Raw genomic sequence first — 72,089 nt, forward strand, 5'->3', positions numbered from 1 at the left:
CTAAACATGGAAAGGAACAACCGGTACCAGCCCCTGCAAAAACATGCCAAATTGTAAAGACCATCGAGGCTAGGAAGAAACTATAGCAACTAACGAGCAAAATAACCAACTAACATCATAATGACAGGATCAGATTCACACATAACAATATTCACATTAAATGTAAATGGGCTAAATGCTCCAATCAAAAGACACAGACTGGCAAACTGGATAAGGAGTCAGGACCCATCAGTGTGCTGTATTCAGGAAACCCATCTCACGTGCAGAGACACACATAGACTCAAAATAAAGGGATGGAGGAAGATCTATCAAGCAACTGGAAAACAAAAAAAGGCAGGGGTTGCAATCCTAGTCTCTGATAAAATAGACTTTAAACCAACAAAGATCAAAAGAGACAAAGAAGGCCATTACATAATGGTAAAGGGATCAATTCAACAAGAAGAGCTAACTATCTTAAATATATATGCACCCAACACAGGAGCACCCAGATTCATAAAGCAAGTCCTGAGTGACCTACAAAGGGATTTAAACTCCCACACAATAATAATGGGAGATTTTAACACCCCACTGTCAACATTAGACAGATCAACGAGACAGAAAGTTAAAAAGGATATCCAGGAATTGAACTCAGCTCTACATAAAGTGGACCTAATAGACATCTACAGAACTCTCCACCCCAAATCAACAGAATATACATTCTTTTCAGCACCACACCACACCTATTCCAAAATTGACCACATAGTTGGAAGTAAAGCTCTTCTCAGCAAATGTAAAAGAACAGAGATTATAACAAACTGTCTCTCAGACCACAGTGCAATCAAACTAGAACTCAGGATTAACAAACTCAGTCAAAACCGCTCAACTACATGGAAACTGAACAACCTGCTCCTGAATGACTATTGGGTACATAATGAAATGAAGGCAGAAATAAAGATGTTCTTTGAAACCAACGAGAACAAAGACACAACATACCAGAATCTCTGGGACACGTTCAAAGCAGTGTGTAGAGGGAAATTTATAGCACTAAATGCCCACAAGAGAAAGCAGGAAAGATCCAAAATTGACACCCTAACATCACAATTAAAAGAACTAGAAAAGCAAGAGCAAACACATTCAAAAGCTAGCAGAAGGCTAGAAATAACTAAAATCAGAGCAGAACTGAAGGAAATAGAGACACAAAAAACCCTTCAAAAAATTAATGAATCCAGGAGCTGGTTTTTTGAAAAGATCAACAAAATTGATGGACCGCTAGCAAGACTAATAAAGAAGAAAAGAGAGAAGAATCAAATAGATGCAATAAAAAACGAAAAAGGGGATATCACCACCGATCGCACAGAAATACAATCTACCATCAGAGAATACTACAAACACCTCTATGCAAATAAACTAGAAAATCTAGAAGAAATGGATAAATTCCTCGACAAATACACCCTCCCAAGACTAAACCAGGAAGAAGTTGAATCTCTGAATAGACCAATAACAGGTTCTGAAATTGTGGCAATAATCAATAGCTTACCAACCAAAAAGAGTCCAGGACCTGATGGATTCACAGCTGAATTCTACCAGAGGTACAAGGAGGAACTGGTACCATTCCTTCTGAAAATATTCCAATCGATAGAAAAAGAGGGAATCCTCCCTAACACATTTTACGAAGCCAGCATCGTCCTGATACCAAAACCTGGCAGAGACATAACCAAAAAAGAGAATTTCAGACCAATATCCTTGATGAACATTGATGCAAAAATCCTCAATAAAATACTGGCAAACCGAATCCAGCAGCACATCAAAAAGCTTATCCACCATGATCAAGTGGGCTTCATCCCTGGGATGCAAGGCTGGTTCAACATACGCAAATCAATAAATGTAATCCAGCATATAAACAGAATCAAAGACAAAAACCATATGATTATCTCAATAGATGCAGAAAAGGCCTTTGACAAAATTCAACAACCCTTCATGCTAAAAACTCTCAATAAATTAGGTATTGATGGGACATATCTCAAAATAATAACAGCTATCTGTGACAAACCCACAGCCAATATCATACTGAATGGGCAAAAACTGGAAGCATTCCCTCTGAAAACTGGCACAAGACAGGGATGCCCTCTCTCACCGCTCCTATTCAACATAGTGCTGGAAGTTCTGGCCAGAGCAATCAGGCAGGAGAAGGAAATAAAGGGTATTCAATTAGGAAAAGAGGAAGTCAAATTGTCCCTGTTTGCAGACGACATGATTGTATATCTAGAAAACCCCATTGTCTCAGCCCAAAATCTCCTTAAGCTGATTAGCAACTTCAGCAAAGTCTCAGGATACAAAATTAATGTACAAAAATCACAAGCATTCTTGTACACCAATCACAGACAAACAGAGAGCCAAATCATGAGTGAACTCCCATTCACAATTGCTTCAAAGAGAATAAAATACCTAGGAATCCAACTTACAAGGGATGTGAAGGACCTCTTCAAGGAGAACTACAAACCACTGCTCAATGAAATAAAAGAGGATACAAACAAATGGAAGAACATTCCATTCTCATGGGTTGGAAGAATCAATATCGTGAAAATGGCCATACTGCCCAAGGTAATTTATAGATTCAATGCCATCCCCATCAAGCTACCAATGACTTTCTTCACAGAATTGGAAAAAACTACTTTAAAGTTCATATGGAACCAAAAAAGAGCCCGCATCGCCAAGTCAATCCTAAGCCAAAAGAACAAAGCTGGAGGCATCACGCTACCTGACTTTAAACTATACTACAAGGCTACAGTAACCAAAACAGCATGGTACTGGTACCACAACAGAGACATAGATCAATGGAACAGAACAGAGCCCTCAGAAATGATGCCGCATAGCTACAACTATCTGATCTTTGACAAGCCTGACAAAAACAAGCAATGGGGAAAGGATTCCCTATTTAATAAATGGTGCTGGGAAAACTGGCTAGCCATATGTAGAAAGCTGAAACTGGATCCCTTCCTTACACCTTATACAAAAATTAATTCAAGATGGATTAAAGACTTATATGTTAGACCTAAAACCATTAAAATCCTACAAGAAAACCTAGGCAATACCATTCAGGACATAGGCGTGGGCAGGGACTTCATGTCTAAAACACCAAAAGCAATGGCAACAAAAGCCAAAATCGACAAATGGGATCTCATTAAACTAAAGAGCTTCTGCACAGCAAAAGAAACTATCATCAGAGTGAACAGGCAACCTACACAATAGGAGAAAATTTTTGCAACCTACTCATCTGACAAAGGGCTAATATCCAGAATCTACAATGAACTCAAACAAATTTACAAGAAAAAAACAAACAACCCCATCAAAAAGTGGGCAGAGGACATGAACAGACACTTCTCAAAAGAAGACATTTATGCAGCCAAAAAACACATGAAGAAATGCTCATCACTGGTCATCAGAGAAATGCAAATCAAAACCACAGTGAGATACCATCTCACACCAGTTAGAATGGCCATCATTAAAAAATCAGGAAACAACAGGTGCTGGAGAGGATGTGGAGAAATAGGAACACTTTTACACGGTTGGTGGGACTGTAAACTAGTTCAATCGTTGTGGAAGTCAGTGTGGCGATTCCTCAGGGATCTAGAACTAGAAATACCATTTGACCCAGCCATCCCATTACTGGGTATATACCCAAAGGACTATAAATCATGCTGCTATAAAGACACATGCACACGTATGTTTATTGTGGCACTATTCACAATAGCAAAGAGTTGGAACCAACCCAAATGTCCAACAACAATAGACTGGATTAAGAAAATGTGGCACATATACACCATGGAATACTATGCAGCTGTAAAAAATGATGAGTTCGTGTCCTTTGTAGGGACATGGATGAAACTGGAAAACATCATTCTCAGTGAACTATCGCAAGGACAAAAAACCAAACACCGCATGTTCTCACTCATAGGTGGGAATTGAACAATGAGAACTCATGGACACAGGAAGGGGAACATCACGCTCCGGGGACTGTTGTGGGGTGGGGGGAGGGGGGAGGGACAGCATTAGGAGATACACCTAATGCTAAATGACGAGTTAATGGGTGCAGGAAATCAACATGGCACATGGATACATATGTAACAAACCTGCACATTGTGCACATGTACCCTAAAACCCTAAAGTATAATAAAAAAAAAAAAAAATGTTTAAGTTCTGGGATACATGTGCAGAATGTACAGGTTTGTTAAGTAGGTATACATGTGCCATGGTGGTTTGCTGGACCCATCAACCCGTCATCTAGGTTTTAAGCCCCACATGCATTAGGCATTTGTCCTAGTGCTCTTCCTCCCCTTGCCCCCTACCCCCCGCCAACCAACGGGCCCTAGTGTGTGTTGTTCCCTCCCTGTGTCCATGAGTTCCATGTGTTCTCATACAATGGTATCTTATAACATTTGATTTCCATTTTCCTAATGGCTCATGGTGTTGATCATCTTCATGTGTGTATTGGCCATAACTTCTTCAGAGAAATGTCTATTCAGATCCTTTGCCCATTTTAAATTAGATTATTTATCATTTTATTATCCAGGTGTGAGAATTCTTTTATATATTCTGGATATAAGTCCCTTATCAGATCTATGACAAATCAGTATTTCCTCCATTTCTGTGACTTGCCTTTTTATTTTCTTGGTGGTGTCCTTTGAAGCATAAAAGTTTTCCATTTTGATGAAACACAAATTATCTATCTTTTCTTTTGATGCTTGTAATTTTAGTGTCGTATCTAAAAGGCTTTGCCTAATTCAAGGACATAAAGATTTATGCCTGAATGTTGGGCCCTGCTTTTTTTTTTTTTTTTTTTTAAGATGGAGTTTCACTCTTGTTGCCCAGGCTGGAGTGCAATGGCATGATGTCGGCTCACTGCAACCTCCACCTCCCAGTTTCAAGTGATTCTCCTGCCTCAGCTTCCTGAGTAGCTGGGATTACGGGTGCCCGCCACCACGCCCAGCTAATTTTTGTATTTTTAGTAGAGACAGGGTTTCACCATGTTGGCCAGGCTGGTCTTGAATTCCTGACCTCAGGTGATCCACCCGCCTTGGCCTCCCAAAGTGCTGGGATTACAGGAGTGAGCCACCACTCCTGGCCGGGCCCTGCTTTTTTAAACGCTCTTTCAACAGTGTGGTATTGGAAACCGGGAACACTGAGACAACCGACAGTAAGTCTGCATTCAGAGCCTCCCACCTCAAGAGGTCTCATTTGCCGGGACAGTTCTCTCACCACCTCATTTGGTCAACTTTGGGCACTGAATGGCAAGTTTGTGTCAAGCAAGCAACTGAATGTATAGATTTTAGACTAGCCAGTCCAACAATGGCAAGTATTCATTCTAAGGGCTTCCTATGTGCTTAGAGCTGCTCCAGGCTCTCAGGATATAGCACTAAACAAGACAGACAGGTTCATGCTCTTGTGGGGCTTAAAGTTTAATGAGAGAAAAATAAATAGAGCACATAAGACACATATTAGATGAGTGCATATGTCAATAATTCACATAGAATGATTGATGGAACAGCTGAGGAAGGAGCCAGGCAGAGGAAACATAGTGCAAAGGCTCTAACTTGGGGGTAGGTGGCGGGGGAAATACACAGCTTATTCTGGAATCCAGGAAATCAGATGTGGCTAGAGCTTGGTGGGGGCGCCTTTGGCTGAACTCCCCAGCAAGTAGAGCCTGAGCAAAAGGTTAGGCATGAACAGTATGTAAGGAAGTGAAATCACAGGGGAGTAGGACTGAGAGAAAAGGGAAGTGAGTCAGGAGAAGAGGGAGAGCAACTACAAGGAAGTGCATTCCGTGGCTGGGCATTGCCACTCGAGTCTGCAGGAGCACCAAGGGTTGGTCAGGAGGCAGTATGCGGGCATTACTGAGAGTTTAGGAGGGATCCAAGAGAGAGGTACTGATCTATGGTCTTCAGAGAAACAATGTAATGCTTCTGAAGCTCCAAACATCTGTCGGCAGTGGAGGAAGACTACTGGTGTGGTTGGAAGAAAGAAAACTTACTAGCAGGCTCCCTTCTCCCGTTAGTCAATTTAGTCTCCCATTAGTTAACTTAGCCCTCCTAGGTTGCATATGAGTGGCCACAAAGTAGCTGCCTGGACAACATCAGGGAAGTCCCAAGGTGGAAGGCAAGGCATATGACAGGAGGCGAGGCACTGCTGGGCTGGCTGTACCTGAGAGCACCCTGAGGGACTGGGAGCAGCAGCCACAGTGAGCACCTCAATCGGAGTAGTAGCAGGAGTAGCAGCAACCTGGCCCCCTGAACACAGTGACAGTACAGACCACTGCTAGGTTTGCTCTAGCAAATTGGTGCATTATCATCTATCTCAGAGGATGCATAAAATGAGTTTAATACAGTGGACAGAAGGGAGAGTAAAAAACAAGGTCACAGGGTGTCAGGGCCAGACCATGGACTGTTTTGCAACTTGGGATCAAGAACATAAAATTTACTCTCAGTTGGAATTTATTCTAAGAACAATGCAAAGTCATTGAAGGCTCTTTTGAAATTTATTTTTTTAATTGACAAACAATAAAATTCACTTTCTTAATAAACAGTTCTGTGAGTTTTAATAAATGTACGGTTGAGTAGCCACCATTTCAATCAGAATTCAGAGCACTGTCACCCCTCCAAAAATGTTACTGCCCATTGTAGTGAAGCATTTGCGGTAACCCTAGCCCCTGGCAATCACTGATGTGTTCTTTGCCTCTGTGGTTCTTTCTTTTCAAGAACGTCAGATCAATGAATCATATAGTATGCAGCCTTTCAAGTCTGGCTTCACTTAGGATAAAGCATGTGTTATTCATTTGTGCTGTTAAGTACATCAATGATTTATTCCTTTTTATGGTATGAATGTACCATAGGTTGTTATTCGTTCACCAGTTGAAGGAAAGTTAGGTTATTTCCAGTTTGGGGCAATTATTAATAAAGCTACTAAAATAGTTGCCTACAGTTTTTTGTGTGAATACAAGCTGTTATTCCATTTGGTCAAATATATAGGACTGGCATTACTAGATCCCATGGTAAGTGTATAACTATAATATATATATAGCTAAACTATACATATCAAAAAGACAGAAAATAACAGATGCTGGCAAGCATGGGGAGAAAAGGGGAATGCTAATACACTGCTGGTGGAAATATAAATTAGTACAACCACTATGGAAAACTGTATGGAGGTTCCTCAAAAAATGAAAAATAGAACTATCATATGATCCAGCTGCTGGGAATATATCCAAAAAAAAAGGAAACCAGTATATCAAAGAGATACTTACATTCCTATATTTACTGCAACACCATTCACAATAGCCAAGGTATGGAATCGACCCAAGTGTCTGTCAATGGATCAATGAATAAAGAAAATGTGGTATATATACACGATGAAATATTATTCGGCCAAAAAAAAAGAATGAAATATTGTCATTTGTAGCAATGTAGGTGGAATTGGAGAACATTATGCTAAGTGAACTAAGCCAGAGGCAGAAAGACAAATACCACATGTTCTCACTTACATGTGGAATCTAAAGCAATCAAACTCATAGAAGTAGAGAGTAGATGGTGGTTACCAGAGCTGGGAAGGGGAGGAGTATGAAAGGAGGCTGGTTAATAGGTACAAAAACACACTTAGATAGAAGTAATAAGTTCTAGTGTTCGATAGCACAGTAGGGTGACTGTAGTTAACAATAATTTATTATATATTTCAAAATCATTAGAAGAGAAGATTTGAAATGTTCCCAACACAAAGAAATGATAAAAGTTTGAGGTGATGAATATCCTAATTATTCTGGTTTGATCATTGTACATCGTATACCCGTATCAAAATATCACATGTACCCCATAAATATGTAAAATTATTGTGTATCAATAAACAAGAAACTGCCAAACTGTTTTTGAAATTGCATTTCAACAGCAATGTATGAGAGTTATGGTTATTCTTTTTAAAATTTTCTTGTAAATTGATAAATTATAACTGTACATATCTATGGGATACAAAGTGATTTGTGAATTATGATTTATGAATACAATGTAGAATTAAATCAAACTAATTAGCATATCCATTACCTCAAATACTTATTTTTTGTGGTGAGAACATTTGAAATTTACTCTCTTAGCAATTTTGAAATGTATAATACACTATTATTAACTATATTTGCCTCAACATGCAACAATAGATTTCAAAAGAAAAACTTATTCCTCCTAAGACTTCTTATTCTTTGACTGTCGTTTCCCCCTTCCCACCCCCAACCTTGATAACCACCATTCAGTTCTCTGCTTTTAGGAGTTTGATTGTTTTAGGTTCTACGTGTAAGTGAGAACATGCAGATTTTGTCATTCCGTGCTTGGCATATTTCACTTAGCATAATGTTTTCCAAATCCATCCACGTTGTCACAAATGACAGGGTTTCCTTCTTTTTAAAGGCTGTATAGTATCCTATTATGTATATACTTGTATAGCACATTTTCTTTATCCATCTCTGTTGATGGACATTTTGGTTGATTTCATGTTTTGGCTATTATGAATAGCGCTGCAATGAACATGGGGGTACAAATATCTCTTAAACAAATTAATTTCAAATAGTTTGGGTAAATACCCAGAAGTGAGTTTGCTGGGCTATATGGTAATTCTATTTTTAGTTTTTAAAGGAAACTCCATATAGTTTTCCAGGATTGTACTAATTTATATTCCCACCAACAATGTACAAGGGTCCCCTTTTTTTCACTTCTTTGCCAATACTGTTTTGTCTTTTTGATAATAGCCATTCTGATAAGTATAAGGTGATATCTCACTGTGGTTTTAATTTGCATTTCCCTAATGATTAGCAATATTGAACATTTTTTCATATTGCTATTGATGATTTGTATGTCTTCTTTTGAGAAATGTCTATTCAGGCCGCTTGCTCATTTTAAAATCAGATTATTTGTCTTCTTGCTATTGTTTGAGTTCTTTATATATTTTAGATATTAATCTCTAATAGATGTATGGCTCTCAAATATTTTCTCCTAATCCATAGATCGTCTCTTCATACTGTTGTTTCCTGGGCTGTGTAGAAGCTTTATAGTTTGATGCAATCCCATTTGTTTATTTTTGCTTTTGTTGCCTGTACTTTGGGGGTCAAATCCAAAAACTCATTGACCAGACTAATGTCATGTAGTTTTTCTCCTATGTTTTCTTCTAGTAGTTTTATAGTTTCAAGTCTTATGCTTAAGTCTTTAATTCCTTTTGAGTTGATTTTTGTATATAGTATGAGATAAAGTTCCAATTTAATTCTTCTTTATGTGTATATCCATTTTTCCTAACACCATTTATTGAAGGGGCTATCCTTTGCCCATTGTGTATTCTTAGCACCTTTGTCAAAAATCAATTGACGGTACATGTATAGGTTCATTTTTGGCTCCCCATTCTGTTCCACTGATCAGTGTGTCTATTTTTTTTGCCAGTACCTTGCTGTTTGAATTATTACTTTGTGGCATAGATTGAAAGCAGATAGTGTGAGGCCTCTAGCTTTGTTCTTTTGCTCATGATTGCCTTGCCTAGTCAGGGTTTTTTATTTGTGTGTGGTTGGAAATGAATTTTATTTACCTTTGTGTTGCACATTCTTCATTCTGAGACCCAAGTGTCCTTGTGATATGATTAGCCAACATCCAGAAAAACTTAGAACCCTCATACATTGCTAGTGAAATTGAAAAATGGTGTAGCCACTTTGCAGAAGTATTTATTAGTTCCTCAAAATGTTAAACATAGAGTTACAATATGACCCAGTATTCCACTCCTAGGTATATAAAAAGAAATGAAAGTATGTGTATTAATCAGGATCTGCCAGAGGGACAGAACTATCAGCTATATGAAAGGGAGTTTATTAAGAAAAATTGGCTCACATGAGCACAAGAAGTCCTGCAATAGGCCATCTGCAAGCTGGGGAAGAAAGAAGGCAGTAGTGGCTCAGTCTGAGTCCAAAAGCCTCAAAAGCAGGGAAGCTGACAGTGCAGCCTTCAGTCTGTGGCCGAAGGCCTGAGAGCCCCCGGCAAACCATTGGTATCAGTCTAAGAGCCCAAAGGCCAAAGAACCTGGAGTCTGATGTCTAAGGGCAGGAGGAAGGGAAGGAAGCACCCAGCACGGGGAAAAAGATGAAAGCTAGAAGACTCAGCAAGCCAGCTTATCCCACCTTCTTCCGCCTGTTTTGTTTTAGCTGCGCTGGTAGCGGATTGGATGGTGCCCACCCACATTGCGGGTGGGTCTTCCTCTCCCAGTCCACTGACTCAAATGTCAATCTCCTCTGGCAACATCCTCAAAGACACACCCAGAAACAATACTTTATCAGCTATCTAGACATCCTTCAGTCCAATCAAGTTGAAACCTCATATTAACCATCACAGCATATATCCACACAAAAAACTTGAATGTAAGTGTTCACAACATTATTCATAATAGCCAAAAAGTGGAAACAAATTAAATTTTTATCAACTAATGTATGGATAAACAAAATGTGGTATATCCATACAATGGAATATGATCTGGCTATAAAGAAATGAAGTACTGATACATGCTACGATATGGATGAACCTTAAGAACATGCTAAGTGAAAGAAGCCAGTCGCAAAACACCACATATTGTATGATTCCATTTATATGGAATGTCTTGGACGGGCAAATCCATAGAGACAGAAAGTAAATTCGCAGTTTCCTAGGGACGAAGGGGAAATGGAGAATAACAGCTGTGGCTATTGGATTTCTTGCTGGGGAGATGAAAATGTTCTAAAATGGACTGTGGTGATGATTGCACAACTCTGAATATATTAAAAATCACTGAATAACACACTTTAAATGGGTGAATTGTTTGGTATGTGAAATATAGCTCAATAATGCTGTTTTCAAAAAACATGTAAATAACTATAAAAAAGCATTTTCAAACTGTACACTCCTGTTCACTCTAGCTGAAAACAACACTTCTCAGTCCTTAGATCCATAGAATCACCTTGGTGTCTTGTTATACTGCCGGCGGTAATTCATTACCTCTGGATTTGGGCCTGATATTTTGCATTTCTAACAAGTTCCGAGGTGATGCTGGTATTTCTTGTCCAGGAATCACACTTAGAGTAGCAAAGGATGTTTGAGACATTTTCCTTTCAGGATGGCATACCAAAAGCTCTGTAACAGGAGAAAAGGCTTAGGGAGGGGGGCTGATCAGTAGAGAAAGTTCCCAGCTGCTTTTCATATGCTCTCTAAATTGAACATGCCATTTATTAGAGGTTTGAAAACAGCTGGACCAAAATCTCATCAGAATCGCCTGGGAGGATGGAGCTGGGGTGATGGTGAAGCCAGAGAGTTTTCCTGGGCCACAAAATTTCAGGTCTCTATACCAGAGATCTGTCCCTGGATAGACGGGTTAGGAGGGTACTTTAAGTTGCCTCTCTTGAAGAGATTAAGGGGATGTATCTTCTAGGTGTCTTAGAATTAATATTCTTATTAATAAAAGGTACCCTCACCCACCCCATAGACAATTCTGTTCTTCAGATAGATTTGGAGCCCACCAATGTACAACGCTTCTTTGCTCCCTTCTAGATCTTAAGTTCTATGAGACAAGCTCCTTTATTCAGCTCAAACATTTACTCTGTTTTCTGTATGACATGCACAATTTAGGGCCCTCTATCTATAGGAATCAAAGCTTAGTACAAACTTCACCAATCATAAGGTCTACTGAGAGAGACTCACACATAAGCCTATGTTACATTGCAGGGAAAATGCTCTAATATTCGTATGCGCTTGCTTCTACTTATTCTTAATTTCCTAATTCTTGAAGAAGGAGAGGAGATCTGCACCCTGAGCTCTAACTGAATCCATGGTGCCTTAGATCAAAGCTACATCCCTCATAGCCACCTAAAAGCCAACCTTTTCTGAATTTTGCCCACAGAAGAGTCTTCCTCTTATGAAACCTCAGAATTTGTAGACTCCCTTTGAGATAATTTAAGCCTGACATCTTAAGACTTTGGAATTTCCCTTTAGATCTCTTCTTTCCCCTTCAGTTTACAGGCTCTATAAAAGGAACCTATTGCTTTTAAATGTCTCTTCCTTTATCTCCATTCAAGGATGATCATATCTCTACATCCTACATCTAGATTATGTTTTTTTCCTCCTACATGTGTATTTAATAATATCTCTTCATCTGATTATAGCTCATGCTTACTAGCTAAGGATACGCTGACGTACCCCACCAAAGTCACAACTTCAGTGTGTGGAGGGGAGTAGAGAGGTTTTCATTAAAATGGATTGTCCACTGTCATAGCACAGTACTACTTCAGTGCTACTCTTCATCTCCAAAGTATGGATGTGAAGAAGCAGACCAGTAATGTTGGCAGTGACAGTTGATCAGTTATCTTCCAACTTCCAGCGTGTCCATTGATCATTTTACCATCTTTGCAGTTCATCTTACAAGCCTTCAAAACATTCTCTAAGTATCTTGTATGTGGCACTCATAACAAAGTGCAGTTCTCTGCGAAGATCCTTCTGACAGGCAGCTGAAGGTCCTGGGCACCAACCTTGAGGCCATCACAGTGTACTGGAGTCTTGAGAGCTGATTGCTGAGTACTCAGGAATTTTGTGTCCAACTTTAAAAAAATTGAAATCATGCAAAATATGTTCTCTGAGCATAAAACAGAATTAAATGAGAAGTCAATCACAGAAAAATCCCTACATATTTGGATTTTTTTTTTTTTTTTGAGACAGAGTCTTGCTCTGTCGCCCAGGCTGGAGTGCTATGGCATGATCTCAGCTCACTGCAACCTCTGCCCTCCTGGGTTCAAGAGATTCTCCTGTCTCAGCCTCTCCAGTAGCTGGGATTACAGGTGCACGCCAGCACACCTGGCTAATTTTTGTATTTTTTTAGTAGAGACAGGGTGTTGCCATGTTGACCAGGCTGGTCTCGAACTCCTGACCTCAGGTGATCCACCCACCTCGGCCTTCCAAAGTGCTGGGATTACAGGTGTGAGCCACCACGCCTGGCACTATTTGGAATTTAAGTCTCCCAATATTCAGAAATTAAACAACACATTTATAAATTACCTATTGGTTAAAGAAGTTTAAAGGGAAGTTAGAAATGTTTTGCGGGAGGGGTATCGATATCTCTGACTGTAATTGTGAACTTGTCTATTTGTCCTTAAAGTTCTGTCATGTATTTTGCTTCATGCATTTCGAACCTCTGTTATTTGGTGCATAGACATTTAAAATGTTTATGTTCTCTAATTGACCAGTGTGTCATGATGAAATGATCCTCATTACTCCTAGTAATAGTCTTTGCTCTGAATCTACTTTGTCCAATATTAATGTAGTCACTCCAGCTTTGTTTTATTAGTAGTAGCATAATATATTTTTGACCTTTTTACTTTTAGCAGATTTGTATTATTATATTTAAATTTGGTTTATTTTAAGCAGGATACCATTGAGTTTTGCCTTTTTATCCTGTCTGACAATCTCTGCCTTTTAATTAATGCTTAGATCATTTTCATTTAATACGATTACAGATATGTGTGGGTTCAAATCTACCATTTTGTTCCTTGTTTATTATTTGTCACCTCAGTTTTTATTTCATTGTTTTCTGCCTCTTTATTTTTTATTATTCCATTTTATTTTCTTTGTTGACTCATTAGGTACACCTTTTATTTTATATGATTGCTTTTGTGATTTTAGTGATGGCTTTGTTACTGAATGCCTTTTTTCATGATGACTGTATCATAGTAATAATATGTCCTCAATTAATATACACTCAAGTAGTAATATACCACTTCACATATTGCATAACATTACAACAATACAGTTATATTTCCCCTTCTAAGCCTTTGTACTGTTTTTACACATTTTACTTTTATATATGTTATAAACCCCACAACCTAATGGCATTATTTTTGTTTAAAATGGTCACTTATATTTTAAGATATTTAAAAAATAAGAAAAATGTATCTGATATGTACCCATATATTTTCCATTTCTGGTATTCTTCAGTCCTTTAAATAGATCCAGATTTCCTTTTGGTATCATTTGCCTTCACCTGAAGTACTTCCTTTAACACTTTCTGCAGCAAGTTTGCTATTAATACATTCTTTCACAGTTTATATGTCTGAAAAAGTCTTTATTTCGCTTTCATTTTTGACATTAATTTTTGCTATGTATAAAATCCTATTGTCAAAATGATTGACAGTTTTTCTTTCAGTACTTTAAAGATGATCCACTGTCTTCTGCTTGCATTATTTCCAACAGGAAGTCTGCTCTCATACTTGTTCTATCCATTATGTGTCTTTTTTTTTTCTGGCTAATTTTAAGGTATTTCTTTTAATCAGTAGTTTCAAGAAACTTAAGATGTGCCATCATGTAGTTTTCCTCAGGTTTCTTGTATGTGAGGTTTATTTAGTTTTTTCAATCTGTAAGTTTTTCATCAAATTTGAAAAACTTTTAGTCATTAGTTTTTCAATATCGTACTCAACCACACACACACACTCCTACTTTGAGGACTCAAAATACACATGTATTAGGCTACTTAAAGTTGTCCCACAGTTCACTGATGCTCTGTTTATTTATTTATTTTTTGGTCAGTGTTTTTTCTGTGTTTTGCTTTAGATATTTTCTATTGCTATGTCTTCAGATTCAGTAATCTTTTCTTCTACAGTGTCTAATCTGTTTTAATCCTGTCCAATGTATCTCTCATCTCTAAAATTTCACTTTGAGTCTTCATATATTTTCTGTGTCTCTCTTGACATGAATACTTTTTTTCCATATTCTTGAACATACTGGAATATATTTATAATGATTACTTTGATATCCTTGTCTACTAATTCTATTATCTTCATCATTTCTAGGTCTGTTTGTATAGATTAATTTTTATCCTCATTATAAATTATGTTTTCCTTCTCCTTTGCATATGCCTGAAAATTTTTATTGGATGCCAGACATTGTGAATTTTACTATTCTGGGTTGTAGGTATCTTTAAATTTCTTTAAATAGTCTAGAGTTTTAAGTAGCTTGGTAACAGTTTGATCCTCTTAAGCTATGGTTGGCAGGACAAGAGAAGTATTTATTCCAGGCCTAATTTTTTCTCTACTACCAAGGCTAACACTTTTAACTACTCTGCCCAAATCCCTGTGTATTGCAAGGTTTTTCCACCCTGGCTTGGGGCAACATGAATTATTTTCATCTCTGTGTGAACTCTAGGGATTGTTCCACCTGTTTTTCTTCTGGTAGTTCTTTCCCCAGCCTCGTTTTCTTCACATTCATGCTGTAAGCAATACTTAACTGAAGTCTCCAGAACTCTGGGAATCTCTTGAGCTCTCTTTCTGGGAAGCTCTCTTCCCTCAGGTATACTGCCTTAAAAATTCTAGTCGTGTTTTATCCCCTCCTTCCAAATTCTCAACTCTGTCTCCTCAAGTCAGAGAGAACTTTGAGCTCCACTTGGGTTCCTCCTCCTTGAGCTTTGGTCTGGAGACTCTCCAGGCAGTAAGCTGGGGTAGATCATAGGTTCTTTTTGTTTGTTTACCTTCTCTGGGAGATCACTCTCCTGCTTTCTGTTCTATATGTGAAAACTGTCATTTTCATATACTTGTGCTTGTGTTTTAGATGATTGGGGCAAGAGGGTAAATTTAATCTCTGTTACTTGACTATGGCCAGAAGTGAGAGTATTGTTTATTATTTCAAACTGAAAAAAATACTTGCATATGGTTTTAAAAAAATTAGACAATACAAAAGGGAATATGTTAAAAAGTAAGTCTTCCTTATACCTTATGCCACTAATGTTCCCAGTTCCCTAATCCCTTCCTTTTCAGATGCAGTAACACATTTCTTATAAAATGTTTCATAAATATTCTATGCACCTATTAGCATATGTATGAGAGAATACTATACACAACGTTCTGTAGCCCCTACTTTCCTATGCTTAACAATATGTCTGGAGATGGTTCCATATGTGTGCACATGGTTCTCTTTATTTTTTATGGCTGCAGAATCTTTCACTGTATGGCTATAATATGATTTATTTAATCAGTTCCTGATTGATGGATATTTAAATGAGTTTCCAGCCCTCTACTATTATAAGCAATGTTATAATGAATATTTTTATACATAAATCTCGGGCACATATGACAATACTTTCTCTTAGTCCTTTTGGGCTACTACAACAAAATACCATAGACTGAGTAGCTTATAAACAACAGAAATTTATTTCTTACAGATCTGGAGATTGAGAAGTCTAGGACAAAACTGCCATCAAATTCAGTGTCTAGTGAGGGCCCATTTCCTGGTTCATAGATGATACTTTCTTGCTGTGTCTTCACATGGTGCGGCAAGAGTTCTCTTATGAGTTCTTTCCATAAGGACATTAATTCCATTCATGAGGGCTCCATTCTCATTACATAATCACCTCCCAAAGGCCCCACCTGCTACTACCATCACTTTGGGGATTCAGATTTTACCACATGAATTTTGAGGAGACACAAACATTCAGACTATAGCATACCTGTAAGATAAATTCATAGAATGAGAATTGCTGGATCAAAAGGAGTATGCATTTTACAAATAGGATAAGCAGAGTTAAATTGTCCTCAAAAGAGACTGCACCAATTTACATTCCCATCAATAGTGTCGTAAGAGAGAGGCTATTTAACTTGGGTGTTGCATAAAATAGGAAACAAAAATAGTAAAGATCTGAGTAATGACAGGTTGAGCTCAGTGTTTCCACAAACCTTAGAAAGTAGGAAGGGGAAACAGAAAGAAAGGAAACAATGAATTTGAGGTTGTGCAATTTAAATCAGGTTATGTTTATGATAAAAATGTATAATAGATAATTTTCCCCTTGTAAGTTTTTTTTAAATATGCATGACTGTCAAAAGTAGAAACTATAACATTGTCTGGTGGGGTTTTCAATGTGTATAGATTAATACATGTGAAAATTCTAACATAAATGGTGAAGAATAAAGGAAGCTATAAGGTTCAAAAGTCTCTATATTTTACCTGAAGTAATAAAATGTTAATTCTTATTATACCACAAAAGGTTAGAAATGTATATTGTAATTCTTAGAACAGCCAGTTTTCATTTAAATGATACACAGAGATTTAGTCAAAAAGCCAATAGATAAATGGAATACTAAAAAACTTCAAAAACTCCAAAAAAGGAAAGAGGGAAGGAGAAAAAGAAAACAATAAAACAGTAGAACCCAGCCATATCAATAATTACAAAATGCAAATTGTTTAACACACTAATTAAAAAACAGAGATTATCAGATTGTATAAAAAATAAGATCCAAGTAGATGTTCTTTACAAGAAACTCATTTTAATATAGCAATGTGGATACGTTAAAAGAATGGAGCAGTTTTAGCTGTGACATATACAGAAACTAGAAGTCATCACTCCTGTCTTTACAACAAGAAAAAAGTAGAACAAACTGAAAATCAATGACTTTTTTTTTGACCCATGAAAGAACTGAGGTTGCAGGGCAAACCATCACCCCAAAATTGATAGAGGCAAATATAGACAATCACAGCCCAGATCTGCTGACCTAAAGCAGAAGTTGCTGGAGACATACAAACTGAGGGATGAAAACTACGAGAGCCTTATCTGATCGGGAAAAAAAAATTACTAAACAACATCCCCCTTAGCCTTTTCTCCCTGCAGAGGAGTGGGAAAAGCTAAGAATCACTTTTGAGGCCACAGTCCAGGGACACATGCTTACAAAAAAACTGAGACTTATTATAAGGTTATAGAATGCTTCTTATTTCCACACCTTGCCACCTTATCAACAGAGTTCTAGTAGAATAAGAGTAGACTATAGTTGAAAGAGCTGCAAGGTGAGGACACTGTTTAAGGAGTTCTTGGAAAATTCCAAAGACAACAGGAGAGACAAAAACAAGAACACTAGAAGAAATTGAAGTCTCTGGCACTTACAGATTCAGCAAATATTAACATCAAACCTCATATTAAAACTTGTTTGCCCAAGATCTCATTATTCAATGCATCATGTCTGGCTTGCAACAACAACAAAAAAAGTGCAAGCCATGTGAAAATGCAAGAAAAAACACAGTCAACGCAAGCAACAGAACAAAGACTTACATCAAGATACTGGCAGGATTGACTTCTGAGACCTCTCCTTTGAGCTTATAGATGGTCATCTTCCCTTTGTATCTCCACATAGTTTTCCCTCTGTGTGTGTGTCCCAATCTCTTTTTATAAGGATACCAGTCATATTGGAACAGGGCTTATGCTAATGACCTCATTTAACCTTAAGTATCTTTTTATCCGTATTGCCAAATATAGTCACATTCCAAGGTATAAGAGTTAAAACTTCCATGTATGAATTTTGGGGAGACACAATTCAACCCATAACAAGGGACATTCTACCAAATACCTGACCAGTATGTCTCAAAGCTGCCAAAGTTATCAAAAACAAGGAAGTCTGAGAAACTGTCAGAGTTGAGAGGAACCTATGGAAACGTAACAACTACATGTAACAGGGTATCCTAGATGAGATCCCGGAACCAAAAAAAGGACATTAGGTAAAAACTAAGGTTATCTGATTCTCATTAGTAATAATGTGTCAATACTGGCTCATTAATTGTAACAAATGTACCATACTAATGTAAGATATTAATATAGGGGAAACTGGGTGAGGGATATATGGGAAGTATCTGTACTATCTTCTCAATTTTTCTATAAATCTAAAACCATTCTAAAAACTAGAATTTTTTTTTTAAGGATGGAAAAAGATATATTATGCCGGAACTATTTTCAAATATCCGGCAAAGAGTTCTAGATAGAACATAAAAAGAACCATTATACTTCAATAAAAAGAAACTTCAATTTAAAATATAGATAGCTCTTCCTGGAACAGTCATGCTCTGCAGCTTCCCAGGCTGGGCTGCAAACATATTATAAAAAATAAAATAAAATAATAAAAAGTATATGGACAAAAGAGTTGAACTGGCCTTGCACCAAAAGAATATATATATGGTAAATACATATATCATAAGATACTTAATGTCATTAGTTATCACAGAAATGTAAACCAAGATTATATACCATGAGATGCAACTACAAACTCACTAAAATGTTGTAAATTAATAAAACTGAACATATTAAATGTGAAGATGTAGATCAACTGGAACTCTCATTCATTGCTGGCAGGAATATAAAATGATACAACTGCTTTTTGACAGTTTCTTAAAGTGTTAAATACATCCCAATTATATGTCCCAGACTTTCCACTCCAAAATATTTACCCAAGAAAAATAAAAACACGTGTCTACAGAAGGACTTATATGTAAATGTTCATAGCAGTTTGATTTGTAATATCCAAAAACTCAGAACAAACCAAGTGTCCATCAACAGGTGAATAGATAAGTATGATAAAGTATAACTAAGGAATAAAAACAAACTATGGACATATGCAACATGGATGAATCTCAGAATCATTATGCTGAGTGGAAGAAGGCATACCATCTAAAAAAAAAAAAGAGTATATCTACATAAAATACTGGAAAATACAAACAACCTATAATGGCAGAGAGCATATCAGTGCTTGCCTGGAGATGGATAGGAGGAGCAGGAAGGAGGAATGACAAAAAGGCAGAAGAAAATTTTGGAAGATGGTGGTTCATTATTTTGAGACAATAGTTTCACAGGTATATAAATATGTCAAAACTTCTCAAACTGCACACTTTGAATAGATGCAGTTTATTGTATGTCAATTATGTCTCAAAGCTGTTAAAAAGTTTACTAATAAATCATCTTCGAAAAAACAAACTAAATATATAAATAGATTTCCATAGTCGGGCATGCTGGCGGGCACCTGTAGTCCCAGCTACTTGGGAGGGTGAGGCAGGAGAATGGCGTGAACCCAGGAGGTGGAGCTTGCAGTGAGCCGAGATCGCGCCACTGCACTCCAGCCTGGGCGACAGAGCGAGACTCCATCTCAAATAAATAAATAAATAAATAAATAAATAAATAAATAAATAATAATTTTAAAAAAGATTTCCAGTATCTAATTAGCAAGAGCCTTCAAAATATGACTGTTTTCTAGGAAACAAAATCTGCCTTCAAGGCATGGCATTTCTTCCCATAACATGGGTCTCCCCAAACACTCCTGATAGCCCAGCTTCCTTACCCTAACCTTCACTCATCACCTCCTGTTGTCCCTCCACCTAACCAGATCTCTCATCTTTCAATGCCCAACTGCCAATTGAGCTTACTCCCTCCGAACTGCCTATAATTCTCATAGCCAGTCTCTCACATTATCTAATGTAACTGCTTCCTATCTTGCACTAAGCTTTAGACATAGTGAATGCTCAATATTTATTGAATGGAAAAACAAGCTTGAATCATCAGTGACATGATTATTACTCTTATTTTTTTATTAGATCATAAACTAATAGTGACCTAGTGAAAGATAACTATTTTTCTGTATAAGGAGACTTTACACTATAAATGTGTTAAATCCTCCCAGATTCAATGCAATCCCAAGTTTTAAGAGTTCGATTAACTTAAATCTAACCGAAACACTTCAAGGAACAAGGATTTCTCTTTTTAATCCTTGGAACTAGGTTCTTCAAACCAGGATCTTAAAATGGAGAAATCAATGGTATTAAACAATTGAATGGAACTGGGTTCCTGAAACTAGGTTCTTAAAATGGAGAAAAGATTAGCAAGTAGAGTAACTTGGGGCCAAAAGACGTAATAAAATAGCTAAGGAAAAGATGGCACAGAACCAAAATACAGCAGTGGCAGTGGGAATAGAAATAAGTGAATTCAAGAGATAGAAGCTTTGAGACTAAATGGTGGATGGAGGCAAAAGGAGGCATCAAGGAGAGCAGTTTGGGACACAATTGGTTCTCCATGTACATTACTTAATTGTATCCTCACAGCAACCCTGTGAAGTACTATTGTCTCCATTTCATAGATGGAGAAACTGAGGCACAGAAGCATTAAGAAACCTGCTAAGTCATACAACGAGTAAGATAAACAGGGTGCTAGCATGATGAGAAAGCAACATAAGCAATATGGCAGACAACATAGATTGTTTTGGCTGCTCAGCACCTACCTCCCTGCTTCTGATAACAATTCTAAAAGAATTGCTATGGGGATGCTGCACCTTCTCTTTTTCCATCCCATGCACTTCATATGACCCAAAAGCGGACATGCTGGGTATCATCAGCATTTGACTCGCAATCGTTTTTTGGCAAATAACCCAAGAATTGGTATGGATGGGGAAATGACCCAAGTTCTTTGAAATCTAAGGCATCTAGATTCAATTCTAGAATTTTCATTTGAACTATCAGGAAGGCAGGTACTCTTTCTTTGCAAGGAGGTATATTTGAACTGAAAAGCAGTTCTGAGTTCTGTGGTTTCTTGCCCCATAAGAAGAAAGCCTAACAAAGAATGAAACCAACACAGTGGAAGTCAGAACTATGAGATGGAGGGAAACCAGGTTCTAGTGACACTATCCAAGCCACTCTATCCAGCTTTCCTTGGAGCTAGACTAACCCTACACCTTAATATTCGTAAGTTATCTTTTTAGTCAAGTAGTTAGAGTCGAGTTTTCTGTCTCAGCTTCAACTTCAAAAGAGCCCTACCTGATAGATAAGGGTTTCTATCTCTGGATAGAGATGACTTGAACATGCTTTTAGGTTGAGAGGAGGCTAGTTGAGTAGGAAATTATTTAGAAGATAATAACATAAGAAAAGCTTTATTTTACTTGTTTATATATTTATTTAGCTCTGGGTAGTACAGATTGTCTTATATTTTATTCCCACTATGTGTACATCCTATTATCATCCAAGGAAAGTGCCTCTGAGGCAAAATAAAAGCTCAATATCCAACGAATGATTATACACCATGGTCTACTCACTAAAGGCAAAAATCGTTTTAAAACATCTTTTTTAATTTCTAGAACTCCCTCATCTCATGTATTCACATGGCCAGCTCCCATTTAGCTTTCAAGAATTAGCTCAATGGTGTCAAACTCTGGAAAGATGCTCCTTTAATTTTCCTCAACCCTATCTTATGAGCTAAATTAGAGGCCTCCATCTGATGTCCCATGTCTAATACATATGAGGATCAGAGCAATTTTAAGAACCACCATAGAATCACATGATTGCCAAACCTCCAGACTTGATGAGCTCCATCAAACCATGATGGAGACACAGTAAATGCAAGGAAATCAGAGTGGAGAAGAAACTGTGTTACTGCTACCCTCCCAGATAGCCTCTCTCGAACTCTGAGTATGCTAATGAAAGAACCTGTAATTTGCTCCTCCAAAATAATGAAAAGCATTAGAAGTAACTCACTTTCTCTTAATGTTTAGGGTCTGTTTTTATTAATGGCCTTTTTGGTCTGACTATACTTATCAAGCTTTGAGGCTAAAGGGAAAATAAGTTGCGCCTAATTTACATGAAGACAGAGGCTTAGTGGGGAATGCTTTCATGTGACTGCATGCAGTATAGTGGAAAGAAAGGATCAGGCACGTACATGCAACCCTACATTTCTGAGTTTTTACTTCTACGCAATATGCTTTTGAAAATCAGAACTGGTTAGAGAAGGGAGTTAAACCAACTAACACTGGTCTCTGCCTTTCTTTATGAGTTGCCCTTTCAACAAATCTCCTTATATTTTCACGGGCCTGAAGAGCAATGGCAGAAATTGCAAGAAGCCTGGCAGGATGGTGACATGGGATGCAGGCAAAAGCAAAAGTAAAATTCACAATTGAGTTTCACGTGGAAAGTCGGAAAATTGCCCACTTTTAAAAGTATTTTAATTCCTTCTGTCCAGTCATTATGAAATCTAGGAGCCACCTGCAAACTATGTGTTCAATTGTTTCCTTCAAATTGACTGTTTCCTACATCAGTCAGTTTTAACATCCATTGCCATTAGCATAGAGTTTGAGAAACTTAGATGTCTTTGAGAAGACATCCAAAATGTGGCAGAATATGACACACGATAATATGTGACATTGACTATGTGAATTATCAAAGGTGAGTACAGTTCTATTTATTCTGCTAAAGTATACTCTGCAGAAATTGTTTATTGAGATGAACATGGAAAGCAAAGATAAACTATGAGTGCCATCTCTCTAAGCCTAGGTCCTCTGGAAAGATGTAAAGCAAGGCTGGATTACTGTGCTGGCTATTCCTTTACAATGAGTCACAAAGAGATGTAGCAGGTCATTGAGCCGGTTCATTTCCTGGAACTATGGGACTTTTCTGAAAGGGCTTCAAAGAGGAACTGTACCTCAGAGAAATCTATAGAAGGGAGAAAGGAAATAGAATCTATCTGCCCAGTTTCTGCATGGCTCCCATTTCCTATTGGTTAAGGTTTACCCCACAGGCAGCTAACTCCCCTACATTGCCAGGCCATGTCATCCAGCCACCTGGTGGCCACTGGAAAAGCCAGATTCCACATCCTGCAAGACACCATTCCACTCAGGTCTAGAAAGAGAAGGAGTGACTTGTCACACATGAGCTGGTAGAAGGAAGGTACATGAAGCCCTGGGGCTCCAACTTAGAGAGACCTGCAAAGGTTTTCACATACTCCCTTTAAGATGTGTCCCTGACCAAGACTGCATTGGGGCAGTTCAAGTTGGAAAATATGTCAAACACTAAAGGAACACTCATTAGAAATTTACTTAGTATTAACTTAGGTTCTGTGCAGGATATTAAGATGTTTGTAACTCAACCTTTGCCCTTAAAATAACCAGACATGCATAGAGATCAGAGCTCTGGGCTACTAAAGCTATTAAGATTTCCAGGGCAGGATACCTAAGAAGAGGGAGCTGCACATGGGAACGGCCCCAGAAGTATGCATAGGATTCACTGCATCTCCTTAGTTATCTAGTGCTGCTCAACAAATTACCCAAAATGTAGCAGCTTAAAATAACACTCATTTATTATCTCCTGGCTTTTGTGGCTCAGGAATCCATTCATGGCTTACCTGAGTCCTCTTCTTCAGGGACTTCCACAAGGCTGCAATCTGCCAGGGCTAGGGTCTCACCTGAAAGCTCAACTGGGGAGGATTCTCTTCCAAATTCAATTTCCTATTGTTGGAAAGATTCAGTCCCTTGAGGGCTGTTGGACTAAGGGCTTGTTCCTTCTTGGTTGTTGGCTTGAGGCTACCCTCAGTTCCTTGCCATATAGGCCTCTCCAACATGGCAGCTTGCTCATCAAAGCCAACAATTCTGCTAGCAAAACAGAAGTGATGATATGCTATAACCTAATTACAGAAGTAACATGCTACTACCTTTGCTGTATTCTATTGATTAGAAACAAGTCATTAGGTCCAGCCCATACTCAAAGGGAAAGGATTCTTTCTGTAAGGGCATGTAGATCAGGAGGTGGAAGGACCACTGAGAGCCACCTTAGAAGTCAGGCTACCATAGTTGGACTGCAAGACAAGATTACCCAGGGCCCTGCAAAGATCACATGTTATAGGGTTCAGAGCTAGGGAAGCCAGAATGAAAAGATGTCACTAATAGCTAGAAAAGCCCCAAATACTTCAAACTTAAACGATACACTTATAAATAACTCACACATCAAAGAAAAAATTACCAGGAAAATTAGAAAATATTTTGAACAGAATAAAGTATATAAAAGTATAATATATAAAAATCTATGGGTTATAACTAAAGTTATAATAAAGGAAAAGTAATAACCTTAATTGTTTATATGAGAGAAGAAGAAAGGTTTAAAATTAATGAAATAACTAAACACCTAGAGAAGTTAGAAAAAGATAAGCAAATTAAACCTAAAATAAGTGGAAAGGCAAACATAATAAAGACATAACAGAAATCAATGAAATAAAAAACAGAAAATACAGAAAATTAATAAGATCAAAAATTGACTCCTTGTGGCAGAATTCATAAACCCCTAGCAAACCTCAAGAGAAAAATAGAGAAAAGGCAAATTGCCAATATCAGTATTCAAAGGGGATGTCACTAGAGAAACCATGGTATCAAAAGTATATAGTATAGGAGCAATGTGAACAACTTTTTTTTTTTTTTTTTTTTTGAGACGGAGTCTTGCTCTGTCCCCCAGGCTGGAGTGCAGTGGTGCAATCTCGGCTCACTGCAAGCTCTGCCTCCCGGGTTCACGCCATTCTCCTGCCTCAGCCTCCTGAGTAGCTGGGACTACAGGGGCCCGCCAACACGCCCGTCTAATTTTTTGTGTTTTTAGTAGAGACGGGGTTTCACCGTGTTAGCCAGGATGGTCTCGATCTCCTGACCTCGTGATCCGCCTGCCTCGGCCTCCCAAAGTGCTGGGATTACAGGCTTGAGCCACTGCGCCCGGCCAATGTGAACAACTTTATGCCAATAAATTCAATAACTTAGATAAAATGAACAAATTCCTTGAAAAATTCAACTTATCAAGTAACGAATATGTTACATCACAGAAGATCCCCAGGGCTCTGTTTGGCACAAGGTCTGAAACAGGGAAGGGAAAACTGCAACAAATGCTATAAAGGAAGCTCTTTAGAATAAAAAGAAATGGCATCATATGGTAATTCAGATCTACCGGAAGGAATAAAGAGCACCAAAAATAGTAGACTGTGGATGAATATAAAAACTATAGTCATTGGCTGTGGGGCTCAGGTGCAGCCTGAGTTGTTGGTTCTGCACTGAGATGTTCCAAAGCATTATTAAAAATGTTTGGATCCCCATGAAGCCCTCCTATACCCAAGCATGCCAGGAGATTTGGGTAGGAATGGGGTTGATAAGCCTTATTGCTTATAAAATCAGAAGTGCTGATAAAAGAAGTAAAGCTTAGAAAGCATTGAGTCTTGCACCCGCTCATGGTCATTATTAACCAGTTTTACTTAGACGAAACATCAGTCCGCCTGTAAATTTACACAAGCTGTGCTAGATGGGAACACAGAACATCGCTGTACACTTGCATAAGTGTGGTCTATTTCATGGCATGAGTAAGTGTATCTGTGAGATGCAACACTAAAACGAACTACATGTCTTTTCTTCTCTTAATTTATGTGAAAGACATTTGACTCTCTAAGGCAAATATTATAACACCGTGTTGTTAGGTTTAAAATTTATGTCAAAATTATATGATTCCATTTGTATGAAATGTTCAGAATAGGCAAATCCATAGAGACAGAAAATAGATTAGTGGTTTCTAGGGTCTGGGGGTAGAGAGGAATAGAGAGTGAGTACTAATGAGTATTGCCTTTTAGGAGTGAGAAAAATGTTCTGGATTAAATGTTCTGGTTTTGCAACTTTGTGAATATAATAAAAACCACTGAATTATATACTTTAAAGGGGTGAATCATATATATGGTATGTGAATTATATCTCCCAAAAATGTAAGTAGATGCAATATATATGAAAAAAAAACAGCAAAAAGGATGAGAAAAAATTGCAACTACGTTATCTCAAGTTTTCTGTATTTTTCCTGAAGTAATTCAGTATAAGGTCTAAGAAGACTATAAGTTAATGATGCGTATGTAATCCGTAGAGCAATCAATATAAAAATAAAAGGAACTATAGTTAAAAAGCCAAAGCAAAAACCTTCTGCTTCCAATTATGGTAGAGTAACAAGGACTAGACTTAAGCTTTTTTGGTTGGAAAACTGAACGTATGTAACAACTGTTTCAGACATTGGACAACCGACAACACAAGACAGTGATCCATGAAAAAACAGAAACAGACAACCGGGCCCCATACTGACTGCAGCATTTTGCTTGAAGTCAATTTCTGGGTTATGGGTACAGGTAGGAGGAGTCATGCAGAGCCTAGTAGCCTCATGAAAATGAAGAGATGGAAATGAGAGTTTGGAGAGACTGAGACAGTTGGAAGATGTGGGCCAGGATCTGGATGGGAGGGAGCTAAGAAGATGAGAAGACCCAGAGATTTGCATATAGGTCTACTTGAGTCTGATGAATGCTGGATTATGCAAAAGAGTGAAACATCACAAGACAAAGTAAAAAAGAACCAGAGAGTTGTAAACATAGAATTCCCCAGAGCTCTCACATGGTAAAAAGACAATAGCTCTGACCAGCCAGGGTGGTGAGTTCTCAGTGGTTACCCAGGGAATTCCTAATCACAATGCAGTCTGATCGAAACTATAGCATCTTGCTTAATATAACAAAAGAATTAATATCAGTGCAAACAAAATTCACCAGTCCATAAAAAAAAACAAATACACAATGAACATGTGGCGTTTAAGAAAAGATCACTTATATTAGAAAATGTATTAATATAATTCACCATATTAAATAGATCAAAAAGAAAAATCACATAATTGATTCCATAGATGCTGAAAGGCTTTTACAAAATGTAAACTCCATTCTTGATATTCCAAAAAACTCTGGATAAAAATACATACATGCTTCCTAAACATGATAAAATATGATTTCAACTATAGTACCTTGCTTAATGAGGAAACACTAGATATATTTATATTAAAGACAGAAAGAAAGAAAGACAGAAAAAAGACAATCATATCCTTTATAACTATCACTCTACATTGTTCAGAAAAATTAAACTAAAAAGGAGAAAAATATAAAATTTCCAAAAATATACAATAAAGGAGGAAGTAAAAGTATGAGAATTTATGGATGTGATGTAGTTGTTCACCTAGAAAATTCAAAAAGAATTAACCGAAAATTTAAACTACAAGCTCAAATGGAAATATTTTTGCAGTTCCACAAGATATGTTTTTTTACATTTTTTAGGATTCCATAGGAAGACTGGTGAAAGATAGCAAAATATTTAGGATTTTTAATTTATTTTAGTCATAATTTCATGCTCATTATATTTAGGTATCTCCCCAATGTCTGCAAATAATTTTCAACTATCTTTGACATATTCCTAAAATGAGAGAGAAAACATTTTAAAATCTCTTTTCTGTACCACTGAGCAGGTAAGAAAATAAAAGACATTCTCAGAAGCCAAAAATAAGGAGAAAGTCATGAAGTGAAGGAAACCAGGGGCTGCCCTGGGGTATTCCCCAACAGTGGTGGCTTAGAGTTTCAGTTTTCTGTTTTTTGTTTTTGTTTTTTGTTTTTTGAGACAGAGTCTCGCTCTGTCGCCCAGGCTGGAGTGCAGTGGCACGATCTCGGCTCACTGCAAGCTCTGCCTCCCGGGTTCACGCCATTCTCCTGCCTCAGCCTCCTGAGTAGCTGGGACTACAGGCACCCGCCACCACTCCTGGCTAATTTTTTGTATTTTTAGTAGAGATGAGGTTTCACCATGTTAGCCAGGATGGTCTTGATCTCCTGACCTCATGATCCACCTGCCTCAGCCTCCCAAAGTGCTGGGATTACAGGCGTGAGCCACCGCGCCCAGCTGGGTTTCAGTTTTAATAGTTCACATGAAAATAAAGTCTACAGCCTGCATGAAGTGGAAAGAAATCGAATCAGATCTTTGTATCAAGTCAAGATCCCTAAAAGACGACATTCACAGTAGAAGAGTTGACTAGAAAAGAAAAGAAAAAAAAAGGTGTTCCACATAGGCAGATAAGAAAACTTGCTTGTTCTCTTAAGTCTTATTTTCTTAAGAGGTTAGTTTGACATCTTGCTTAAAAATTCATAACCACAAGTTACCCTGTCATAAGTTTGGGCCTGGAATCCAACCTACCTGTAAAGCCAGAAAAATCCAAGCTGAGAATGTATTGTAGCATAGATCTGGATTGTTAGTGCTGCCAGGTGCCTGGAGATAGCAAGCCCAGTTCCTCTGGGGAGAAATGTCCTGAATTCAGGCCTCAAAGAATAAATTTCTGAGTTCAGTAAGTTTACACACAGACATGCACAAGGGAAATAAGCCATCTTCAATGACAGTCCGCCTAGGAAACAAATGGGATGAAGACCACAGAGACCACAAACACTGAAATAATCACACAGTGAGGATCAAATTAGGATACTCAATGTGTGTAAAGAAAGAAAAGAGGGGATTGAAATTACAGTATTAGAACAAGAGTTGTTAAGTGATCAAACTGATTTGAAAAAAGAAATAAAATTTAAAAAAAAAAAAAAACATAAAAAACATACTAACTGAATTTAGAAATCCCTTGGATAGTTTGAATCACCCATTAGGCACAACCGAAGAGTAAACTATTAAGCTGGCAATACCACTAAAAAAAAAATAGGGTCTGGGGTCCTTATATTAATTTCTAATTTACACATGAAACTGTGTTTTCATGACAATAGGACAATAGTGATGAAAAGATGACCACGGACTACGGTAAAGAAAACTAGAGATCCACCAAAAAACTGTCCCCTTCTACTGAACGCAGGGGTGGCTGAGAGTCCACTGTTCAGATAAAGCTTAAATTTCTAAGTTTCTCCCATGCAACTAGTTGTGGCCATGTGGCTCGTTCACTCCGATAAAATACAAAAGGAAATGACGTGTAAAACTTCCAGACCAAGGCTTTTTTAAAGTGGAGGTACCCCCTCCATGTCCTCTTTTCGTTGCCTCCAGCTTGCAGGTGTAGATGCTGAGCTGTAGGAGATGGTGGAGCCACAGATGGAAGCAGCCCTGCTTTATCCTGCTTTGTGTTTCCTCATAGCATTTGTGACCATATGACATGGGATATATTTATGTATTTATCACTTATATCCCCACATTCAAGTGTAAATTCCATGTGAGTCCAAACTTGGTTTTGTTAATTGCTGTATCCCTGCATCTAGAGTTCAGGTTAGTACTAGTACATGTTAGAGATATAATAAATATCTGAGTGGATACAATTGTTTATAAGCCCCCCGCAAATGGGTCTTAGGCAGCCAGTCTGGCGGCAAACTACTCGTGAAGCTCATATGAAGTAAATTCTCCAATATTAAAATATGGGCTTGGTACAGCATTTCTCTGCATGAGCTCTGTTTGCAATGGCATCTAGGAAATAGACACCATGAAAGTCTACCCTTTCAAAGTCAGGGCACCAGCTCTGGGCACCTCAGGGAGCAGAACCTCTGTGCACTGTGTTCTCTGTCTGGGTTTTCAAGGCTACCACATGCCCTGTTCTTGTCTGGGTAGGAATATGGCTGCAGCTTTGTAGCCTTTGTGAAGGGAGATGCGCCACTTTGTCTCAGGAGCCAAAGTTTGAAGGAGAGTTCAGAGCTTGCTGAGTGCTACTTTCTTTGGTTGTGAAACTGGTCTCTTTTGATTTCTAATTTTCTAATTTGGTAGTCTTAAAATTTTAATGATGTACCAGAAGTAACAAGGAATGGAATCATGCTGAATAGCAGCTAGGAACAATCAGATAAATAATACTATTTATGTGTTTGGAGCCTCATCATTTACAAAAGGTTTTCTCATATCTTATTGTACCTAGAACTTCTCAACAGCCCTGTATGAAGACAGTGACCCCATTTTGTAGATAAGGAAACTGGGGCTCACAAAAGTTGGTTGTCTTTTTTAAAATGGCACTGTTGATGAGTGGCAGTGTTGAGACTTAGCCCCTTCTGTCTCCAAATCTCAAGCTATCTCCATTATACCATTTAATAAGATTGAGGAGAATGAACTTGGATCTATGTCACACACCATATGGCACAATGTCAGTACCATCATCATCCCTCTAATATCTATGGGACACTTATTTCGTGCCAGATTCATGCTAAGTGTTTTATGTGCATTATCCAATGTAATCCTCACAATGACCCAAAATGGAGAAACCATTATTTTCAAAGAGGAAACTGAGGCCAAGAGATTGAGGAATACTTGCCCAGGTTACAAAACCAGGTCCAGGCAAGAGTGAGTTATAAACTAAGTTCTAATTCCAGCCCACAACCTCATCTTTTCTCTACTGAAAAGTTGGTGTCATAAAGACAAAACATTGTCACTGAGTTTCATGTCCTCATCTTCTCTTTCTTATACTGTTAGAAAAGTTCCTCTTCAAACTTTCTGCATATCTGAAGTCTTGACTACCTCCCCCCACCCAATTCTGTCTCCATACTAAAGTCTCAGTCATTCTTTCCAAAAGGCAACTGAACAGGGAGAATCTGCTATTTGAAAAACCTCCACTAATTCCAAATCATCTCCTGATGAAGATCAAACTCCATAATATCTTATTACATGCCTTTCACAAATGAGTCATAACCTGCTCTTCCAGGTGCATTCTGGCAGCTTCACTCTGCTCAGCCTACATTTTCACCATGGTATTCTCAGATTTGTCTCTTTTTATACAATGCTTTTTCTGCCCGAGATGCTCATATCTGTCTTCTCTATCTGGCAGACTTGTACTCACTTTCTTTTGGATTAGAGATGTCTATGGTGGTTATCCTGCACCTTTCTCACCACTATATGTGTGATGTATGGACAACCATTTTAGTTCAAAGATCTCTCCACCCCTAGGAGATGCACCAAAGAGACCACACTCAAGGAGTTCTTCATATTTGAATCTGACCTGCACGATAAGCCTCTGGACCTTGCAACAATGCCACAGTGGAACATGACTTTTGGGAAAGAGATGAGTATGACTTTGCATGTGGGAGAGACATTCACTGTTTTGGCCACAGGGCTGGCTATGGTACATATTTTCCAAAGATCATCATAATTGATTTCTCCTTGACCAGTGTGCACATTTCACTCCTCCATCAAAACGTGGAATTTCATTTCCCCTCTCCTTCTAACTTGGCTGGTTCTGTGGCTATTTTGACCAATATAATGTGGCTTTTGACCAGTAGAATCTATTACTCTTGAGCTCAAGCCTTAAACTTCCGTTTCACTCTTCTTATAGCCCAGCAACTTTATTATGGAGGCTCAAGCCACATAAAGAGGCCATAAGGAGAAAAACTGAGGTGTTCTATTTGATAGTCTCAGCTAGGATCCCAACCAATAGACAGTACTAACTGCCAGCCATGTGAATGAGCCATCTTGGATGTTCCAGCCTAGTTGAGCACTAAGATAACTCAGCCACTGCCAACATGACAGGAAGAAACTTCAAGCTGAGCCTAGTCAACCTAAAGAATTATGAAATATAATAAAGGATTCTTGTTTTAAGCAACTAGGTATCGGGGTAGTTTGTGATGCAGCAATAGGTACCTGAAACAAACCACGATGCCTAGAACAGTTTGTGGCACTTAGTAGATGCATAGAAATTAGCTGATAATGAATAAATGAATGGCAGTAGTAAGTATATTTGATTTATTTCTAAGTAAAGGCTTCAAATGACCCTGTCACCCTAGCCACAGCTCATTAGGCCAGTCATGAACAACTGACTTTATTGCAACTTCTGCAATGTCCAAGGAGAAGAGCTTAGCCCAACATAGCCAATTGTGACAACTAAAGCAATCAAATCCTCTATTGAAGAGTCATAATGTGAAATACACAAAAGAAGTCAGCTGTTTGTAGTAGGGTGAAAAGCTGCAATTCTTGTACATGTGAGCAAAACCTTGAAGCCACAGAGGTCGGGGATCAATAGAGGTCCTAAGGCAATGGGATCTATGAAGCAATGAAAGCATAAGACACACTTCTGAGATAGGAGGAAGAGTAAAGTATAGGCAGTTGGTAACCTAGAGAAGTGGTAGAGATTACAGAGAGTAGCTGAGACACCATAACCACAAAGCAGTAGAGTAGAAAGTAACAGATTTTGCTTCTTAGAGGAAAACCAAATAGGTCAGTTGCTAAAACCTAAATTATATTCTAAAGGATCAATTCCTCTTCTTCCAAAAGCCCTAGCCATGCAACTACTTTGTCTTTGTTACTTCCATATGGAGTCATAAAATATAACCTTGTCACATGAGGAAACCTATGCATGTCATGTTTCTTTATAACTTGAAAGGATCATTCCCAGGTGTTCTATATATGTTTGCTAAACTGAACTGGATGAATAAATGTTTTTCTGGGAAGCTATGGGATACGAAGAAATTTTTTTGAAATCCCATCTGCATGATGACACTCAATTTATACTTTGTAATAATCAGTATTATACTATATTGTGCTGTGGTGACAAATACTCTCTCTCATCACAGTGGCTTATGTCTCTCACAAAATCTGCTCCAGGTCTGGGTAATCATAGGGCAGCTACCCTCCATGATGGCTCAATATCTCCATATCAACTTGTACTTTCATGATAGCTGAAGCACTGCATAGCAGACACTGTTGAGGCCACACCCTCACTGACATTCACTTTAACCTGCCAGTGGCTGCTTTCTTCAAACACCTATGACCCTTTGCTCTAATAAGTGGTTGTCTAGCTCCAAGAGCATGCTTACAGGGAAAACTGGAAGTGCTAGAGAATTATTATGCCCAGAAGCAGCTCTCAGCCAGCAACAGATAAGGAATTGGTGGATAAGTACACAAGCCTCAACTGGAATAATTCTGCAGCAAGTTCTACCCTGACTCCAAGCGTTCTCCAGTAGTATTGAAATCCAGTTGCCAATAGCAATTACTGGCTTTATAAGGCACCCTTTGCTGGCTTCCTTTCCTTGCTTGTCTTACTTCCCTGTTCCCTTACTGGTGTTTCTTCTCAAACTATTTGCACTCAAATCCTTGCCTCAGGGTCAGCCTATGGAGGTACCAAACCAAGACATGGGAGAAGGAAGCCGTAGAAAATTGCACCAACTATTAAGAAGCTACCATCCAGAAGTGACACTTCTGCTTACCTATCTTTGGCCAAAGCAAGTCATCTGACCATGCCTAACTGTAGGTGGGTGGGAAAGGCCACTTCTTCCTAGTATCTTCCAGAAGTAGGAGGGGCCAGAGATAGGTGAACCAGAGTTACTCTGCCACATACTTTTTGCAAGGGAGAGAGAACGTTCGAAAGGAGTTAGAACTTCTGTCCCATGACTTAGTTTCCTCAACTGACCTGACATTCTAAGAAGGAGGGTGAGGCTCTTTTTAACCCCTGGAGGGCTTACTTCCCCTTCTTAAAGAGAGCCCAAGCACATTTATTTTAGAACACAGGAAAGCAAGCTGAGAGGGCAGTTAAAAGAGAGACAATAGGTAGTAAAACAAGAACTTAACAAAGATCTGGGCATCATGCCCATAGCCATGACAGTATGTCCCTTTGGTTAAAGGCACAAGTGTAAATGTTGTCACCATTCCATCCTGGCGAAAGACAGAGAGTGTCTTTTAACATCCACAATTATTTATTTTTTGAACATACTGAATAGTTTTGTGCCTGGCACAAGATTAAAACCTGGAGATGCAGAGATAAAAGACCCAGTTCCCAGGGAATACACTCTTCTGGCTGAGAAAGGAGAGTAAACAACATCCAAACAGAAGCTACGTTAGATCTGAAAGTGTGGAAGTTTTAAGAAAAAATGTGTTGTAAATACTGTAAATTGCATTCCTTTTCTTTCCTTCCCTTAATGGCAAAACTTCTTGAATGCATTGTTTAAGTGTATTAGTTTTCTATTGCTGCTATAACAAATTACCATAAACACAATGGCTTAAAACAATACAAATTTATCATTTTTTAGTTCTGTAGTTCAGAAGTCCAGCATGGGTCCCACTGAGTTAAAATCAAGGTGTTAGCAGGGCTGTGTTTTTGTTTGTTTGTTTTCTGGAGGCACTAGGGGAGAATCTATTTCTTTGTCTTTTCCAAACTCTAAAGGCTACCCACATTCCTTGGTTCAAGGCCCCCTCCTCCATCTTCAAAGCTAGCAATATTACATCTTTTTGAATGTTCTTCTGTCATCATTTTTCTCTCCAAACAGACTGAGAAGGTTCTCTGCTTTTAAATATGTATGTAATTAGATTGGGCCCATCCAGATAACCCAGGATAATTTCCCCTGTGCCCTAAATCATATCAACAAAGTCCCTTTTGTTATGTAAGCTAACCTATTCACAGCTTCTGGGGTCTAGTGCGTGGATATCTTTGGGTGGCCATTGTTTTTCCTACCAGAATACATTAAACGTTTTAAAAACACACCTTACTTACCACATATAAGGAGAGAATACATGCACAAAGTCAACATTCAGAGTGTAAAGATGAACAATTCACAGACATGGATTTACAGACAGTGTGTCACCAGATGGAAGAAAGAACATTTTTGCTTGCAATTAAGGAAATGCACATTTAAAGCAACTTTAATGCCATTTTATACCTTATATACTAGCAAAAATTAATAATCTTAATAATCCAATGTGACTTGATTAATACATTCCCTGAATTTGGCTTCAGGGAAATATATTGTTGATGATGCTGTAAATTGTTTTAATCTTTCTAAAAAGCAATTTGGCAATAAGTAACAAGTTGCTCATGTCTTTTTTCCAAATAATTCATCTTTGGAGATATTGACCTAACTAAATGACCTCAAAGAGAAAATTTTAGAAGCCATTGGTCTAAACAAGCCTTCACAGTCACATTATTTATAAGAGAAAGAAACTGGAAATAACCCAAATGTCCAAAAATAGAGCTACAGATGAGCAAACTGTGACATATTTACATGATGGATTGCTCTATAATCATTAAAAAGACAAGTTTATGGATTATGTTGACTCAAGATTATATAGGCTTGAAATATTATTCATAAAAGTGCAGAGTACAAAATAGTAAGTGCATAGCTATTTCAACTATACAAAAATATAGTCTGTAAATTATAGTTATATAATAAGGAAAATAGGGATGAAATAATTTAATGTTTAGTATGTTTTAAAACTAAGTGCTCATATTCTAGTTTAAAAGGATGATGTGGATATTTGGTGAATTACTAGACAAAAGTTATCTAAGGGAAGTTAGACCATACACATTTATGTATATGGACTGTACCTATGAAGAAACATTGACGGGGACCTATAATGTATTCAGCCCTACGTACATGGTTCACAGCAAGTAGAAAAGAAGAGTAAGATATAGGGCCCTTGGGCTTGATAAACATTCAAGAAACAAAAAGGGCACAAGACATGACAATATAGACATCTTTTTGGTTCAATTCTATGGAAAAGACAAGATCTAAAGGGTTTTTAAACTATGTTTTCAGAAACTCTAAATGTTACAAATACTAGAGTTCTCTGAGACATTTAGTGAATGGAATTAGGCTTTAGGTAATGATTAGGAATCACTGACATTTAACTATTTTATTTTTGTAAAAAAGCTTATTTTTAACTACTGTTTTTATTTTACAATGCTCTTTTAAAATTATTGGACACCATGGAATAGAACAAAGAAGAAAGTAAAGGACATCTCCTAAAACTCAATCCCAGTTCCAAGAAATAATCCCTGTTAATATTTTATAATTGTCATTTTAGCCAGGCTTATTTAGTCAGGTTCAACCAGAGATGCAGAACTGGTAGGAGATATATAGCAATAGATTTTACTGCAGGGAAATGGTTTACATAACTGTAGCAGCTGACTAGATAAGCCTGAGATCCACAGGACAGGCCATCCAGAAGAGCAGAGCAGAACTCTAGGGCACCGGCAGAAGCAGCTGAACACAGGCAGAATTTCTTCTTTTTCAGGGAAACCTCAGCTCTGCTCTTAAAGGCCTTTCAGTAGAATCAGACCCACCCAGGTTACCTAGGAAAATCTCGCTAACTTAAAGCCAACTGACTATGAATTTTAATCATATCTAAAGAAATACCTTCACAGCAATACCTAGATGAGTGTTTCATTAACTGAGAAGTCTAGCCAAGTGCAGTTGACACATCAGAAAGATCATCTCAGTGCATCCCTTGTCAACTTGGCCCCCATACACATCTCCTCAAACCATGTTTAATCTCCAGATAAGGACAACAACAAAGTCATGCTCTGCTCCACATGATACAACTGTCCTTTGTACAAACAAAATCAAGCTAATCTTTTCCCCAAAAAAGGATGCAAAGTCCTCAGGCGATGTTCACTCTTCTATTTTGATAGCCTGTAACTTAAATACTGTGATACAAAGGTAACCATTACTAACACATCTTATGTGAGATGATAAGGGTATAATAATCAGAAGAAAACAGAAAATATTGTGTATATATATATATATATATATATATATATAAATAAAAAATAAGTAAGAAGTACTCATAATAACCACAGTCCTCATTTCTGCAACTGGTTACCTGGTCATAGTAGTTACGACTGCATTCTTCCACTGCCCATTCCACATTCCTTTTGCCCTTAGCAAGCACCTGAGCTGGCTGTAGTTCTTTACCTGGTAGTGTGACCCGAGCCTTCATTCCTAAAGGATCTGAGACATTAGTAGTCCTGCCTGAATTGTGTTGTTGTAGTTTTCCATTGACTTGTAGTAATCACAAGGCACAGTAGTACTAAGAGGCATTCTAAGGAGTCTTCTGTATTCTAGACAAACTCTTCCTTACCTCCACTGTGTGCCCAATCACCCCAGCCAGTACAATAACTGTTTGCCTGTGGATTCATAGGCATGAGGAGCACAAAGTGACCGGGTGGCAGTCTCAACTTGCAGGTCAATCAATCATTGTTCCATCTCTTGGAAGAAGTATTTTTTCCTTTGAAACTAAAACCAATATAGATCATCAAAGCCTAAGTGCGTGGGGGACAGAAAGCAAAAGCTTTGCTAGTGGATCACTGGCCATGCCCATTTTTACCCTTTGACTCCTGAACTCATGAATTCTGGCTATGAGAGCAACACCACCACAGATTAGATGTTGATTCAGAGCATAACAACAACTTGGAGGATACTGTCCCCACCCTGCAAGGTATTGCCACTAGCTGGCTGTAATTGAGTCTTCAAAGGGCCATTCCATGATCTTATCAAGCCAACTGCTTCAGGTTGGTAGAAAACATGGAAGCCAAATGATGGCACTTAATTGCCAAAGGCAAGGTAGACATGGTTACCATAGTGGATAATGGAGTCAAAGAAGTAATCAGAATAGTTTGACTCACAGACACCTGCGACTTTGGATAGTTGATCATGGTGTCCTATGTGGCAGATGAGTGGTTGCCAGAGGCTGAGGGAGACTGGGGAAATAACTGCTAATGGTACAAGTTTTCCTTTGAGGGGTGAGGAAATGTCCCGGAATTAGATAGTGGTAATAGTTGCAAAACTTTATGAATATACTAAAAGCTATTGAATCATACACTTTAAAAGGGTGGATTTTATTGTATGGAATTAATGGTATGTGATAAATAATTTACAATGTTTCTACTTTTTAAAAATGCATGTAATATATATTCATGTAGAAAAGCAAGAAAGTACATACACATAACAATGAAGAAAATGAAATCACTTAAAATTCAAAAAAGGTGAATAGAAAAGTAAAATACAATTTCAACTTTCAAGGCACTCATCTTTTGGTACTTTATATCTACAGACTAAGAGCAAAATTACATATAAAGTGCTATTAAAACTATGACCTGCATATGACATGAATGAAATACTTCTAGACTATCTTTCCCAAGATATGCACAGACGTGACTATCTGCCTGCAAGCCTTACACCCTCACAAGCATTCATTATAATTAATGGAGAAGATTTCAACAGGGGTTCTGTCTCAAAAAGAAAAGAAGACTCATCCTCTGGTACTGGCCCATGACTAGGTGAGCTCTCGAAGTGGTTACTGAACTGTAGGTGATCCAGCAGAGAAGATTGAGCCAAACAATATTAAGGAAACTAACTCCAGTAGAATGATTTCGCTAAGAGTTTTTGCTTTCTGTAAATTTTGTTGCTTACAGTGTTTAGCTATCCCCATTATACGTGTTGGTTGCTCCTACACATGCTCTTCAGTCTGGGAGAAGTCCAAAGAACAAAGTGTGGAGCTTGACAGAACCCTCCACCTTCTAGGTATTCACAGCACATCAAGGCCCACCTAGCAGGTCCTATGGTTGAAGGAACTTCAGCAAGACCTATCAAGTACGTCATTTTCTAAGAAATCTACCAACATCTTTCATGGAACAGGCCATGTCCAGTGCTAGGTCACCTTAGTCTTTCTCCAATATTAAAATGGGACATTCTGGAGCTTCAGAGCCTTTTGTCTCCAGAGAAGCTGAGAAATGTTCACTTTCTCTGTTCGTGCTCAGCGACCTCCCCTCTATTTCTTCAGCCAGCTAGCACTACCCTGTCTGTGGGAGGCAGCTGGAAGGAGTGCTTTGGAGATAGCCTGTCTAACTACTTAATGGTACATTTCAATCAAGGATGTTGTGCTCACAATTTTGTTTTTTGATTCACCCCTCTTTCACTTTTGTGGTTTCAATAATGTGATATAAGAGTCTGTCCCTTCCCCTGTTCCTTGAAACAGAATCTTGATGCTGATGGGCCAGCTAAGCATAGGAAGGACCAACTAGCTTCACATTGGGCAAAACTACCTTACAAAATCTTAACCAACTCTTTCCATTTGGTAGAGAGAAAAAAAAGGAGAGCGAATTGGTGTGGCAACACTGTGGGAGGGGGTGGGAAGGGGCCAAACCTCCAGGCTACAAGTATTCTAGTATTCACTTCCCACTCATTGCTTTAAATATCTATTCTTTTATGTTTCCACATCCTTGTAATCAGTTCTTGTCAGTGGGAATTGTATTGTGAATTCACACCTTGAATTCCTTAGTTCGGTGACTAGATGACTTCATAAAACCTAAAAGTTTGACCTGAATAAAGTCCTAAGAGCAGAGATGGGGATAAAGGGAAAGCAAGAGCCCACAGGTAGTTCTCTCAGAGGAGAGAGAGCTGAAAGACAGAATGCCACAGAAGGCCTAGGAGAAGGTGGAGTGTTCACTCCTTTGAATAAAGTTAGCAAGTGAGGTTTTTGTGGAAGTCCTCAGTGACACACTGGGCCCATGGAATTAACAAGGCATTATGTTCAAGGCCAGGATATGGGCAGCAGAATCTGTTCCACTCTCAGTTCAAGGAGTCCAGGGATTTGTCTGGGCTGCATCAGAATCACCTGGGGGAGGTGATTTAAACTTTTCACATTCATAAATATGTGCATGCACACACACACACACACACACACACACACAGACAGGGAGGGAGAGAGGGTGGGAGGGAGGCAGAGAGAGAGAAAGGGAGGTGATTCTAGAATGGGTCCTGGTAAACAAAGCGGGCAAGAGTGGTTTGAAAATGGCTGGGCATGGTGGCTCATGCCTGTAATTCCAGCATTTTGGGAAGCTAAAGTGGGCAGATTGCTCAAGGTCAGGCATTCAAGGCCAGCCTGGACAACATGGCAAAACCCCACCTCTACTGAAATTAGCCTATAGTCCCAGCTACTCAGGTGGCTTGAACAGGAGAATCATTTGAACCCAGGAGGTGGAGGTTACAGTGAGCTGAGATCGTGCCACTGCACTCCAGACTGGGCGATACAGCGAGACTCTGTCTCAAAAAGAAGAAAAGAAAAGTCCCGCTGGGCGCGGTGGCTCACGCTTGTAATCCCAGCACTTTGGGAGGCCGAGGCGGGCGGATCACGAGGTCAGGAGATGGAGACCACAGTGAAAACCCGTCTCTACTAGAAATACCAAAAATTAGCCGGGCGTGATGGCGGGCGCCTGTAGTCCCAGCTACTCAGAGAGGCTGAGGCAGGAGAATGGCGTGAACCCGGGAGGCGGAGCTTGCAGTGAGCCGAGATTGCACCACTGCACTCCAGCCTGGGCGACAGAGCGAGACTCCGTCTCAAAAAAAAAAAAAAAAAAAAAAGAAAAGAAAAGCTCCCTAGTTTATTCTGCTGCATGACCTTATCCACAACCCAACCATTGTCCTAACTTAACTTGAAAAAGTCACAGAAAACTCTTTTTTCCTTCTTGACACAAATGCCATTTCCCTCAACGTGCCACATAGGACAGTAAGCACAATCCAAACTGGATGAAGAATAGACTAGGGAATGTAGTGGCTCACTTCAGTGTGGTTTCAGGTGCAACTTGATGTAGGACTCAAGTGATGTCATCTAAATAAGATCCCTACTCCCTCTATTTCTCTGTCTCTACTTCATCAGCGTTGGTTCCATCCTCTGGTCTCATGTGGTCATAGATGACCATGGCAGTTTGAGCTATTACATCCTCTCTCCTTCATGTCCAACAAGAAGAAAGTAAGAGTCTTTCCCAGGATTCCTGATGACTATCATTGCCTATCATTGGCCTATTCTTGAACTGTTCATTGTGCCCATGAGAATGTGACCCAGCAACACTGTAGCAACTGTATTCAGTAGTAATTCCCCAGTCTCTCCCCCAAAAGGATCTACTTCTATTTACTAGGATAGCTATACATTGGAGAAATGGAGTGCCCAGACTTTTCAAAGATTTCTATACTGAAATTGATACTCAGAAACCCTAGGCGCCCTCACAGCCTGGGACCAGGCAATAAATTGGGTCCTGACCCAAGTCTGTCTCATAGTGGGTCCACTGGGTACAAACAGCTACCTGTTTTTCCAATCGTCACATTAGAATGGAGATACCTGATAGTTGGTAGAATCAAATGCTTTACCTGGTTCCTTGACCTGTGAGGTAAGATATTCTAGGGAAGAAGGTCAAGTAGAAGTCTCTGAAACTGCCCCAAACCTCTGACTAAGAGAGTATATAAAAAATAGGGCTACTTCTAGGGGAAGTGACACAGATTAGTGCCACCTTCAAAAGCTTTTAACAAATTCAGGGTTGATGGTCCTTCTACATACTCCTTTAATTCGCCACATGGCCTCTACTAAAACAAGATGGGACATGGTGGATAAGAATAGACTACAGCAAACTCAACCAAGTAGTAGCCCCAGTTGCAGCTGCTGTGCCAGACATGATATCTCTATCACAGCTAAGATTATCCATGGCCTCCAGCACGTTGTGTGTGGCCACTGACCTGATATCTGTGTTCTTGTTCATTCCTACCAGGAAGAGGGATAAGCAGTTCACAATCGCATAGGACAGAAAACTCTACATGGTTATGTTCTGGCCCCAGGGCTATGTTAACTCTATTACCTTCTGGCATAATACAGTCTGAGGGCACCTGGATGGCCTGACACTCTGAAGAACACTGGTTTGGTCCACAACATCAGTGATGTCAGGTTAATCAGAACTGATAATCCAGGAGTAGGAAGTATGTTGGAGCATGGAAGACATAAAGACTCCAGGGGTGAGAGGTAAATTCTACAAAGATGCAGGGGACCACCATATAAGTGGAGATTCTAGATTGATCCAGGGCATGCTGGGACATCCTCTCCAAAATAAAATACAAATGTTTGCATCTCACACCTTCCATCATTAAGAAAGAAGCACATTTGGTAGGTGTTTTGGGGTTCTGGTACAGCACATTTGGAATATTGTTCCATCCCATCTATTGGGTAGCCCAGAGGCTGCCAGCTTTAAGTGGGGCCCTGGGCAAGAAAAGACTCTGAAGTAGATTCAGGCTGAGGGTCAAGTAGCCCTGCTTCTTGAACCATACAACCAAGTAGTCCCTATGGTACTTGAAGTATCTGTGGTAAGAAAAGATGCTGTGAGGTGTTTCATCACAAGCTATAATAAGAGCATTGCATTGTAGACCCCTAATATTTTCAAGCAGGGGCATGCCATCTGCAGCAGAGAACCACGCATGACCATGCATGACCCAAAAGCAGCTATTAGTACACTACTGAGCCTCAGTAGAGAAAAAATATCTCATCTTAGTAAAAATAGAGCATGGACCATTAAGTGACCATGCAGCCAGAGCTGCCCATCAGGAGGTAGGTTCTGTCAAAGGTGAGCAATCCTTCATAAGATGGAAGTGGTGTGTCCAGGATCCTACACAAGCAAGGCCAGAGGGCATAAGGAAGCAGCACATGGGGAAGGCCCAGAACCCCTCTGCTTCTGGGACCCTGCTCACACCTAGGGCTACATGGAGGTGGGGAAGCTTTTGAACAAGGATGAAAGTAGGCTAGTCCTGTTTCATGGATGGGTTGGCTTGGCATGATCAGGTGAGTCTGCTGCTGACTTACACCACCACTTCATTATGACTCTGGAAGATAGGGAGTTCCTCCCAATGGGCAGAGTTCTAGGGAGTGCATCTAGCTACCCACTTTATATGGAAAAAGAAGTGGCCTGCATTAAGAATATATGCAGGTTCATGCAGAGTGGCAATGGCTTGACAAGTTGGTCAGAAGCTTGGAAAGAGAAATGGAATATCAGGGTTAAAAAGATCTGAGAGGCCGGGCGCAGTGGCTCACGCCTGTAATCTCAGCACTTTGGGAGGCCGAGGTGGGTGGATCACGAGGTCAGGAGATGGAGACCATCCTGGCTAACACAGTGAAACCCCGTCTCTAGTGAAAATACAAAAAATTTAGCCAGGCATGGTGGCGGGTGCCTGTAGTCCCAGCTACTCGGAAGGCTGAGGCAGGAGAATAGCATGAACCCGGGAGGCAGAGCTTGCAGTGAGCCGAGATTGTGCCACTGTGCTCCAGCCTGGGCAACAGAGCAAGACTCGGTCTCAAAAACAAAAAAAAAAGATCTGACAAAGGGACAAAAGGGACATATGGATTTATAGGATGGGCAAAAATCATGTAACAAAGTAAATACGGTGGAAAAGAAAACAAGGAATTACTTTAATTTTAGGTTAGTACTGGGTACAATTAGACTTTCCTTTTGATTTTAGGCAACTTTGTTGTTTTTAAAGGGAAATATTGTACATAGCAACGGGAATTCTCACAGCTACCTCCACCAGCTCTTCCTTGGCATGTAAGGCACCCAAAAGTGTCTTCCAGACAGCCAAGAAACTGGTCTGCAGTGCTATCTGGAATGTCCTAGGATGGGAAAGAGGGATTGGTTCTAGCCAGCATGAGAGAAAAGAAGGTTGAGAGTTTTGTAATACACGTGGGTTTTTATTATGTTAAATTCAAAGTCTACTATGTATCCTCACTAGAAATTTATTTTATGGCTGCCGTTTTCCCTGGGGGATTTGTGATGGCAAACAGGATTGGAAGAGTGCACCAGTCTGGATAAGCCAGGATGCAGCAAAACATGGCTCTACCTACCTGGTGGCTTATAATAACAAGATTTGTTTCTCCCTCATTCTACTTACCCAGTGTGTTCGGCTGTTCTTTCATTGCTCTAAAGAAATACCAGAGACTGTCTGCTTTATAAAGAAAAGAGGCTTAATTGGCTCATGGCTCTGCAGGCTGTACAAACATGGCACTGGCATCTGCTCAGCTTCTGGGGAGGCCTCAGGGAGCTTTTACTCATGGTAGAAGCAGAAGCGGGAGCAGACATCTTATGGCAGAGCAAGAGCAAGAGACAGTTGGGGAGGGAGGTGCCACATACTTTTACAAAACTAGATCTCCTGAGAACTCAAGCATTATCACAAGGACAGCACAAAGCCATGAGGGATCCATCTCCATTACCCAAACACCTCCCACCAGGCCCCACCTCCAACACTGAGCATTACAGTTCAACATGAGATTTGGTGAGGACATATATTCCAACCATATCATTCCTCCCCTGACCCTCCAAATCTCATGTGCTTCTCACATTGCAAAATATAATCATGCCTTAATTCACTCCAGCATCAACTCAATCAAAAGACCCAAGTTCACAGTCTCATCTGGAAATGAGCCCCTTTCACCTATGAGCATGTAAAATCAAAGTAAGTTAGTTACTTCCAAGATACAATGGGAGTACAGGCATTGGGTAAGCATTCCTGTTCCAAAAGAGAGAAATCAGCCAAAACAAAGAGGTTACAGGCCCCATGCAAGTTCAAAATCCAGTAGGGCAGTCATTAAATCCTAAAGCTCCAAAATCATTTCTTTTGACTCCATGTCCCAGATCCAGGACACACTGCCACAAGGAATCTTTGGGCAGCTCTGCCCCTTCAGCTTTGTAGGGTACATTCCCCCATGGCTTCTCTCATAGGTTGTTGAGTGCCTGCAGCTTTTCCAGGTGCAGAGTGCAAGCTGCAGGTGGATCTACTTTCTGGGATCTGGAGGACAGTGGGCCCCTTCCCATAGCTCCACTAGGCAGTGCCCCAGTGGGCACTTCGTGTGGACCCTACAACCCCACATTTCCCCTCCACACTGCCCTAGTAGAGGTTCTCTGTGAGGGTTCTGCCTCTGCACCAGGCACCTAGGCTTTCTCATACATCCTCTGAAATATAGACAGAGGATGCCAAGTCTCCTTCACTCTTGCACTCTGTGTGCCTACAGGCTTAACACCATATGGAAGCCACCAAGGCTTACAGCTTGTGCCCTGTGGGGTAGCAGGACATGTTGTACCTGGGGCCCTTTGAGTCATGGCTGGAGCCAGAACAGCCAGGATGGAGGGAGCAGTGTCCCACAGCTGCCCAGGGCAGTAGGGCCCTGGGGCTGGCCTGTAAAATGATTCTTCCCTCCTAGGCCTCTGTACCTGTGATGGGAGGGGCTACCTGGAAGGTCTCTGAAATGCCTTTGAGGATTTTTTTCCTGTTGTCTTGGCTATCAGCACCTGGCTCTTTTTCAGTCACGCAAATATATCTCATAAGTGGTTGCTCTACAGCCTGCTTGAATTCCTCTATCCAAAAAGCTTTTTCTCTCTCTGGCACGTGGCCAGGCTGCAAATTCTCCAAACTTTTATGCTCTACTTTCCTTTTAAATATAAATTCCAACTTTAAGTCATTTATTTGATCCTGCCTCTGAGTGTGGGTTATTAGAAGCAGCAGGTCACCTCTTGAACACATTGCTGCTTAGCAATTTCTTCCACCAGATTCCCTAAATCATTACTATTTAGTTCAGACTTCCACAGACTTCCTAGGGCACGGATACAACACATCCAAGTTCCTTGCTAAGGCATGATAAAGGTGACCTTTGCTACAATTCCCAATATGTTCCTCATTTCCATCTGAGACCTCTTCAGCCTGGCCCTCACTATTCATATTACTATCAACATTTTGGTTACAACCATATAACCAGTATCTAAGAAGTTCCAAACTTTCCCTCATATTTCTGTCTTCTTCTGAGCCCTCCCAACTCTTCCAACTTCTGCCCATTACCCAGTTCCAAGGCTGCTTCCATATTTTCAGGTATCTTTATAGCAATGCCCTACTCCTCAGTATTAATTTCTGTGTTAGGCTGTTCTCACATTGCTGTAAAGAAGGACTCAAGACTGGGTAATTTATCAAGAAAAGAAGTTTAATTGGCTCATGGTTCTACAGGCTGTACAAGCATGGTACCACCATCTGCTTGGATTCTGGGGAGGCCTCAGGGAGCTTTTACTCATGGTGGAAGGCAAAACAAGAGCAGATACTGTCTCACATGGCAGAGCAAGAACAAGGGGTGGAGGCAGTCCCACACATTTCTAAAAATCAAGATCTCCTAAGAACTCACTCACTATCACAAGGCACCAAGCCATGAGGAATCTTAGTGGGAGATGATCCAAACATCTCCCACTAAGCCCCACCACCAACACTGGGGATTAACGTTCAACATGGGGTTTGTCAGGGACATATATTCAAACCATATTATCCAGTGAGGGTCAGCTGCTGCTCTGATTTGATTAATTTTCACTTTGGGACTCAGGCTAATGGAGCCACCTCAGTCAGAAACGTTACCAGTCATTATGGCATTGTAAATCATATATGCTGGCTGTTAACACCTTCTGCTCAGAAGTGGCCCACATTTGTTTTGTTTCATTTAGAATAAACACATCTGTGGAATGTTTCCCACATTTGATTGGTCAAAGCAAGTCACATGGCCACTTCTGGGTTCAACAGGGTAGGAATGTATAATCTTCCCATAGATAGGGACACCGTAGAGAGACGCACCAAAATCATGGGTGAACCATAATATAGTTGACAACAGTGGGTTGTTTTATTTTATTCCTTAAAAAGTGGTCCTTATACTCAGAAATTCAACTAAAGTAGGCCTGTAACTACAGTACTTTTTGCCTTTCTATATGGCTGGATTTAAAGAGTAACAATAAAAGGCATTCAATCTAAAGACATCAAATATTTTTATGTGTGGTAGATATTCTGTGATCTTTCTTATTAAAGGGTATTCTTTCATTGTTTTATCATGTGATAAACATATAGCAATTTACATTCATCAGAAAATTAGAATCTCAAAATCTAATTTATAAGGGCACAAGTGAGCTAGATAACTATACTTTTTCCTAATAGCTCTTATTCACAAATATATGACTGAAAGGATGGAAGAAGAGTGTGTGTGTGTGTGTGTGTGTGTGTGTGTGTGTGTGTGTGTGAGAGAGAGAGAGAAATTGAGAATTGAGGAGGAGGGCAGACCTACCTAGAAATTCAATACCTTGTCCAGAGAGAGACAGAGATTGAAATTGAGAATTGAGGGGAAGGGGAGACCTACCTAGAAATTAAATACCTTGTCCAGCACTGGAAGTTCCTAATACAACTTGTTAGTTCTGCCAGGAACCACCATGGACAGTTCCCTTGGCAAGCCTTTGCTGCAGAGAGAATCACCACTTTCCTGGGGCACGTACATTCTGCACAACCCATTAACTCCCATGCAAAAGTGACCATATTTCTAATTGTTGAAAAGTGTGAAGTTCTAGGATAAACAACTAGATTTATCATCTTCTCAAGTAAAAGGAACATTTGAGTCATGGAATGCCACTTGCAGTTTCTAATAATACAAATATACTTGGGATAAAAACAAGTATCTTCAATAAATAATCTTTATCTTTAATAAATAAGCATTTTAGTGAAATTACAGAGCTTTGACAGCCTAATAAAGATACTTCTTTATCATCAGATATCAGAGAAATGCCTAAAAGGTGATCTTGACAAGGCAGAGAAGAATTAAAAGATCTTTACTAGTGATCCTGTCTTGGCTGTATCAACCAGAATGAAGGCGTAAGATTCAGCCCTCAAACACTAATCCAAGCTTGTGGAGCTGGCATGACTTAGTCTAGCAAAGTAAGTGGTCTTCCAAGTCAAGCATACTGAGTCTGAATCCTATTTCTGCCACTCACCAACCATGTGACCTTGAACAAATTAATCTCTCTGAGCATTGATTTTCTCATCTGTAAAATGAGAATAACAGCCCTTATTATTATGGCTGTGGTGGAGATTAAATGAGATAATATTCCTGGCACATGGTAAGTCCTTAATAAAGCATAGCTGTCATCAATCAATCAGTCATCAGCAGCTTCATCTTCATCTTCATCATCATGAGCCAATCTATAGAAGGAACTAGGGAGCTACAAAGGAAGCTCAATCATAAAACATTCCACAGGCTGATGGAGATAATGTTTGTTTTCACAAATACATTTTTAATATCACTACATATCTTAGATTTCTGATTTTTGAAACATCATGATTACTTTCATTAATTAACTGACTAGTGATTGATTTAATGTCTTATTTAAAAGGGTTTAGAAAATATGAGTATTACAGTCCTAATTGTTTTTCTCATTAAATTCAGCAGCAACCATAGTACCACAAAAATGAGAGTCTTCATAATTGAACTATTTCCATTCTCACTGAGAAGTGTCTGAAATTTGTGATTTTATTAACTGAAATGAGTCTTCATCCTCATGCAGAAAGAAAAAGCATCTGCTCCTGATAATAATGCCATAGAAAAATTATCACAAAAATCAGACATTTTGTATTTCCTCCTTGGATAAATTTGCAAAAAAACCTCATCACTTTGTAGGGTTCTCTTGAGGGTGAAACAAATCCATCCAAAAAGTGTTGCCTTCTGAACTTAATTGCTACCAAATTATTTTATTTGCATAAGCTGATTTTTACTGGGTGAAGCACAATTTGTAGGATGAAGTTTTTCAGAAAGGCATAATGGGGAAAAATTAATTATAGTGCTCTAGAGTTCACCCGAAAGCACAGAAAATACACATTAATAAATGACTTTGTGTGGATATCTGGAGCTCATAGAGGTATGGCTATTTCTCTCCCTGAGATAGGAATGACTTTTTCCCAGGTACTTTGGAAGTCATGGTAGCCTTGGTAGCCATATTACTGAAATACAGCCCAAAAGTAGACAGGCACTTTAGGCTTGCCACTTCATTTCACCAAAATGCCATTCTACATCAGGTCTCTGTATTATCATTTCACTCAGAGTTTATTAATATAAAATTTGCTTTCTCGAGGGTGGAACCAAGATGGCTGAATAGGAACAGCTCCAGTCCACAGCTCACAGCCTGAGCGACGCAGAAGACAGGTGATTTCTGCATTTCCATCTGAGGTACCGGGTTCATCTCACTAGGGAGTGCCAGACAGTGGGCGCAGGACAGTGGGTGCAGCGCACCGTGCACGAGCCGAAGCAGGACGAAGCATTGCCTCACTCAGGAAGCGCAAGGGGTCAGGGAGTTCCCTTTCCTAGTCAAAGAAAGGGGTGACAGACGGCACCTGGAAAATTGGGTCACTCCCACCCTAATACTACGCTTTTACAACGGGCTTAAAAAATGGCACACCAGGAGATTATATCCCGCATCTGGCTCGGAGGGTCCTTTGCCCACGGAGTCTCGCTGATTGCCAGCACAGCAGTCTGAGATTAAACTGCAAGGCAGCAGCAAGGCTGTGGGAGGGGCACCCGCCATTGCCCAGGCTTGATTAGGTAAACAAAGCAGCTGGGAAGCTCGAACTGGGTGGAGCCCACCACAGCTCAAGGAGGCCTGCCTGCCTCTGTAGGCTCCACCTCTGGGGGCAGGGCACAGACAAACAGAAAGACAGCAGTAACTTCTGCAGACTTAAATGTCCCTGTCTGACAACTTTGAAGAGAGTAGTGGTTCTCCCAACATGCAGCTGGAGATCTGAGAACAGGCAGACTGCCTCCTCAAGTGGGTCCCTGACCCCCGAGCAGCCTAACTAGGAGGCACCCCACAGTAGGGGCAGACTGACACCGCACACGGTTGGGTACTCCTCTGAGACAAAACATCCAGAGGAACGATCAGGCAGCAGCATTCGCGGTTCACGAAAAATCCGCTGCTCTGCAGCCACTACTGCTGACACCCAGGCAAACAGGGTCTGGAGTGGACCTCTAGCAAACTCCAACAGACCTGCAGCTGAGGGTCCTGTCTGGTAGAAGGAAAACTAACAAACAGAAAGGACAGCCACACCGAAAACCCATCTGTACATCACCATCATCAAAGACCGAAAGTAGATAAAACCACAAAGATAGGGAAAAAACAGAGCAGAAAAACTGGAAACTCTAAAAAGCAGAGCGCCTCTCCTCCTCCAAAGGATCGCAGTTCCTCATCAGCAACGGAACAAAGCTGGACAGAGAATGACTTTGACGAGCTGAGAGAAGAAGGCTTCACACGATCAAACTACTCCGAGCTACAGGAGGAAATTCAAGCCAAATGCAAAGAAGTTAAAAACTTTGAAAAAGAATTAGACAAATGTATAACTAGAATAACCAATACAGAGAAGTGCTTAAAGGAGCCGATGGAGCTGAAAGCCAAGGCTCGATAACTACGTGAAGAATGCAGAAGCCTCAGGAGCCGATGCGATCAACTGGAAGAAAGGGTATCAGCGATGGAAGATGAAATGAATGAAATGAAGCAAGAAGGGAAGTTTAGAGAAAAAAGAATAAAAAGAAATGAACAAAGCCTCCAAGAAATATGGGACTATGTGAAAAGACCAAATCTACATCTGATTGGTGTACCTGAAAGTGACGGGGAGAATGGAACCAAGTTGGAAAACACTCTGCAGGATATTATCAGGAGAACTTCCCCAATCTAGCAAGGCAGGCCAACATTCAGATTCAGGAAATACAGAGAACGCCACAAAGAGCAACTCCTCGAGAAGAGCAACTCCAAGACACATAATTGTCAGATTCACCAAAGTTGAAATGAAGGAAAAAATGTTAAGAGCAGCCAGAGAGAAAGGTCGGGTTACCCACAAAGGGAAGCCCATCAGGCTAACAGCTGATCTCTCAGCAGAAATTCTACAAGCCAGAAGAGAGTGGGGGCCAATATTCAACATTCTTAAAGAAAAGAATTTTCAATCCAGAATTTCATATCCAGCCAAACTAAGCTTCATAAGTGAAGGAGAAATAAAATACTTTACAGACAAGCAAATGCTGAGAGATTTTGCCACCACCAGGCCTGCCCTAAAAGAGCCCCTGAAGGAAGCACTAAACATGGAAAGGAACAACCAGTACCAGCCACTGCAAAATCATGCCAAATTGTAAAGACTATCAAGGCTGGGAAGAAACCGCATCAACTAATGAGCAAAATAACCAGCTAACACCATAATGACAGGATCAAATTCACACATAACAATATTAACTTTAAATGTAAATGGACTAAATAATCCAATTAGAAGACACAGACTGGCAAATTGGATAAACAGTCAAGACCCATCAGTGGGCTGTATTCAGGAAACCCATCTCACATGCAGACACACACATAGGCTCAAAATAAAAGGATGGAGGAAGATCTACCAAGCAAATGGAAAACAAAAAAAGGCAGGGGTTGCAATCCTAGTCTCTGATAAAACAGACTTAAAACCAACAAAGATCAAAAGAGACAAAGAAGGCCATTACAGAATGGTAAAGGGATCGATTCAACCAGAAGAGCTAACTATCCTAAATATATATGCACCCAATACAGGAGCAACCAGATTAATAAAGCAAGTCCTGAGTGACCTATAAAGAGACTTAGACTCCCACACAATAATAATGGGAGAGTTTAACACCCACTGTCAACATTAGACAGATCAACGAGACAGAAAGTTAATTAGGATACCCAGGAATTGAACTCAACTCTGCACCAAGCGGATCTAACAGACATCTACAGAACTCTTCACCCCAAATCAACAGAATATACATTCTTTTCAGCACCACACCACACCTATTCCAAAATTGACCACATAGTTGGAAGTAAAGCTCTCCTCAGCAAATGTAAAAGAACAGAAATTATAACAAACTGCATCTCAGACCACAGTGCAATCAAACTAGAACTCAGCATTAAAAACCGCTCAACTATATGGAAACTGAACAACCTGCTCCTTGAATGACTACTGGGTACATAATGAAATGAAGGCAGAAATAAAGATGTTCTTTGAAACCAACAAGAACAAAGACACAACATACCAGAATCTCTGGGACACATTCAAAGCAGTGTATAGAGGGAAATTTAGAGCACTAAATGCCCACAAGAGAAAGCAGGAAAGATCCAAAATTGACACCCTAACATCACAATTTAAAGAACTAGAAAAGCAAGAGCAAACACATTCAAAAGCTGGCAGAAGGCAAGAAATAACTAAAATCAGAGCAGAACTGAAGGAAATAGAGACACAAAAAACCCTTCAAAAAATTAATGAATCCAGGAGCTGGTTTTTTGAAAAAGATCAACAAAATTGATAGACTGCTAGCAAGACTAATAAAGAACAAAAGAGAGAAGAATCAAATAGTGCAATAAAAAATGATAAAGGGGATATCACCACCGATCCCACAGAAATACAAACTACCATCAGAGAATACTACAAACACTTCTACGCAAATAAACTAGAAAATCTAGAAGAAATGGATAAATTCCTCGACAAATACACCCTCCCAAGACTAAACCAGGAAGAAGTTGAATCTCTGAATAGACCAATAACAGGCTCTGAAATTGTGGCAATAATCAATAGCCTACCAACCAAAAAGAGTCCAGGACCAGATGGATTCACAGCCAAATTCTACCAGAGGTACAAGGAGGAGCAGGCACCATTCCTTCTGAAACTATTCCAATCAATAGAAAAAGAGGGAATCCTCCCTAACTCATTTTATGAGGCCAGCATCATCCTGATACCAAAGCCTGGCAGAGACACAATAAAAAAAGAGACTTTTAGACCAATATCCTTAATGAACATTGATGCAAAAATCCTCAATAAAATACTGGCAAACCGAATCCAGCAGCATATCAAAAAGCTTATCCACCATGATCAAGTGGGCTTCATCCCTGGGATGCAAGGCTGGTTCAACATACGCAAATCAATAAATGTAATCCAGCATATAAACAGAACCAAAGGCAAAAACCACATGATTATCTCAATAGATGCAGAAAAGACCTTTGACAAAATTCAACAACCCTTCATGCTAAAAACTCTCAATAAATTAGGTATTGATGGGACGTATCTCAAAATAATAAGAGCTATCTATGACAAACCCACAGCCAATATCATACTGAATGGGCAAAAACTGGAAGTATTCCCTTTGAAAATGGGCACAAGACAGGGATGCCCTCTCTCACCACTCCTATTCAACATAGTGTTGGAAGTTCTCGCCAGGGCAATCAGGCAGGAGAAGGAAATAAAGGGTATTCAATTAGGAAAAGAGGAAGTCAAATTGTCCCTGTTTACAGATGACATGATTGTATATCTAGAAAACCCCATTGTCTCAGCCCAAAATCTCCTTAAGCTGATTAGCAACTTCAGCAAAGTCTCAGGATACAAAATCAATGTACAAAAGTCACAAGCATTCTTATACACCAATAACAGACAAACAGAGCCAAATCATTAGTGAACTACCATTCACAATTGCTTCAAAGAGAATAAAATACCTAGGAATCCAACTTACAAGGGATGTGAAGGACCTCTTCAAGAAGAACTACAAACCACTGCTCAATGAAATAAAAGAGGATACAAACAAATGGAAGAACATTCCATGCTCATGGGTTGGAAGAATCAATATCGTGAAAATGGCCATACTGCCCAAGGTAATTTATAGATTCACTGCCATCCCCATCAAGCTACCAATGACTTTCTTCACAGAATTGGAAAAAACTACTTTCAAGTTCATATGGAACCAAAAAAGAGCCTGCATTGCCAAGTCAATCCTAAGCCAAAAGAACAAAGCTGGAGGCATCACGCTACCTGACTTCAAACTATACTACAAGGCTACAGTAACCAAAACAGCATGGTACTGGTACCAAAACAGAGATATAGATCAATAGAACAGAACAGAGCCCTCAGAAATAACGCCGCATATCTACAACTATCTGATCTTTGACAAACCTGACAAAAACAAGCAATGGGGAAAGGATTCCCTGTTTAATAAATGGTGCTGGGAAAACTGGCTAGCCATAGGTAGAAAGCTGAAACTGGATCCCTTCCTTACACCTTATACAAAAATTAATTCAAGATGGATTAAAGACTTAAATGTTAGACCTAAAACCATAAAAACCCTAGAAGAAAGCCTAGGCATTACCATTCAGGACATAGGCATGGGCAAGGACTTCATGTCTAAAACACCAAAAGCAATGGCAACAAAAGCCAAAATTGACAAATGGGATCTAATTAAACTAAAGAGCTTCTGCACAGTAAAAGAAACTACCATCGGAGTGAACAGGCAACCTACAGAATGGGAGAAAATTTTCGCAACCTACTCATCTGACAAAGGGCTGATATCCAGAATCTACAATGAATTCAAACAAATTTACAAGAAAAAAACAACCCCATCAAAAAGTGGGTGAAGGACATGCATGGACACTTCTCAAAAGAAGACATTTATGCAGCCAAAAAACACATGCAAAAATGCTCATCATCACTGGCCATCAGAGAAATGCAAATCAAAACCACAATGAGATACCATCTCACACCAGTTAGAATGGCCATCATTAAAAAGTCAGGAAACAACAGGTGCTGGAGAGGATGTGGAGAAATAGGAACACTTTTACACTGTTGGTGGGACTGTAAACTAGTTCAACCATTGTGGAAGTCAGTGTGGCCATTCCTCAGGGATCTAGAACTAGAAATACCATTTGACCCAGCCATCCCGTTACTGGATATATACCCAAAGGACTATAAATCATGCTGTTATAAAGACACATGCACATGTATGTTTATTGCGGCACTATTCACAATAGAAAAGACTTGGAACCAACCCAAATGCCCAGCAACGATAGACTGGATTAAGAAAATGTGGCACATATACACCATGGAATACTATGCAGCCATAAAAAATAATGAGTTCATGTCCTTTGTAGGGACATGGATGAAACTGGAAATCATCATTCTCAGTAAACTATCGCAAGGTCAAAAAACCAAATACCGCATGTTCTCACTCATAGGTGGGAACTGAACAATGAGAACTCATAGACACAGGAAGGAGAACATCACACTCCGGGGACTGTTGTAGGGTGAGGAGAGCGGGAAGGGATAGCATTAGGTGATACACCTAATGCTAAATGATGAGTTAATGGGTGCAGCACACCAACATGGCACATGGATACATATGTAACAAACCTGCACATTGTGCACATGTACCCTAAAACTTAAAGTACAATAATAAAAATAAATAAATAAAAATTTTAAAAAATTTGCTTTCTTGCTTGAAGAGATGAAAATTAGAGATGCTTTCCTCATGAGCTACCCTCTCTTACTATGAAACCCCAAGAGTACTGTTCATAAATGAACCATACATGAAAGAGGAATTATAGCTAGAAACAAAAATATGAAGACATGTCCAAAGAAAGGCAAACTTTAGGAACTGCAAATTTATCATTTTTAAAACAGATAAATCAATATTGGCAAGAATGTTGAGAAACAGATACTCTTATCCATTGTGGGTAAAACTATAAACTTAATATTAAATTTTTGAAGGTTGGTATTGTGTTTTCAAAACTAAGAATCTGGAAATCTTATCAAAGGCAGGTGAAGACCATGGGGTTTAGAGTTGGAGGTGTGTCTTTAAATCCCTATCCATTACCTGCTATGTGACTCTAGACAGCTTTCTCAACTTCTCTGAACCTCAGAATCCTCATTTATAAACATTGGGATAATAATATCATCAACTCCTTACGGCTGTTGTGAAAATCAGTTGAGATAATATCTGCAAAATATTTATCACAGAGCATGTTAATTTTCTATTGCGACATAGCACACAAATACCACAACTTTAGCAGCCTAAAACAATAAACATTTCTTATCTCACAGCATCTGTGGGTTGGGAGTCTGAACATGGGCCACTGAAAAACGTGAAACAAATGGCCATCATTTAAGAAATGCAAACTCAATGTGGGTGAAGCATACTGTGAAGTGCAAGAGGCTAATTGAACTCCAAAACCAACAGAAGCAGATCAGAATTCTTCTGGCTCCCTACTGATGCTTTCAGACCACAAAACCCATACTATTGTCAGAAAGTTGACCTGAGTATAATGATAACAGAAGTAGTAAGCTTAGAAGCAATAATAGTAGTATAAAACAGCTCTTTTCAAGCTCCAGTCATTTGGCCATACCTGCCTCCTCCTCTCTTTACCTCTGGCATCTGATCTCTTTATTCCATCCCTTCATTCCTTGAGGATAATGTGAGGTACCAAAGTTCCGCCCTCCAATTTCTATACCATTATTATCTTTCATTCCATCAAGTTCTAAGAAAACTACCATTCAATATCCTGGCTTTACAAATCCTTTGACTCTCACAACCCACTGCAGCCATCCTTTACCTATGGCCAAGCTCTCAATTTTGACAGCATCTCAGAAATCTTAGATTCCATCTTCCCCCTGAGCACAGTGTTTGATCCTTTCTAGTCTCTCAAATTTTCACTTCCATTTCCTCAACCTTCTCCCTCAGAAGGGCTTCCAGAGCCTGGAACTCTATTTTATCTCCCATTGCATCAGATACCTTCTATATCCATATCTCTTTTTTTTTTTTTTGAATGAGAGAGAATTTCACTCTGTTGCCCAGGCTGGAGTGCAGTGGCATGATCTCAGCTCACTGCAACCTCTGCCTCTCGGATTCAAGCAATTCTCCTGCCTCAGCCTCCCAAGTAGCTAGGATTACAGGCGCACAACACCACACCTGGCTAATTTTTTATTTTCAGTAGAGATGGGGTTTCACTATGTTGACCAGGCTGCTCTTGAACTCCTGACCTCAAGTGATCTACCCGCCTCGGCCTCACAAAGTGCTGGGATTATAGGCATGAGCCACTGTGTTTGGCCCTACATCCGTATCTTTCCCAATGCATCCAGATCCAATGGCCCATCCCTTCAAACGCTCTCTTACCTCTTGAATTTATTTTATTTTTACTTTAATATAATTATAAAATATGTATATGTGTGCTGGTTATTCTCCATTATTTCCTCTACCCCACATCCAATCCCCACTCTTCTCTGTCCTGCTCTTGCCCCAGGAGGCTAACCCCTGTGGATCACACACTTCAAGTTCCCGTGCCACATGGATTCTGGTTGGATTCAATCAATGGGAAGCACCAGCAAGATATTAGTAGGAGGGAGGAAAAACAGGTCAGGGTGGCACTTACTTCCATACACCAGTTCTGACACTCTGGCTGTGACACTGTGACTCAAACAGGAAAAACATGAAACTATTTATACCTTTCTCCCTTCTCCTCTAGAAAACAAAAGCCTTAAGTCACTAGTATGGGGCAGCAAATTCTGTCGCCCCAGGGAACAAATGAAGATCTACTGCAGCTGGGGAAAGAATAAAAGAAAAAAGGGTGAAAAAAGGAAAGAAAGAGTAAAAGAAAAAAGGTAACAGTCCTGGGCCCAGAATACTGTACCAACACAATTAAAAGTCTCCTACCACTGGAGGGCAACAGAAAACTCCCACCATACAAGATCTGCTGCAAGTACGAAACAGTTTGGCTTCCATGGAGAGGAGGAGCAGGATGACTGAGATGCCACACTAAAACTCTGGCACAAAAGACCTAAGACTCAGACTAGATCAGGATAACAGAAAAAATATCCTGACCTCTACCACCAGACTTAGCAAGTACCAAGTAAAAAGCAACAATAGACTACCTCTAGGGGAGGGGCAAGAGCATGGAGAGAGACCCCTCTGCAGAATGATGCACAAGGAAAGCAGAAAGCTGAAATGAAAGTAGGAACATTGAGGAAAACTCTCTGGTACCACAGTCCCCATTCTAACAAAGTTAACACCAGAGGAATTTGAAGTTAGTGGTATACAAATATAACCATAACAAAAACAGCATCCAAATCTAGCTCAACTCCTGACTCAATTGACTCAGCCTCTGTCATCTACCATTACCATCACATATATACACTAATGGTCTTGCAGAAGAAATTGTGTGCCCATTTCCAGGCTCTGCTATCCTACATGCAATGGACAGCATTGTATTAAAAATTATAAGACACTCACACAAAGGCAAGGGAAAAACCCACTGCCAAAAGACAAAGCAATCAACATTACAAAACTAAGAAATGACCTAGGTGTTTGAACAATCTGACAGGAAATATATAATTACTATGATTAATATCTTAAAGGTTCTAGTGGAAATGATGGATAACACATATGAACAAATGGAAAATTTCAGCAGAGAGAAAAATCCAATATAAATGCTTAGAAGTTTAAACACATATAATAACAGAGATGAAGCATGTCTTCAATGTTATCATTAGTAGAATTGAAGCAGTTGAGGAAAGAAAAAGTGAACTTTAATGGTAAGTCAATTACAATTATCTAAACTGAAATATAAAGAATAAAAAGAATAAAACAAACAGAACAGAGCATCCAAAAGCAGTGGGACAATATTCATGATCTAATATACATGCAATTAAAAATCCAAGAGAGGAGAAAGACAATGAGGCAGAAGTAGTATTTGAAGAGAGTATGGTTGAGAATTTTTCAAAAATAATGAAATACATCAAACTATAGATCCAAAAATCTTAGAGAGCCCCAAGTAAGATAGAAACCCCCCATAAAAAGCACATAGACACATCATATTTAAACTTCAATATGTAAACCAAAGAAGAAGAGAAAGTCCTGAAGGCAGCTAGAGGAAAAGAACATATTGCCTCCAGAGAAACAAAGTAAGAATTACAAAGACTTCTTGTCAGAAAATATACAAGCCCAAAGACAATGGAAATAGATCTTTAAAGTGCCGTGGGTGGGAATAGGGAGGGGCTGGGAAGTTCAATCCAGATTTCTACACTTAGCAAAAATATATTTTAAAAATGAAAGTAAAATTAAGACTTTTTTAAATAAAATCTGTTCTGAACAATAAGGGTTCAAAAATAGGAAACAATCCTTGCCCTCAAAAGAACCATGGGGTCTAATCAGGAAGATACACTCATAAAAAGAATTGCAATATAATGTTATAAGTGAAGGAAAGATAACCAGTTTGATGTGAATGACATCTGTGTCTGTGAGATGTCCAGTGAGTAAATGGAAATCTGGGTCTGGATTTCAGGAGAAAGGAAAGGGATCTAGGAGTTACTGATACATGGTTAGCAGTGTTTCAGGAAACCCTGAAATCCCACTGGAAGAGTGTCATGACAGACGAGAGAGGAGGTGGTTCCAAGATGGAGCTGGAGAACACCAAGACTAAAAGACACAGAGAATGAGAACTGTGCTGGGCTCCAGGTTCGTGTGCTTTCTTAAACTAACCATGAGCCAAGAAACAAGTGGAAGAGGCCAGATGAAAGGGAAAAGAAGAGCTAACACCATTTGAGCTCTTAGTAATGCCAGGTATTGCTCTCAGCACTTTGCATTCTTATTCTTATCAATTTATTGTATTTAATTCTCACAGCAGCCTCGCCAGTCAGATGCTTTATCCCATTTAACAAATGTGAAAACTGAGGCACAGAGGTTAAACAATTCCCTTATGGTCACATAGTAAGTGGTAGAGCTGGGATCCTGATATGGTTTGGCTGTGTCCACACCCAAATCTCATCTTGAATTATAGTTCCCATAATCCCCACGTGTCATGGGAGGAACCCAGTGAGAGGTAATTGAATCATGGGGGCAGTTACCCTCATGCTGTTCTCATGATAGTGAGTTCTCACGAGATCTGATGGTCTTATAAGGGGCTTTTCCCCCTTTGCTCAACACTCATTCTCTCTCCTGCCACCTGTGAGGAGGTGCCTTCTGTCATGATTGTAAGTTTCCTGAGGCCTCCCTAGCCACGTGGAACTATGAGTCAATTAAACCTCTTTTCTTTGTAAATTACCAAGTCTAGGGTATTTCTTCATAGCAATGTGAGAATGGACTAATACAGATCCCAAGCCAGATGTTTAACCCACACCTCTTGTTCTTCCTACTGTACTATACAACCTCCAAAGGTGATAGGAAGGAAGCACTGCTATATTCATAGCAACACAACCCTCAGTCACAATGGAAGCCTAAAACCTAGAGGGGAAGTAGATATCCCAGCTTTTTCCAAGAAACTGACAGAGGTTCCTGATGCAGGATATCTGGCATTGACCTTTCATGAGATACAGGGACTCATATACCCTGAAGGTGTCCAATCCAGACCTTGGCTCCACATTTGGTTTCCTTCTAAATGGCAATGCTGGCCCTAAGGTCATATTTCCTCATTCAACAGAAGCCTGCTGCATATCTGCAGAACTCCCCTAACAAAACAGGACAAGTAACCCAGCCCTAGGAAGATGGGATTAATCATAGAATTTTTAAAAAATAATATAAGATACTTCTTTAGTTATGAACATAATTTCTATTAGTCTGGGAGAGCAGAACTTGGCTCTAAAATGCTAGTTCTGCAAATCCAGTGAATAAACTTTATAAACTGAAATAGTACATTATAATAAATGAAGGGTCTGTTTGGTGGCAGGAGGGACAGTCTTCTTAGCAATGCTCTATCCCAAAGATATTTTTCCTGACAAAGACGGTAGAATCATTTTACTGAGAGTGTAGGACTAAAGAATAAACAGCTTTGTCTTGTGCTTTGGTTTTATTTTAACTACTGTACGAGGGGGGAAAGAGAACTGGTATTTCACATACCAGAAATTAGAATGGAATTTTTAGAGTGTTAGAACAGCAAGTTTAGCTTTTGGTAGCAACAGACTTTAAAGCTAAGGTCTATTTTAAGTTCAGTTATATCTAAATTGACTAAGAAATACAGTTTATAAACCATTATTACCTTCTATACTAGTCATGTTTTATGACTTTCCATAATTGTCTAAAACATATTCCATGGTCTTGAAAGGCACAAATACATGGTAAGTTTACCTGTCACTTAGGCAAAAATGGTGAAGACCTTTACCACTAAGGATAGCAAGGCCAAGTTTATTTGTGACCTTGTTTCCATCTGATTAATGAGTAAATATTTAGCTCTTGAATGGCAAAAATATACTGAATTCTGTAGCTTTTCTTATCAGCGAATAGAAGACAATTTACAAACAGCATTAGAATTAATGGTTTCAGTGTCTCCTTGAGAACTTCTCTATAAAAACTTATTTCCTTCTTAAAGGAAGACTCACATTTCTGTTTCCTATTTTTCTTTCTCAGAGAGGGAACTTGTATTACTCTATTTCCAGAGAAGAACACACCAACAGACTGATGGGGAAAGGCAATGAAAATAAACTGTAGGAATAGGACCAGAAGAGTAGAAATAAGAATACAGAGTCCTAGGCTGTAGGTCTGTGTGGCCTGGGACTCTGCATTGCCAACCAGCTCCCAGGTGATGCTTATAGAGCTGGTCTGAGGACCACACTCAGGATAGCAAGGGTACAGGAAGCATCCCTACAAGTACACCCCAAGACATTGACTCTGGGTGGCTGGAGCCCTGAGCTGGTCACATTCAGCTTCTGCAGCTTCCCCTGGGGCTTCAAATCTTGCCAGTTTGTCACAGTGCATAACGAAAGTATCTTCTCAGTGTGCCCTGATGGGTAAAAGGTTGGGAAACACTGCTTTAGAGGTCTGGAGGTGAAGATTTGGCTTTCAGGAGCAGGGGCCTAAGAAAAAGTCTTTAAAGATCATGCAGAGGGCAAAACGTGGAAGAAAATTTGAGTAAAAACAAGCTCAACATGGGAATGCTCTGAAGCCAAGAGAAGGCAAAGCCAGAGTAGCTGTATATGAATGCACTGTAGCATGGGTGCAAACACTCATGCCTTAAGAGACATTCAAATTTAAAATTAAATTAAATACAATATAGAAAGAGATATTCAGGAGCCAGAGAGGTAAAGACCAATATGAAATTTTACAACAAACACAGGCCAGGGCCAGAAGGATGGAATTTGGAAAAAGTGGGCTAGAATCAGATTTGAGATTAGCCATTCCTAGAAGAGTTTGCCAAAATCTTGAGAAGGAATTGGAATTTAAGCAAGAACACATCTGTCATTATATTAGATGATGGACATGCATGTGACTGCTTCTTTTTTTAAATAGACTTTATATCATTCATCCATAGTTATATTTTTGTTCTCAGCTCATCCCTTTTGTTTCCAATGATTGGAGAATTAAGAAATGTCTTCAGATATTGTAAACGAGTCCTGGGTGGTGAACCCTGGACATACTCAGCCAAGCATCTGGTCTTAATGCCTTATATAAGGACTTTTATATAAGGATGGAATTTGGAAAAAGTGGGCTGGAATCAGATTTGAGATTAGCCATTCCTGGAAGAGTTTAAGGCTGGCATCCTTAACTAAGTTAGTCCCATATCCAGTACTTACAAGAGATCTCAGTGCCTGGTTGCTTGCAGCAAAGAAACTCTGTGATTAAGTCCTCCTGTCAGCCTTTCCCCAAAGTCCTGCACCAAACAGGACCTTTATCAATCCCCTGGTTCCCACACTGAAGACCGTGGCTGTGAGCTATGCTCTGTCTTCATCATGTTAGTGTCATAACATCATTCCCTGGAGAACTTTGTCTTCACTCTCCCAGCAACATTAGCTGGGCCCTTTCCAGGGGTTCAAGTTTATCTTCCTTCCTTGCCTGGAATGCTTCTTGAATGTTTGTAACTCTTTGACTTAAAGAAGTCTCAATATACGAATTAAACCTATTTGCTGTTTGTTCCAATATGGTGAATAGTTCAGACCTGTAAGGTTAGGTCCATTCAGTCCAACCCACTTGATACCTCAGAGTTTCTCCTTTCTTCCTTGTATGTTAAACAGGCACAAATTGAGTTGTAATCAAAGTGCAACTTGATTTTTATCACCCACTGACTTTTTAAAATCAACTCCCTGCCCTTGGATGAAAACTTGGTAGGTGCCATGGCCTCTTCTGTTCTTGGGTTGTAGACTCTCCTGGGGCCCATAAATTACAAAACAGATCAACTGAGTAATTTGAATGTTCAGTCCAAAACATTAGTCAAAACTTCGAATTTGATTTGTTAAATACACCAAATATACTCTCCTCCTCCAGTTCAAATTTTCTTGCAGTGGCAAAAAGTGATGTGGTTGGTTTTCTCTCATGACCATTGCTTACAGTGGTGCAAGTTGGGCACTAGGCAACTCCAGGCAAGTGGGAAAGGGCCCACCATTCATACTCAGGCCTTTTCCTGTGTGCACAAAGATGCTGTTTGGTGGGACGCTTCTTGGCTTCTTCCCCTTCTGTCCCCCTGCTCTGGCTTGCCAGGTAAAGGATGGGAAACACCTTCTCCAAATTGGTGCCCCTCTCAGAGTTACACTGTCTGCTCTGGCCAAAGTTTAAGGCTGGCGTTCTTTTGTAGGCTCTTCTGAAGATTTGGGGGGAATTCTCCTGCAGGCCAATCCAGCTGCGATTCAGTCATGAGGGTGGGGGAGCAACATCAGCTTTCCCGTCTGGCAGCCTCCAGTCCCCCCCAGCTCTCCTTTCCTGGGAATTTACCCACACCTACTTGCACTGTTGGAATTCCCTTCTATCTGGTGAAGACCCTCTTGGTTAGGACTCAGGTCCAGGCTAGCTCTTTCTCTGGTATGTGGGAATTGCTGCAAGTCCACCCCAGCATGACCTGTTGCCACCACCTGTGAGTTCTCTCAGTTGTGAGCACAGGTCACCTGTGTTCTCAACTGCAGGGATCACATGTCAGCTCTCCAGGGGGTCCCATGGCAGCCCTCTCACCAGACTTGAAATGGGGGTAGCCCTCACCTCTCGCCAGAGGGGAGTGGGGCTTACAACCAGATGGCATTTCTCTCCAAAGAAATTCCTTTATGCTGTGTCCTTGTTCCGTTCCAACCCTTCTCTATTTCCTTAATCTGGCTGAAGAGCTCAACAACATGGAACAGTTCCACACAATTTACGAATCAGTCTTACACTCGTTTTGGTACCTGTTGGTCATTGTACTGGGGCATCTTGAAATTAAACCCCAATTATATCCATTTTAGAGCCACTCCATTCTTCCTCTCCTAGTATTAACAAAGCATCAAGAGTAAACTTTCAGGGAGAACTGCAATTCTCCTTTTCAACTCAACAGGAAAGACAATAGCAGAGCTCATGGGGAAATAACCTCTGTCCAGCCCCAGGCAGCCAAGCTGAAGGTCTTCTTGGACTTCTCTCAGGCACAAGCTCCACGAGAGGCAGGCAGGCTTCTGGTCTAGCCTGTGATAGTATGATTCTTTGATTACCATCAATTTGGTAATTCTCTTAGGGCTAAAGAACCAAGTGTTAAATACATCAAGTTGAACAAAACACCGAGAGACACATATCCCAATGCATTTGGCTTTTAAGATGAATGTGAATTCTTATATTTTTAAATACTGTATTTCACATTTTTGGGAAGTTCCTCTCAACCTCTCACTGCTAGCCACAGAGTGATTCCAAAACGATGTCTCTTCTTTGGTGGCCCAAAGAAACGGTTTCAGAGAAGCCCCCAGTGCTCAGAACTCCATAGTCAACCTTTATGGGTGGAATTGAGCTTGCAGAGCAAAGGTACCAGCTGCTTATTATTGTGAGGAGGAGGTATGGGAAGGAGGGTGATCTCTGTGGCTAATGGAGTCCTGGCTACACCACTGAACAATGGACTGGAAAACCTAAAATCAAAGTATTTCTGTTTCTGCCCTGAAGGACTCCAATAAACTTGGTGTCCCAGGAAATCCTAGTCCAGTCCAGACTGGAATCTAGAGTCTGGCTGTTTGAAAAACTTGTGGGCTGGGGACTCCTCCAGGTGTCTATTTGCCCAGGGTGGTAGCCCTAAGGGGTGTGTTTGTGTGTATGTACATGCATATCCAGCCCCCTGGATTATTTTTGAAACTCTGAAGAAAAATTAGAGGCAGACACTGGAGTAACTGTTTTCATGAGGGAATGTGTATGACACTAAGCACTTGAGGTCCTGCTTTGGAACCTTGGAGATGAATGAGGTACAAAGTTAGAGATGGGACTACCCTCCCCACCTTTGCATTGAGTCTATGACCAGGAGATGACACCTCAACACAGACACTGGTGTTCTCATGGGGCACAACACAAGGTGCCAGTTGGGTCTCTCAGGCTGTTCTGTGAATGGAAGACAGTGGCCAGGAAAGCCAGAGGAGATGGCAGCAGATCCCTGCAGCAGCTGTGCCAGATGGACTGGTCCCTCAGACAGCCTCTCCCAGCCTCTCAAAATACCTAAGGCTGGGGTGATGTCACCTGAGCAGGTGAGGGCATGAATGGGAAATGTAGGAGACCGACTGTAGCAGGGCTTCATGTGTGTCCACAGACAGACTCAGCCTTGATTCCTGACATTCAGCCAAGAAGCAGAGTGTATACAATGGGAGCTCTTACAAAAAAACAGTTGAACCTAGTTATAACATGACTCACATTGCATGGGTTAGGGCTTATTCTGGGGCAAATTCAGACTGGAAACAAATCCAACACCTACCCCAACCTTGGGGTGAATAGAATCATCTCCAAATTCCCTCTGAGTGTGCAAATTCAAATTCTGGGCTCATTTCTGGAAAGTCTGATTGAGCAGATGTGAGGTGAGGCCTGGTTATCTGCTAGCAAGCACCCTCAGGTGCTTCCATGCAGTAAACCAAGGCCCAAGCTTTGACAAACACTGTCTAACAGTAATAAACCACCCAGCTGACTCACATGGCCAAAAATTGGAAACATTTTAATTCCTGTAAGATTGAAGGTGAACATCTGTACACCAAGGGTTATTATCCTGGCCCCCCTCCTCAAATAAGTTGTTTCTGGTAGCAGGAGAAGTCTTTAAAGAGGGTCTTGCTGCTGAAGGTCTCAAAGGTGACAAAAGTGTCCACCTGGCTGCCAGGTGAAAAGCTAGACTTTGCAAACAGGAATTTCCCATCTGAGGACACCTGCAACTCCTACATGTTTGCCTTGTGATCAGAATAAGGTCAGTCATGAAAGGACCCTTGAACAAATGAATGAGGCAGACAAACAAGGTTCCATGGCTTTGTTCTGTGGGTAGAATGAAGAAAATGTGTTAAGTTGTCCAATGAGAAAGAAGACACAAAGGAACCATCCCCAATGAAGGAAAGTGATGCAACTGTCTTCATGAGCTTGCAAGAGAGAACAAAATGTTCAGAAGCTGAGCCCTCAAAACTTCAAAGCCCTGGAATGAAAAGTGAGGGTGGTAAGGGAGGTAATAGGCAGAGTAACACCGCCTTAGGGATGGCCCGGCCTGACCACAGTGATAAAGGAGCTGTCTACACAATAGTGTTACCAACTTGAGGGGAGTTGGTATCTGCCTTAGCCTGGAGAAAAGCAAGAGGGCATGAAGCAGGGGAAGAGGAAGAAGGTCTGAAGGGTGAGCTGAGAGAAACAGAAGCCCACAGAGAGGTCTAGAGAGTCAGGGGTCAGGGCAACAGCCTAGAAGGCAGCCCTTGCCAAAACACCAAGCTAAGCCAGTGGTAGTATTCTACATAATGTGTTTAATTGTATTGCTGCTGACTTATTTCCAGCTGTTATTCAGTTAATATTCCAACTTCCTTGGACAGGAATAAATTTCAGGTCTTATTTCATTCCACAGTTCACTGGTTCTCCAACTCTAGTGTGCATCAGAACCATGTGGAAGGCATGTCAAAATACAGATCTGTGGGCCTCAACCCAGGGCTTCTGACTCAGCTGGGCCAGGGCCTCAGAAATGGCATTCTTCCAAATTCTACGGTGATGCTGATGCTGCTGGTCTGAGCACCAGACTTTAAAAACCACTGATAAAGAGCATCCTTCCCTTAAACAGGTTAAAGAAGATGGGAGGAAGCTGGAGACAAGAGAATAAAGGAGCCTGGTAGGAGGCAGTCTGTGACAATGTAGGTAGGGCAGGTTACTCTATACAGACTGATTTCAGTGCTCATGGAAAAGTTAAGAATAAAAAGATGTTTATATCAGCAGATTGATGCAATAAGCTTCACATGCAGAATTTACTACCTTGATTTGAAAGCAAATACCCCTGGGGAGAAAATAAAATTTATCAGTCATTTACACCTTACTCTGAATGAGTTTTAAATTTCATATCTATATGTCAGATTGTCATCTGTGAATATAGATCGTTTTACTTCTTCCTATCCAATTTGGATGCCTTTTAGTTCTTTTTGTAGCTTAACTGCTCTGGCTGGAACTTCCAGTACAATGTTGATTAGCAGTGAAGAAAGTAGGCTTCCTTGTCTTGTTCCTGAGTTGTGTGGGAAAGCTTTCAGTCTCCCACCATTGAGTGTTAGGCCATTCTTGTGTTGCTATAAAGAAATACCTGAGGCTGGGCCGTTTATAAAGAAAAGAGGTTTAATTGGCTCACAGTTCTGCAGGCTATACAGGAAGCATGGTGGTGGCATCTGCTCAGCTTCTGGGGAGGCCACAGGGAGCTTTCACTCATGGCAAAAGGTAAAGTGGCAGTTTGCACATTACATAGTAGGAGCAGGAGCAAGGGGGTTGGGGGAGGTGCCACACTTTATAACAATCAGATGTCATGAGGACTCACTCACTATCAGGAGAACAGCAGCAAGCCATGAGAGATCTGCTCCCATGAGCCAAACACCTCCCACCAGGCCCCACCTCCAACATCAGAGATTACAATTCAATATGAGATTTGGTGGGGACATATATTCAAACTATATCATTCTGCCCCTGGCCCCACAAATCTCATATGCTCCTCATAGTGCAAAATATAATCATGCCTTCCCAAGAGCACCCCAAGGTCTTAACTCATTCCAGCATGAACTCAAAAGTCCAAAGTCTCATCTGAGACAGGGCAAGTCCCTTCCATCTATGATCCTGTAAAATCAAAAGCAAGTTATTTACTTCCAAAGTACAATGGGGGTACAGGCATTGGGTAAACATTCCCATTCCAAAAGGGAAAAATTGGCCAAAAGAAAGAGACGAGAGGTCCCTTGGAAGTTCAAAACCCAGCCAGGCAATCATTAAATCTTAAAGCTCCTGAATAATCTCCTTTGACTCCATGTCCCAGATCCAGGGCACATTGCTACAACAAGTGGGCTCCTAAGGCCTTAGGCAGCTCCACGCCCACCTGTGTCTCTGTGGTGTCTACTCACCATGGCTGCTTTCATGGATTGGAGTTGGTTGCCTGTGGCTTTTCCAGGTGCAGAGTGCAAGCTGCTGGTGGATATACCATTCTGGGATCTGGAGGACAGTGGCCTCCTACCCACAGCTCCACTAGGCAGTGCCCCAGTGGGGACTCTGTGAAGGGCCTCCAACCCCACATTTCCTCTCTGCACTGCCCTAGTAGAGGTTATCTGTGAGGGCTCTGCCCCTACAGCAGGCTTCTGCCTGGGCACCCAAGCTTTCTCATACATCCTCTGGAATCTAGGGGTAAACTTCCAAGCCTTCTTCACTCTTGCATTCTGTGCATCCACAGGCTTAACATCATGTGGAAGCTGCCAAGGCTTACTGCTTACACCCTCTGGAGCTGGAGCAGAGGCCCGAGTTGTACCTGGATCCCTTTGAATCATGGCTGGAGCTGGAGCTGCCTAGGTGTAAGGAACAGTGTCCTGAGGCTTCACAGAGCAGCAGGACCCTGGGCCTGGTCCCCAAAACCATTCTCTCCTAGGCCTTTGGACCTGTGATGGGAGGGGCTGCCTCTGAGATCTCCAAAATGCCTTCAAGGCCTTTTTTCCCATTGTCTTGGCTATCAGCACCTGGCTCTTTCTAGTTATGCAAATCTCTCTAGCAAGTGATTGCTCCACAGCCTGCTTGGATTCTTCCCCTGAAAACAGGCTTTCTTTTCTACCACATGTCCAGGCAGCAAATTTTCCAAACCTCTACCCTCTGCTTCCCTTTTAAATATAAATTCCAACTTTAAGTTATTTATTTGCTCCCACATCTGAATGTAGGCTATTAGAAGCAGCCAGGTCACATCTTGAATACTTTGCTGCTTAGAAATTTCTTCTACCAGATACTCTAGGTCATCACTCTCAAGTTCAAACTTCCCTAGATCCCTAGGGCATGGACACAATACATCCAAATCTTTGCTAAGGCATAACAAGGGTGACCTTTGCTCCATTTCCCAATAAGATCTTCATTTCCATCTGAGACTTCAGCAGCCTGAACTTCACTGTCCATATCACTATCAGCATTTTGGTTACAATGAATTAACCAGTCTCTAAGAAATTCCAAACTTTCCCTCATATTCCTATCTTCTTCTGAGTCCTCCAAACCCAACTTCTGCCTCTTACCCAGTTCTATAGCTGCTTCCACATTTCAGGTATCTTCATAGCAATGCCCAACTCCCAGTACCAACTTTTTGTGTTAGGCCATTCTTGTGTTGCTATAAAGAAATACCTGAGACTCAGTAAAAAGAGGTTTATTTGGTTCACAGCTCTACAGGCTGTACAGGAAGCACGGTGCTGGCACTTCCTCAGCTTCTGGGGAGGCCTCTGGGAGCTTTTACTTATAGCAGAAGGCAAAGCAGGAGCTTGCACATCACATGGCAGGAGCAGGAACAAGAGAGAGTTGGGGCCAGCTCTCATGAGAACTCACTCACCATCAGGAGGACAGCACCAAGCCATGAGGGATCTGCCCCATGACCCAAACACCTCCCACTAGGCCCCACCTCCAACAGTGGGGATTACAATTCAACATGAGATTTGGCAGGGACATATAGTCAAACTATATCACCAACTGTGAGTAAAACTCATATTTGATGAGGTTCAGAGAGTAAGGAGAAGGGAAAGGCACAGAGACTGGATATGGCCTATAATTTATTCATTTTAACCTCATTTTACCCATGTCTAGCCTGAGGCTGAGAGATTGATTGATTGATTAACGGTCTTACTCTGTTACTCAGGCCGTTGTGCAGTGGTGCAACCACGGCTCACTGCAGCCTCGACCTCCTGGGCCCAAGCAACCCTCCTAGCTCAGCCTCCTGAGTAGGTGGGACCACAGGTGTGTACCACCACATCTGTTAATTTTTTTTAATTTTTTTTTGTAGAGACAGGGTCTCCCTATGTTGCCTAGGCTGATTTTGAACTCCTAGGCTCAAGTGATCTTCCTGTCTTGGCCTCCCAAAGTGTTGGGATTATAGGCTTGAACCACCATGACCAGCTGAGAACAAGTTTTAAAAGCCAAGTTATTAAGGATTTAAAGTTAAAGCTGATAACCTAGTTCTAGTTCTAGTTACTGCTTTATGTGGGACTTGGGCAAGGTTCTTGACTTTTTGGGACCTTAGTCTCCTTCTCTTAGAAAATAAGCATGTGGTGGCACCCTGAGAGTAACAGCTTTCAGGATACCTGGGCTGACCACAAGATTAAAACTCACCAAGACTAGTCCAACCACAAACTGGGATTTGATGCATCTCTTCTCTCTCCCAGCACTCTTCCCTTTCTACACTCAACTCAGATCCAGACTCTTGTCTATGCTGCAACTCCTTCAAACCACAGATCAATATATGTTCCCATTTCACAGATAAGAAAATTGAGGTTCAGAGGGGCTTAAGTAACTCATTCAAGGTCACATGGCTAATAAATGATAGAACTGAGATTCTTCTTCTGACTAAAGTATTTCATATTTCCGCTTTGCCACTCTTTGTGACTCCCAACCTGGTACTCTTTTCCACACACCACACACTTCGAATCCTAGTCTCAGCCTAGCATACCTGGCAATACCTCCATTTGTGCCTGTGCCCCTCCTTTGATGCCCTCCTGAGTTATGAAATCCTAAAGCCAGGAAAGGGCATTTCTTATCCTGCCTGCCTCTTCCCACTCCAGCCACCTGGCTTGATGAGCACATGGTCTCACTGTCTTCTGATGGGCTGTTTTGTGAAAGGTGTGAGCTACAGGATAGAATAAGCTCTGTAATTTATTCCTGTCACAGGAACTTGAATATTAGCTAGATCACAGCAGGAAACCAGCCATTCAAAAGTAATACAATCAAACATGTTGTTCAGTCCAAACATACCTGCAGAAGGTAAAACAATTCCAGCTGTCTTCCAATCTGGAGGAGCCACAGAGTTTTTTGTATTCCAGGCATAAGTACCTGATGTACTGTCTCCAGGACAAAGGTTTTGGTTTGAACATTAAGCATTTCTAACTTTGTCTCAGTTAAGAGGCAGTAGCACTCCTCCCTAGGAAAGAAGGGTGCTGGGGCATGGTCCTGAAATGAAAAGCAGGCAGGGCACCCCAATGGCAGAACCCAGGAGTGCCTTGGACACCTTCTTCTGTGAACTCACCACCGTTAGAGGATGAGGCCACCAGGAAGGCAGCTGACTACTCAGGACCACCTTATCCCAACTGAAATGCAGAAAAGCCATGCCAAATGAGGGCTGGGAGATGAATGTACATGAAGGATTCCAGCATTGCTGAGAAGTGGATATGACTGTCCATTTACAATTTTAAATGTTTTGTAAGGAATATAATCAGAATAGGAGTATTGAAACCACCCTATGGGTGAGGGACACAGAATGATAAGAAATAATGAATTCACTTTGAATTGTTTTAAAAGGGGGAGGCTGGGCCAGGCATGGTGGCTCACACTTGTAATCTCAGAACTTTAGGAGGCCAAGGCAGGAGAATCACTTGAGGCCAGGAGTTCAAAACCAACTTGGTCAACATAGTGAGACCCTGTCTCTACAAAATAAAAATTAAAAAATTATCTGGGTGTGGTGGTGCACAGCTGTAGTCTCAGCCACTTGGGAAGCTGAGGTGGGAGGATTGCTTGAGCCCAGAAAGTCAAGGATGCAATGAGCTATGATTGTGGCACTGCACTCCAGCCTGGGTGATAGAGTAAGATCCTGTCTCTAAATAAATAAATAAACAAATAGGGGCCAGGCACAGTGGCTCACTCCTGTAATCCCAGCACTTTGGGAGGCTGAAGCAGGTGGATCACTTGAGGTCAGGAGTTCTAGACCAGCCTGGCCAACATGCCGAAATCTCGTCTCTACTGAAAAAATAACCAAAATTAGCCAGGCTTGGTGGTGAGTGCCTATAATCCCAGCTACTCATGAGGCTGAGGCAGGAGAATTGCTTGAACCTGGGAGGCGGTGGTTGCAATGAGCTGAGATCAAGCCACTGCACTCCGGCCTGGGTGACAGAGCGAGACCATGTCTCAAGAAAAAAAAATAGGAGAGGCTGTTTAAATTAAGATGTATTTCTTATAAGTAATTGAAGCCATGAGTAAGAGTAGCTTAGGTAATTTTGTTATTTACTGTTTCACGGAACAGGAAATGGGTGATAGGTTCAAGGCTGGTCCAGCCATGTAACAGTATATTCAAATCCCAAGCTTCTTTTTCCTTTTACCTCTTCCATTATCAGAATCTTGGCTTTTTGATTCCTCCTTGTGTTTGTTGCCTCGTGGTCACAAGATGGCTGCTGCTATTCCAAGGATC

General features: G+C 40.3%; 1 pseudogene; it reads left to right on the forward strand.

Moving 5' to 3' along the window:
- The first annotated feature begins 25,637 nt into the window (after window positions 1-25,637).
- LOC134737173 (ATP synthase subunit ATP5MJ, mitochondrial-like) lies at window positions 25,638-25,820 on the forward strand (annotated as a pseudogene).
- The last annotated feature ends 46,269 nt before the right edge of the window (window positions 25,821-72,089 follow it).

The sequence above is a fragment of the Symphalangus syndactylus genome, chromosome 7, assembly GCF_028878055.3.
Source record: "Symphalangus syndactylus isolate Jambi chromosome 7, NHGRI_mSymSyn1-v2.1_pri, whole genome shotgun sequence".
Lineage (NCBI taxonomy): Eukaryota > Metazoa > Chordata > Mammalia > Primates > Hylobatidae > Symphalangus > Symphalangus syndactylus.